We start from the raw sequence: 72,089 nt of genomic DNA on the forward strand, positions 1-72,089 counted from the left end.
ATATTGCTTATATAAGGACAGTAAAGGTCCTAAAAAGAAGTAAAATTTGAGCTTGACCAAGAACAGGACACTGTGTTTCAACAGTTGGTCAATGAAAAGAAGAGAAAATTAGAATAAATTACCTACATATCTATGCCATATCCTGGGACATTGAGAATGTTACAAAGTGAGGCTATGATCAAGACAGGACTTAGAGAAGGCAGAAAATATTTAGAAATTTAAAGAAAAACAAGTATAAGAAGTAGTATTGAATTTTGATGTTATCAAAATATATGTAGTTATTTTAAATAGTTTTGACATGAAGTTGAAAATATATTAATATAGTCAAATGAAAACAAAAAAGAGAATTATAAAGTATTTATGTAGAATTAGATTATTGTATATATATTATTATATATTATATATGTATTATTATATTATTATATTATCCCTATTCACTAATTTTACAAGTTGACTTAATATGGGTCTTTTTAAAAAAGTTTTTATTTCATTTTATTTTAGAGGGAGAGAGCATGCAAGCAGGGAAGAGGGGCAGAGGGCAAGTGAAAGAGAATCTTAAGCAGGCTCCACACTCAGCATGGAGCCCAACAAGAGTCTCAGTCCCATGACCCTGCGATCCTAATCTGAGCCCAAATCAAGAATGGGATACTCAACTGACTGAGCTACCTAGGCACCCCAGTGTGTGTCTTATTTATATATCAATCGCAATTATCTAGAACATGGCCAAGAAATAAGTAGGGTAAAAATAACTATAAGTAGTCATATTTTTTTTTCCCCTGGAATTCAATTCATTTTATTGACAACAGAGTAGCTAACATCCTCACTTCCATTTAAAAATTTAAATTTTCTACCTCCATGCCACTGATTAGTCCACAAAAAATCAAAAGAAACAATCTTAGAAGGGCTTAAATGAAATTTTTCCTTCTGGATATGAGGGAGCAGCTTGCAACAAAATAAGACCAGCTAAAATGCAAAAGAAAAATCTGTTTCTAGAATTGCTAGCAACGATTTGAGGGAAGCAAGGAAAGACAGACTGATATTCTATAAGCTGCTGTAAGCACAGTGCTTTTGCCAATTCTTGGAGAAGACAAAAAGGCTATGAAGTGAGAGACAGAGCTGTTACTAGGAAAATGGAAACTAGCAGAGTTTTCAGCAATTTTATTAAGTCTGGGGATAAAAAGTAGAGGTTAGAAATACAATGGCAGCCAAAACTTGAGAGCCCAAGATCTCAGAAAAATTGAGGCATAGGGAAATGAGGAAAAATCCAGTGATTTTTCTTTAGGGAATTTATTGAATTCTTAAACTACAGAGAGAAAGAAGCAAAGAAGCTAAAGGGAATAATTGTTGACACCCTTAAAATGTTGAAGAGATTAAAAATAAAATGGGAGGACATAGCAAGGAAAGGGGCTTTAGTAAAAACACACCATGAGTAGATCAGTTCTTGATTGGGTTAAGGTATTCATCCCCATGCAAGCTATTCAATAGAAGGAAGATGAATCCTCTTCAGAGTAAAATACAAATTACTCAGTCTTTAGAATTATTAATGCAAAATGTCCCACAATCATTAAAAAAAATACTCAGCATACCAAGAAAAATAAATGACAAGAAAATGTGACCCAGGAAGACTTAGACATTTTATTTACTAAGGATGTACTTTAAAGTAACTATGATTTAAGTTTAAGAAAATAAATAATATAAGGAAGAATTTCATTAGAGAAGTGGAATCTCTAAACATAAAAGAATCAACATAATTTTTACTAATTACAAATTCAACTACAATTTAAGAAATAAATAGATGAGTCTAATAACAAATTGGATGCAGCAAAAGAAAGGTATAGTGACTTTAAGTGAAGGCCAATAGGAAATATCCCAATTAAACTGTGTGAATAGTGAAAGGATAGAAAATAGGAAAAAGAGATGGGAGACATATGAGGAGAAAGAAAAAAAAGACCTAATATACTTCTAATTTGAGTACCAGTAGAACAGGAGGAAGAGAACAAAGCGGAACAATATTTAATGATGGCCAAGAAAACTCCAAGATTGACAAAAGACATCAACCTACAGACTTAAGAAATGCTGCAAAACCGGAACATCATAAATTATAGAGAAAAGAGCCCCATGGCCTTGTCCCTCACTCATACCGTCAGGGTTTTGTATCTGGGTAAAAGAAGCAAATGTTGATATCACAAAAAATATATAGAGATGCCAGAATAGGAAAATGATGTGTGGTAAATAAGGTGAGCTTGATTGTAGCAATGATCAGACAGCAGTCAAAGAAAGAGGAGAGATAGATATTCTCATGAGAGGTCTGCCAGAAGATGGAAGAGGAGTCCTCCATCACCAAAAAAGATGCCTCTGCCCAAGGAGAGAGACGTGGCTTCATCAAGAAAGAAGGGGAGGAGGAACTCAAAAGTTGCAGATTTAACCTCCTTAATTTTTGTTTGGCTTATATAAAATGAAAAGGTTAGTGGAGACAATTTTATATATATATATACATGTATATATATATACATATATAATATACGTGTATATATACATATATATATATATGTATATGTGTAGCAATTTACGGTTGTCAATGTTTTTATATATTTTGTCTCTCCTATCTGTGATTAAGGCAGGACAGACATTTTAAAAATCTTCATTGCAACCACAGTGGAACCGATCTTGAGAAAAGTTGCATGTATTTGCTGTAACTCTCTAGAACATGACCTCTAAGGGAAGAAAGTATGTTTTTAATTCAAAATCAAGTTTTTGCAATTAGATATTATTAAGGAATCATAGTTACCACATTTAGGATTGAAAATGGTATTATGGTTTAGTTTTTAAGAACGCTTTTCTTTTATAGATATATAGTAAAATACTTTTGACAATGAAACCTGGAATCTGCATCAAAATAATGCAAGGAGCATAACTGCAATGTTCTATATCTTGTTTTGGGTGATTCTGAAATGGATATGTACAATTGTTAAAACTCATCAAACTGAAAATAAGATTTTAACATTTAAGCACATGCAAATTGTATCTAAATTAAAAAAAACATCAAAAAGTAACTAGAAAAGACAATCTAGAAGACGATAACAAAGCTTGTGGACTTATGCTATCAAAATCAAGACATGCATACCTACAGTAATGAAAACAGTGTGTTTTTGGTATAGGTATAGAAAAATGGACCAATGGAAAAGAATAGAACAAATAGAAACAAACTCAAAAATATATAGTGACCTGATACAATGTTCATCCTGTAGTAAAATTAGGAAAGAATGATTTTTTCAGTAATGGCCATGGGTCAACTGGATACACATCTAAGAAAAAAAAAATCAGTCTTACCTTCTATACTTTACATTATATTAAACAATTCCAGATGGAAAATAAATGTAAATGTCAAAGGAAAAAAAAAAAGAAATTTTCCAGAAGAAATCATAGGAGAGTATCTTTATGATCTTGGAGTAGGCAGACATTTTAACTTGGTAACAAACTCTACTGTAGAGAAAAAAAATGATAAACAGAGCTACATTAAGATCTTCTGTTTATCATCAAGAAAATGAATAGATAGCACACAGAGTAGGAGAATATATTTGCAATGTGCACATTTGTTAGAGGCTTACATAGACTATATATAAGAAACCATATAAATGGACAAAATAGAAAACTGTATAGAATACTTAGAAAATAATTTGAATGAACATTACAAAAGAGGATATCCAAATGGCCAAACAATGTATGAAAGGTTCTCTACCTCATTAGTCATAGAGAAATGCAAATTAAAATCTACTGCAATCATTACCCAGCCTCTAAATATTAAATCCAAAAGAGATAATACCCAGCTTCAGTGACAACTTGAAGTTATTGGACTTTGCATATACTGCTTGCTGGTGGGGGTATAAATAGTAAAACCAACTAGGAAGGTTGTTTGGTGATGTCTACTGATGCAGAATATATGCCTATTTTGTGACACGGCAATATCTTTCCTTGATGTGTATCTAGCAGATAAGTATACACATACAGTAAAACCTTGGTCTGTCACCATAATTCATTCTGGAAACGTACTTGTAATCCAAAGCACTTGTATATCAAAGTGAATTTCCCCATAAGAAATAATGGAAACTCAGATGATTAATTCTACAACCCAAAATATGTATATAAAAATGATTACAATGCTGTGATATAATACAAAATAATAAAAAAAAATACAAAATACAAAGAAAAATAAATAAATCAACCTGCATTTACCTTTGAAAACCTTCATGGCTGGTGTGAGGGAGGGTTATTGTGTAGGATGAATTTCACTATCACTAATGGAATCACTGGTGTCTATTGGCTCAATGGAATCCTTTTCTTGCAGCTTTAACAAGGAACCTATCCAATGACACTTGTTTTTTCCTCCTTTTGAGGATTTTGCAGAAATATGACATTGCATTGTTTTTCAACAGATTCATCGCTTGCACTGATACAAACCTTATTCGTGTGGTGCTTTTCTACAAAATTTTGCAGTTTCCCACATTTTACACATCTCCATAATCTCATTTGAAGTGAGGGATTCTCCTGCCTTTTTCCCCTCCTCCTCTGCAGACAAGATGCAGATGTAGATGTCTTATAAAATCTTGCAATTTCAGCCATTCCCATACCATGTTTGTACTTTTTGATGTATTTCCTTCTTAACTTCCACCATAATCATCTCCTTCTTACAGCCTTTCTTTTCAACCTTTTTCTGCATGGGAGCCATTGTATATGCTTGTACGGATGTTGACTATAGTACAGTATTAATAAACTCTTGTCATATACTGTATTTAATGTAACTTGCAATAAGACAGCAGAGGAAAGGGTCTATATCTGCAGGCAACCTGACCCAGAATGAAGCAAAGCATTCCTAAACTTATTCTTATATGGAAAAGCAAAGGACCGTCCATAGGTGCCTTGAAGTGACAAAAGATACACTGGTGCCAGGTGTGAACACCTTCCAAAGTTCTGAAAAATCACTGATTTCTGCCAAACACTGCAGCCTGAGACCAAGCATCTGAGCATGGGAGACAATCACCCACAATCCAACAGTGAGAGAGGGAAAGAAGAGCCATTGGCTCAGTTGTGATCATGAAACATTTGGCATCATGTACTACTCATATTGAAATACATCACTCATTTATCAAGTTAAAATTTATTAGAAATGTTGGCTTGTCTTGTGGAACACTCGCAGAACAAGTTACTCGCAATCCAAGGTTTTACTGTATTCAACAGAACACGTATATGAGTTTTCATAAAAGCATTATGCATAAAAGCTAGTAACTAGAAACAGCCCAAAGACTATTGATAGAAGAATGAATAAACATATTTTGTCCTATCTGTAAAAGCAAATATATCTTAGTAATGAGAATATACAAATTGTTGCCATACAGAACACCAAGGCTGAATATGAAATTTTTGATATCTAATGAAAGAACCAGACATAAAATGGAATATATTATATGATTCCAGTTATAGATAGCTCAAATCCATGGATGACTTACCCAAGGCTCTTAGATAAGAAGAGGAGGAACAGTAAATTCAAAGGGATCATTGGGCATCTAGCCTGTGCATGTCCTTGGTCCAAGGGTGTTTGCAGTCAGCTTTGGATCCCATTTCTTGTCACCAAAAACTGTTAAAAAAATATTAAAGAAAACAATTTAGGTGATACAAACAAACTTTAACACTTTATGAAGTAGACAGTCTCTCTTTGGAGAACTGCAAAATGGGTCAGAGGGCAGGAAGCTTTTATTAGATGAAGAACAAAGAAAAAGGAAGACACAGGGGCGCCTGGGTGGCGCAGTCGGTTAAGCGTCCGACTTCAGCCAGGTCACGATCTCGCGGTCTGTGAGTTCGAGCCCCGCGTCGGGCTCTGGGCTGATGGCTCGGAGCCTGGAGCCTGGAGCCTGTTTCCAATTCTGTGTCTCCCTCTCTCTCTGCCCCTCCCCCGTTCATGCTCTGTCTCTCTCTGTCCCAAAAATAAATAAAAAACATTGAAAAAAAAAAAAAAAGAAAGAAAAAGGAAGACACAGTAGAAAATATCTGATTGGCTGGGTCCACATAGTCAGCCTTGTTTGGGGTACAAATGCCTAAAAGTGGCTTAGAGTTTGGGGACTGGCTGATTGGATATATGGTGTTTGTGTTCAAGCTGAGCATTTACAAGGGCATGAAGTTTATCTAAGTTTTGGTTTGCTGACATTGCACCTGTGCAGGAGTGGCTCCATCTTGGGACTAAAAATTTATTTCAAGAGCACCAAAGCTAGTTTTCAGTAGAGTTCCTGCAAACTCTGGTACCTTGAGCTTCTACTTTCAGGAATGCATAAGACATGGAGGGCATGCCTCTAGTCTGCCTTTGGTGCAGACCTGGATTGGAGACTCCACATAAAACAGAATCTTAACAGCTTAATGAAAATTAAACCCCCCACCACACAGAAAAAGACAGATTGAAAAACTTAAATCTTGACCTTGATAGTGGGTAGAGAAAAAAATAGCCTCTGTATTCACAATCAGAAGCTGGTCTTTACTTGGCATGCAGTCCAATGAAAATAATACAATTCAAAATTCTTCGAGTGATTAATATATTTTAACATATTACAAATGAAAAGGTAAGGATCTTATTACATTGATAAATAAAGGAAAATAGGCAATCAAATTCAACATTCATTCTGTATTAAATTTTTAGCAAAAGAAACAAAGTCTTTTCTTTAACTTAGTACATGTACAAAAATAATTAACAAATATCACACTTGATTGACGAAAAACTGAAAGCATTCTTTCTAACATCAGGAACAATGCAAGGATGCCTGTCATCATTATACCCAATAAAACATAATAATGAGGTCCTTGTTGGTGCAGACAGGGGAAAAACAAAGTAGATATAGGAATAAAAAGGAGTTTTTATTATTTACATAAGATGTAATTCTCCACAGAGAAAACCTCCCCAAAATCTACTGCTAAACCAATAGAGTTAATGACAGAGTTTAGGATACAAAAATACAAAATAAAAAATAAAAAAAATGGGGCACCTGGCTGGCTCAGTCGTGAGAGCATGTGACTCTTGATCTTGAGGTTGTGAGTTTGAGCCCCACATTGGGTGTAGAGATTACTTAAAACTAAACTAAACTAAAATACAAAAATCAGTTCATTTCTAAAATCCAGCAGCAAATGACACATTTCTTAGTAAAATAAAATAAAAAATGATCATTTACAAGGGTAACAAAAAATAGAAATAAATCTTTTTTTAAGGAATAAATTAAAAAAAAATTTTTCTAATGTTTATATTTGAGGGGGGGGGGGATGGGCAGAGAGCGAGAGGGAGACACAGAATTCAAAGCAGGCTCCAGGGTCTGAGCTGTCAGCACAGAGCCCCTACACAGGGCTCAACTCACCAGCTATGAGATCATGATCTGAGCTGAAGTCAGATGCTTAACTGACTGAGCCACCCAGGCGTCCCAGGAATAAATTTTTTTTTAAGTTTATTTTGAGAGAGAGAGAGAGAGAGAGAACGAGAAAGAGAGAGAAAGTATGAGGGGCAGAGAGAGAATCCCAAGCAGGCTCTGCACTTAGAGGGATGCGGGGTTCAGACTTATGAACTGTGAGATCATGACCTGAGCCCAAGTCAGACTCTCAACTGACTGAGCCACCCAGACAGGGGCCCCGGAATAAATCTTCTTCAATGTATAAAATTTATAGAAAGCAAAGTATGAAATTTTACTGTAAATCATTAAGGCAAATCTGAAAAAAATGGTAGAAATACAACTATTTCAAGGATTGAGAGATTCAACACTGTTTTGATATAAACTTAAACTGATAGACTATAATTCTAATAAAATTCTCAATGTGGTTTGTTTCACTCAATTTTACATTTTATTTAGCAATATGATTCAAATGTTTGTATGAAAGAGTCAAGTACCAAGAATATTAAAAGGCATTCTAGAAAAGGAACAATGTTTAAAGACTGGGCCTTCTAGATATTAAAAGGTAGCTAAAAGATGCAGTAACTAACATAAGGAGGATTTAGTATGACAAACACATATACAAAGGGTACTGAGGAAAGAGCTTAGATCTAGACCCAGGGCACTGAAATAGACCCATGTAAATATTGCAACCTGATTTGAGATAGAACAAGAACAGCACAGTGGTTTTTGGAAACAATAGATTCTTAAATCAAAATGTGATAGTAGTACCAATAACAACAAAATAATAATAGCTGGTTTGGGATAAGGGGAATATAAAAAGCTACTACTTTCTTCCATTTTCTTTATTTATAAAAATAGAAAACAATAGCAAATATCATTAAAAATGAGTGAATGAAAGGTAAGGAAGTGGTGACTATAAACAACTTTTGAAGTTTGGCTATGAAGAGGGAATTTAGACACTAGTCTTAGAGAAACAACCAGAGGACATTATAATGCTGGTATGTAGAGCATATTTTTGGCTGATATGAATGATCTATTTAAGAATGAAACTTTGGGGTGCCTGGGTGGCTCAGTCGGTTGAGCGTCCGACTTTGGCTCAGGTCATGATCTCACAGCTTGTCAGTTCAAGCCCCGTGTCAGGCTCTGTGCTGACAGCTCGGAGCCTGGAGCCTGCTTCAGATTCTGTGCCTCCCTCTCTCTCTACCCCAACCCACTTGCATTCCGTCACTGTCTGTCTCAAAAATAAACATTAAAAAAACAAAACAAAAAAAGAATGAAACCTTCATGATGCAAGAGGGTAAGTCAGTCAATTATTTAAAAGTTTGTCAGTATAGGGAACTCCTAATCCTCTCAAATTTGATAAAATTAAAGCATAGTTAAAATGAAGATATTATGACTACAAGCTGGAATAGCACTAGGTTTTTTTCCAAGTCTCTAAAACATTTCAGAAAAAAAAAAAAAAGGAAATTAGCTAAAAGAAAAAAAATGCAGGAATATTTCTGGTATAATTCTTTTCACAAGGAAAAATATAATGTAGTCATCAGTGTAAAATACATGGATATCATGAGACCAAAGGAGATAATTTCATACAATTTTATTTTCTTTAGTTTCTGTGAGGAAACTAAAACTTTTTTTCTTTTTTAAAGTTTATTTATTTTTGAAAGAGAGAGAGAAAGAGAGAACGAGCAAGCTGAGGAGGGGCAGAGACATAAGGAGAGAGAAGTCCAAGCAGGCTCCGTGCTGTGAGCATGGAGCCTGATGAGTGGCTCGAACATATCAATTGTGAGATTACGACCAGAGCTGAAATCAAGAGTTGGACACTTAACCAACTGAGTCAACCAGGCACCCCTTAAAAATATTTTTCCTTGATGGAAGTTAAAAAGTTATTCTTTCAAGTTTCTTATTTATAGAAAGGGGTATGGGTCTACTAAACTACTTTAGAACTTATAAATACATAAGGGCAGAAGTATGGATAAAGTTATAGTTACTATCGTTCTTCCTTGATGCAAAACTCTACATATCTATTTTGTTGTACTTTTAAGACAACCTCAAAATTATAATTCTAATTTATATTAATTTACAAATTATTTAATAGCAGTTAAAAAAGAATCTTGGTAGATGTTACCACTATTCAACAAAATATGGTCCTTCTGTATTTCTGGGCATTGGAGAAAATTGCATTTCCCTATCCCCTTGAATTAAATACTGATCATGTGATTTGTTTTGGCCAATCTAATGTGAAGAGAGTGAGGCATCTTATGTTGGAAGTCAGTAATAGATTTTTCAGTTCAACTCCTCCTTGCTTCATTGTTTGTGAAAACATGCTGATGTGAAGGTGCCATAATTTCAAGAGCAGCCTGGAATTCTGAGTAATTATAAGGGCCGATGCTCTGAGATGTTTTCTTACATCCTCAGTGATGTGTGAGCAAAAATAAATATTGAGTTAAGCCAATGAAAATTTAGGATTGCTATTACCACAGCATACCTTAGACCTTGTTGAAAGACTTAAGAAGCTAAAGTAGAAAGTAGAGCAGGAGAATTAAACCCCAGGAGAATTAAAAGAAGCTGGGTAGAAAAGCCAAATCTTCTGGATGCCTGGGTGGCTCATTTGGTTAAGCAACTGACTTCAGCTCAGGTCATGATCTCATGGTTGGTGAGTTCAAGCCCTGTGGTGGGTTCTGTGCTTACAGCTCAGAGTCTGGAGTCTACTTCAGATTCTGTGTCTCCCTCTCTCTCTACCCTTCCTCCACTCATGCTCTCTCTCTCTCTCTCTCTCAAAAAAAGTAAACAACAACAACAAAAAAAAAAAAAAAAAGAAAGAAAGAAAGAAAAAAGAAAAGCCAAATCTTCAAACTAGTCTTAGGAATGAAGTCTTAGGAAGTAAGGAGTTCTATGTGTAAGAAGCAATAGAAAATATTATGGCATGGTATATAGTTCAAACTATTTATTTCTCCTAGAACTGTGTTTGAATGTTATTTAGTTATCTTTATTAATATATTTTTTGTTTATTAGTACCTTACTGAAATTTCATTTCATTTTTTTTTCTACTTTAAAAGGCTTTATAGCTCTGAGACCAGAAGAGCTAAGTCTAGGATTTTGAGCTGTAATTTCAGAAAACAGAATAAGACTGAAATAAAGTTTCACTATGCATATTTTTTAAAAAAAGAAAACTTCTAGCATTTTATTACTGTTCTATGGTGAGACTATCTTGTAAAGTTTACAGCGAGTAAACATAGGTAATTAAACGTTAAATAGTTGACTCTGATACTTCATATTTTAAGAAAATGTAACAACACATCATTGATCTTGTATTTATGTCTTTGTCATTTTATTTTAGGCACTTGGGTCTATTTTACGAAAATACTCCTAAAAAAAGTCTTAAGACTCACACTGAAAACATTCCCACCAAATAATTTCAGAAACCTATTCCTTATGGTTGGGAAGGCACACCTGCATATATTAATGAGAAAAGATTATTTGTCAGTGAATTCCAGGAATATTGTTTTAAAATTTTCATACTCTGCCTTTCCTGTTTCCCTTCTTACTGACTTTTAATATTAGAACAAACAACAATATTGGTTTTATTTCAAAGGCCAAATTACAGAAAACAATAAACTGGCTAAAAGACAGAACTATTATATAAAATCAAACAAGAAACTAAAACTCAAAAATTCAAATTACCACTTTGTCCTTACTTTGGCTTGCTTGTGGGAATTTATTGAAGAAGTCTTTTAAACTTCATCAAAAATCCCTCATGCCAGTTAATGATAGAATGGGGGAAGAAGAGGTTTTGCTATGTTTAAATTCCATTAGAGCATTGTGGGTTTTCACTTCCTAAGTGGATTATTTAACTTCCGAAGAAAATCCTTTGAGGTCTAAGCTTATTTGCTCTCAGGAAAAATATGGCTTCAGTCACTTAGGAAAAAAATAAAAAAAAAGACAACAGTAATCTTTAAAAATATATACTTAGAAATTATTTCCCTATCATGAATATGTAGCTGAAATTCATTTTTAAATTAAAGTGTTAGTTATAATGCATAAATTTAAATTTTCAATTAGAAATCAGCTAAACTGAGCATCAATCAGTTGCAATTTTTTTTCTTCATTTCACTTAAAGAAGGAAGCATTAAATAAGAACGAATAGCTCATAATGGTAATAAGGTAAAATAATAAAAAATATACTATGAGTTGCTTCAAACCTTATGATACAGTTATTATCCAAATTTTGGTGCTAGATTTTTATAAAATATGGATTCAATTCTAGAGCCTCAGGCAAGATAAAATTTGCATTTGCTTGGCCTATATAGGCCATTGATAAATACATTAGATAAATCCATGATTATATGAGATAAAATGCATAGAAGTATTTTTGATACATTTATACCAATCGTATCAATCATGTATATTCAAATATCGCAAAACCAATGCTTTTCTTAAGAACTACATCCTTATGGGGCACCTGGGAGGCTCAGTTGGACTTTGGCTCAGGTGTGGGTTCAAGCCCGGCATGGTGCTCTGTGCAGATTAGCTCAGAGCCTGGAGGCTGCTTGGGATTCTGTCTCCTGCTGTTTCTGCCCTTACCCCGCTCGTGCTGTCTCTCTGTCTCTCAAAAATAAATAAACATTAAAAAAAAAGAATGATATCCTTTCTAATAACTTGACACTGAAGCTTCTGTTTAGACAAAAAGGATTGACAGGTCACATTTATCTCCTCATGAAAACTCACTAATGTAGGCATTCTAAATATATAAAACCCCATGAGGTCAAAAAGAACAAGAGAGCAAATCACTGCAGTGGAAAAGCCTGGCTCCTCACTTCGCCAATTTACAACACAATGCCTCCAGGGGGCATGGCTGACATGAAAAATGACTGTTTCCACAGCTCTTGGAAACTTTAGTCATTGAAGAAGCAGAGGTAAGATGGGGAGCTGAAAACAGGACTTGCTATAAAAGTTTGTATTTTGTATAAAAGTTTGTCACTTCCTTACAACCGATAGAGGTCCTCCGTATTGACAAAATGCAGGCGGCTCCGGTGGCCAGGCCCACGTCACCAGTGCAAACCTGAGACGGCCGACATTTCGGGAAAAGCCTCACCCTCACGGTCAAAGAAACCTAACACACACCAATGACAATCCTCCAGCTGGGCTGCAGTTGAGTTTACCTTGGCTTTAGAAAAGCGGGCTTCTCAGCCAATCACGCCCGCTCTCTGGGCCGCCTCTCCTCACGCTCTAGGAAACGCGCTTACCCAAAATCCCTCGGGAGGTGGCGAACCCTAGCCTTCGTCTCGCGAGGCACCGCGAGGCTCCCAGCTCACGGGTTTTTTTCCCTTGGATGAAGGACATCAAACTCATTGCAAAGTTATTTCGTTTCCACTTGAGAGTTTCGGTGGTGAGGTCGGATGCAGGCTGCTAAAGTCTCAGTACTGCTCTTAGACGCAGGTGAAGGGACCCACAGGCTGTTTCCGTTGCTCTCCAGGGATCTGCGGTAAGCTTTTCTCGGTTCTAGCTCCGCTTATTTTGCGTTCTGAACGTTTGAAGTTTGTTTACCGTAGTCCTTCTGGATAAAAAATTGGAGTGTGAGAGAATCCAGATTTTCATGGTAAGACTTAGTAGGCCACAATATTTGGGTTTGTGGCCGATCTCATCAATAAGGTAAGCTCCTCAGGGAGGACCTGGTGGATCTCAGAAACAAGAAGTCTGGTTTTATTAGGGAGAATTGTTTCAAAAGGGAAATAATTGGTACTCCTGAATTTTGGAAAGGAAAGTGACAGCCTTTAGGTAACTTCAAAGCCACAGAGTAAGTGCACAGTACGAACTGCTGTGAGGGGGTCTTCGGGGGGATATAAGGCAGGAAATCCAGACTGTTTTAATCAACAGCATATCAAAATCTAAGTAGGCAAAAATTAGAGTATTAAAAGCTCACTGTAAAGAAGTCATCTCTTGAAAGGCATAACAGGCCTGTTGGTAATGCAAATGTCAGAAGCCAAAGCCACAAATTGGTGGCCAGGTGTCAAGCATTTAAAAGTTATTAGAGGACTTGCCACCTAACTATAAACTCCTGTGCTAGGATAAGTTGGTCATGGAATGGGTTAGGTTGATACTGGGTCACTAGCTAACCTCAAGAAAATTTCTGTGCTGATAGGTACACTGTAAAATACTATAAAATCCCCAACCCAGTGGCACATCCATCTTAGGTATGTGCCAAGAGACCCAAGGCTTAGCCAAAGAAATGGGATCCTCAAGTTTCAAAGAACTGAGCACACCACATTCTGGCACACCTGCTTCCTGTGCTAAGAACCGTGGTCCCAGAATTACAATGGCCTTTACAGGAAGCATTCCAATTAGATAAGATTTTTCATCTGAGGAGTGCATTTAAAAGTGAGAATACCCAAATCAGACAAATGCAATGAGAAACCTATTTTGATGGGCATGCATAAGTTTCCAAAAGACTTCAGGATTATAGAATAATAATTTCATTGAAAGATTCATAGCAAAAGAGTAATGAAAAGTTAAAGACACAAGAGATGCCTTAAAAAAAAAAAAAGACTATTTAGACTGATGTGACTGTTACTATTCCCTTCTGCCCTCCTTTGCCTGAGTACTCACAGTCTACTGTACCTCTGTCTGAATTGCCTTTCCACTCTGAAGAGACTACAAGACCATAAATAAGTCATTGACCTTACAGACACTTCACTCCAAGGAGGGCCTTCATGTGGGCCTCTCTCAGTGTTGACGGGACTCTTGAGGGATTCTCCAGTAAACTGCTACCAGCTATTCCCTTAAACTGCAAAAGGGAAACTAAAAATTAATTGAAAACCTTGCTAAAGTCAGGTAGATACAAGAACTACACTCTCTACTTTAAATTGGGTGCAAGCTCTGGCTCTAAAGGTTTGCCTTCTGGAGAAACACAACACTTGGGAACTACCAGCATAGAAAAGGGCATGACCAGGCCTGAGGCCATAAACAGGATTTAGTAAAAAGTAGAAACCAAGTAGCCATTTCCCACCCTCTCAGGGCATAAACACTGCAATCTGGTATGTGTCCTGCAGCAGGAAATAGGATGCCACTAAAGACAGACTCCTTGCAGATCTTCCCACTGTAAAGGCGTCCAGTCAACCAATTCTATATGGAGAGCTTCCTGTCAACCTCAAGTGTCTCAATATTAAATGTAATAGGACAGTAAAGGACTATCAGATGTTTAAGAAAAGCCACTAACATGAAAAGCGAGTGGCCAAAACCAACAAATTAGAAAATTGTTAAAAGGAAGCCACTGCACAAAGTAGAAGATTAAGTAAAACAAATTGCCATATAAAGAGTTGAGAAGATATTATATTATTATAGTAAGTGCTCAGCTCAGAGTAATGAGAGAAAAAGAAAGAGGACACAAAGAGTTGAGAAGATACTGTATTATTATAGTAAGTGCTCAGCTCAGAGTAATGAGAGAAAAAGAAAGAGGACTTGGATAAAATAAAAACAATTAATGAATTGAAAGGTGAAATTGATAAAATTTTGCATCATGGGGGTGCCTGACTGACTCAGTCATATTACTATTGATACTGCGATTGTAAATTCAAGCCCCATGTTGAGTATAGAAATTACTTTAAACCTTTTTTTTTTTTTTTGCATCATGTCTCCAGACTAGAAAATGAGTCCTGCAGAGGTAGGACACTCAAGGAACAGAGAAGCAAGACAGAGATTTGGTTCAATTTGGCCCTTTCTTAGGAGAACTGGCAGCTAGCATTTTGCAATGTATATAAAAATTGAACTGATAATAGTGATAATTATTAATTATTTAAGTATAATTGATATGTTTCAATTTTACAACATTTTTGTATATTTGTGAAATGATCACCACAATAAGTCAAATTAATATTTGTCACATTACATAGCTACAAAAAATTGCTTTTTCTTGTGATGAGGACTTTTAATGTCTCTCAGCAACTTCCACATATGCAATACAGGATTATTTACTATAGTCACCATGCTGTACATAACATACCCGTGACTTTTTAATTTTATAAATAGAACTTTGTACTTTTTTGCCTCCTTTACCTATTTTGTCCCCTACCCTCCCTCATCCTCCATGTCTGGCAACCACCCATCTGTTCTGTGTATCTACAAACTTGGTTTTATTGTTTTTTAATTCCACATATAAGTGAGGTCACATAGCATTTGTCTTTTCTCTGACTTATGTTACTTAGCATAACATCCTCAAGGGCCATCCATGTTGTAAACAGCAAGATTTTGTTCTTCTTTATGGCCGAATAGCATTACACTGAGTGGTGTGCGTGTGCACATGCATGTATGTGTATATATGCGTATCACATCTTCTTGAGCCATTCGTTCACATAAAGACACTTTGGTTGCTTCCATGTCTTTATTATTGTAAATCATGCTGCGCTGAACTTGGGTGTGCATATATATATACATATACACACATATATATGTATGTATATGTATATATATATGTTGATAAATAGCAGTGGAATTGCTGGATCATATGGTGGTTCTATTTTTAATTTTTTTAAAGGTTTATTTTATTTTATTTTTTTATGTGAGAGTGTGCGTGCGTGCATAAGCAGGTGAGGAGCAGAGAGAGAGATACACACACAGAATCTGAAGCAGGCTCCAGGCTTGAGCTGTCCACACATAGCCATGCACAATGCTCGAACCCATGAACCAGGAGATCATGACCTGAGCCGAAGTCGGATGCTTAACTGAGTGAGCCACTCAGGTGTTCCAGTATATATTTTAAATCTAGAAAAAAAAAGGTAGTGTACGTAGTGGTTTAAATTTCACTAGTGGTCATTTTATACTTACACTCATTGCTAAATGTAATGTACTAATTCAGTTTTTTATTAGGAGTTTTAAGAGTGAGTAAGGATTTAGTGATGTCTTAAAGTTGAGATTGCATTTTACCGTAAATAATTGAAAATTAAATTATATTTACTTATAGAAATAGGAGTTTATTTTTCTTATAAAACAAATCTGGAAGTATGTCATAGCTGGTGTTAGTTTAGAGAAGTCCAAGGGGGCCAATGTCACTAATATTATCTTGGTCTTTCCCTATGGTCTTAAGATGACTTCTCAAGTTGTAGTTATAAAAGATTTGTGGTCAAGGAAAGAGTCATCTAAAGGCTTAGCAGGAATGAGATCTTGTGTGGAAGTAGCTAGCATTAACCTAAGTGAAATGAGCAATTTTCCCTCTTGTTATCTTCTTACATCATCTACCTAATTTGAGATGTATACACACACACACATATACATATGTACATATCAGTTTATTAGATTTGTTTTCTCAGGAATTTTGTGGCTTTCTATCTTCACTTTCAGAAGTTATCTTTCAGATTTAATGTTTACAATAAGTTTTATAAAATTATGTATAAAAATTACTTAGAGAAAACTTATTTAAGTGCTCATGTGATGATTTTTAGTTGTGTTTTTGAAATACCACTTGTGAATTGTATTTTGTATATTCCATGGTGTTAATATTCCCATGCTGCTGTCTTCTCAAATTTTGGGGTCTCTACCTTATTACCTTGATAGCCTAGGAAAAATTCTCAGTATTAGAAAACAAAAATGATCTTCCACCACTAAATATTGTTGTGAAATCCTTGGCCACTCTTGATTTTTGTTTGGTTAGTTTTTCTGTCTGAATACTTCTAGATTATTTGATTAAAAAAATTCCACCTATCTATTTTAAGGGTGGTGACCTATTTTTACTTTGAGAAATATCAATGAGCTATTACCATTTATAAGTTTTAGTTCTTTTTAAAAGCACTGTTTTTTAAAAATCTGTTTTAATTTGGTTATTGTTTCTGCTCTGTTAGTTCTGGTTACTTGTAGATGTTGCATCACCATTTCAGGATTTCTAACAACTTCTCAGCTATTGTTTTTATCTTGTTTCTTTACTTCATATGCTATGAGTGGTTCTCAACTTTTCTTTTAGTTTTCTGATTTTATTTTTTGTAGCATTCAGTTCTTTATGAATCTAAATTTGAATTTAATACGGCTTTGTGTTAATTACCTTCCAATGTCTTTTTTCTTGCAAGTGATTTTTACATGCATTCTAATCACTTTGTTCATTTCAGCTTGTTAATTATCTCATTTTTCATCATTATCTCTTCTTTGACAAATTCTCAGAATTCTAAAAATTTAGTAATTTTAGTAGACTTGTTGGGTTGTATTGAACTGTGATCCTCCTTTACTTCATGTTCTAGAATCTTATCATGTGCAAATCTGTGTAACTAGACCAGTAGTCCACAGTGTGGTTTGGTGTGGAGGCTGCTAACAGGTATAGATGATAGTAGCAAAGCTAGTAATTAATTCCCTCTGACCTCCACCACCATTCAGGAAATGAAATGTGTGTGTAAGAAATGCTTTCAGGTTTCTATTGGGGAAGAGGAGATATTAGAAGAGATATGTGAGTTTTATTTATATTAGGAAATAAGAATAAGGATTAGTAAATTGTGTTTATAATGTCCCTGGAAATTCTGTCATAAATCTAGTACCTTTATTCTGTTTTGATTTGTTTAAGGGATGATACCATTAATGATAAACAGGTATCCATTAAGTTTATTTTTATGTATTATTCCAAATACATTTTTATAATGAGAATGTCTATCTTGTGTTAGCTGAGTCAGGTTCTAGATTATTTCTCTTTTTGTTATTATGCTTAGAGGTATAGTCCCAACTGCAAATTTAAGAATATTGACAGATATTTGCTTTTACTTCTGTAGTTTCAGGTTTTGCATCCTGTATCTATATTTACTCATCCATAAAGTGATAAGGTGGTCAGGCTTAACCTTTTTTCCTATTTAAACAACTCATAATTGCCATGGTCCTTTATGTTAGTGTGTTATACCTCATAATTTATATGTATTTTATATTAATATTGTTACTAATACTAAATGATTCCTTGAAAAATGTTTGAACTCAAGACAAAGTTGAGGAAAGGGCATTGTGTATTATTTTTTGCCAAATTATTCTACTTATATGATACAGTTCTAAGGTCACAGTGCTTAAAATAAACTCTGCTAGATTAAATATAACTTTTAATTGTAGTGCCGTTCATACAATATCTCTAATCAGAAGCCTTTTTCAGGTTTATACAAAGGTGCTCTGAACATGCAGTTTTAACCTCTACTGATTCAAGGACTCCGTCATCATCCCATTTTCCAGGGTGAGGTGATTTCTAATTACTGCACATCCTGGTGTTTAATTTCATGTGATAAGCTTGTAACTAATAAGTAAATATGCCTGCTTGTTTCTGAGAATTAAATAATTTGGATAGAATTAAAAAAAAGATTTAAGAAATGAAAAAGGTGAATTTCAGAAAGCCAAGCATACTTTAAATGAGGTTTACTCTAATTTTCCTGCTTGCAAAAAAAAACAAAACCAAACTCCTCTTTTGCCCTTTCATAACTGATATAAAATAGATTTAAATGGAAAAAAATACAACCATTTGTTGTTGGTTTATAATAGTGTTATTAAAAAATCACAGAAAATGGGCCAATTAATTTTTCCAAAATATATTATAATGGGGCAAATATGTGCTATGTTATCTAATGTTTTTTATTTTATTTTTTGATAGTAGTGAGGCATTTAAGATCTTCAAATAAGTGTTCAGAGTCAAACTGAAGCATAGCTTTTACTATACCTCTTTCAGAAAATATTTTTTTCAAAATCATTCCTTCTGTGTATATTTTTAAAGATATATATCCTACCTAAAGATAAGATCTGCTGATTAATGAACTTTAAATTTATGATGAATGGTGTAACTTCAGATTATCAGTACTATAACATTAACAAAATACCTCTGTGTGTTATTTGTGAAGTAGAGGTGTGCTATTACTGTTGGAGTCGGGTGAATTGCAGTCTGTTTAAGAAATGCACATTATATTCAAGTATGGCTTGGTATTCCCTTGCTGTTCACTCTTTTGAGTGCAAAAAGTGGTTTTTGCTAACTCCATTTTGCTGCTCATGGAAAGCTGAAAAATCAATAGCTTCAGGTTGATGAAACCTAAATCCATTTGATTCCTTTCCACCAGTGCCATTATGCAGACAGTCAAGTGTGATGTATTTAGTTCATGCAGTACTTATTACTCTCAAGCACAGCTTCTCATCAGGGAAAAATTAGACCAGATGAGAAGTAATCAAGAAATTCTGGAGAGGTTGCAAAGATCTTCTTTTTAACTGCTTCCTTTTTTTTCCTCTCTGTCTTTGACTCTCATAGTCTGCAAAAAAGAAAAGTTAAGATCTCCACCACAAAGCTCCAGAAAGTTCTGTAGAAATGTTTTGTGTCACCTTTAAATCAGTATTTGTCCTTAGTAACAGTCACAATAAAGAACACTAGCTGGATAAATGCCAAATTAAGAAAAATTCCCCCTTACTAGAACTATTAGAGTCATCACTTTGGCAGAGTTGAACAAATAAAAAACTGCTAGAACTGATTTCGACATTTCCATTTTTTCTTAATAGGCTATTTAATAGGTAGACAGCTAAAAGTAGTTGTATAATCTGGAGGCTCAGAGCATGGTCTTTGGCAATCCCTTTCTGTTAATTACTGGCTTGATTAATCTTGAACACATTGTCCTCTCTGATCATCAATTTTATCATTTATGTAAGGGAATTATAATAATATCAGCCTCAGAATTTTGGAAAGAGAATAAAATGGGTAATCAATATAAAGCATTTAACACCATAAACATTCAATATGAATTATTTGTTAATATTAATCCCTTACATGGCAATGATTGGATATGAATATGCAGCAACTCTTTTTCTACTTTAGCAATGTTTTAGATACCTGACTTGAAAGTTACAGATATTTGACAAAATCTCCCATATTACATTGCTGTAATGTATATATTACAATGAATAATGAAATGATCATCTGGTCCAACCTCCTGCTTTAGTAGTTAGAATGCTAAAATGACAGTTTACGTGATTTGCCTGAGCGCAAAACATCTGTGCTTGGTGAAGATGCAAGACTAGAACTTGGATGTCCTTGCTTTCAGAAGTGCCTTTTTTTTTTTTTTTAAATGACTGTTTATTTTGAGAGAAGGAGAGGGCAAGTAGGGGAGGGACAGAGAGAGGGAAAGAGAATCCCCAGCAGACACTGCACTGTTAAGCACAGAGCCCAACATGAACCCGTGAACCGTGAGATCATGACCTGAGGCAAAATCAAGAGTAGGACAGTTAACCCACTGAGCCACCCAGGCGCTTGTCAGAAGTGTCTTTTTCTTTTATACTCACATCTGTGAATTTATCTAGACTTGCTTTTCAGACATGGGTAGACAAGTTAAGCTCCAAATTACAGAAACTACAATTTAAGGTAAAAACTTGGTCACAGAGATATACATAAAGATCACCCTTACTAGAAGTGATACTAGTGGCTGACTACTTGGAATGAATTAGCAGCTGGCAAAAATCTGTGAACAATGGAATGAGAGCCATTGTGGTGGGCAAAGACACCTGGAAAGCTTTGAAACTGTCCCAGTGCTATCAGACAAAATAGTAAAATAAAGCAGTAATCTATCTCAGGAAGAAATTCATCTACCTTCTTAGACTTAAAAGAAGTGGGAGTTGTGGTCTCTCTCATTTCTATGTTTATTTCAACTATGTTGGTTTTGCAGAAACCAAATGGATTGTAACAAATGGTAGTGGATTATCATGATTTTAACCAGTTGTTAGCCCCAGTCACATTTGTAGCCCTGTAAGAGGTATTTTTACCTAAATGTATCAAGACAGCCTTGGACACTGAGTATACTGCTATTAACATGATAAATGCATTCTTTCTACTCTCCTCAGTTGAGAGGACCTAAAGCTGTTTGCATTTTGTGAAAAGAACACAGGAACATATTATTTTGACTTAAGGATAGGTTAATGTTACTTTCTTTTCTCTGCTCAAAAATAATCTGCAGTACCTTGATTATTCTGATATTTTGCAGAACATCACACTGGCTCACTGTTTTAATTATATCATGAAAATTGAATCTAGTGAGCAGGAAATGGTGTTATATTTAATATGTCATGCTAAGACATATGGATGTCTGTTTATGGAAAATAAACTCTACAAAAATTCAGAGACATGACATATTAGTGAAAAATTTTAGGTTATTTGGCTAGAGTGGTTGGTACATAATGGGGGCAAGGTGGAATGTGTCCAGCATTCAGGGGATATGCTGGATTGTCTCTTGGTACTTCCATGCTTTTATAGTGACCATAGCTCTAACAAGAAGAGGGACTCTTTAAGGAGGAATCAACCCACCATGAAAGCAATCTAGAACAGCTCAATTGCTGATTCAGGCTAAGAAAAATCTAGAATGTATGGCGTAAGAGGACAATGATGAATATAAAACAGTGACAAATACAGTTTGCTCCCATAACTTTATATAAAAACAAGCCACTAATTTGAAAACTCAGTGACAAAAAAGACTTAAATGGTGCATGTGGTGGACAATATCAGAGGCCTGGGTTGCCTATCTTTTTTTGTCTCGCATAATTGCAAATAAGACTTTGGACAGTTCTGTATGAGTTTTGATACACCTGGTGCCAATTGTAACTTGTCTGTTTCAATGCTTCTGCAGAGCTGATGACATAAATGGATTTATTCCAACATTCTGAATAGTAATCTGAAAACAAAAGCAATTAGTGCCCTTCAAAACAACCCTTAAAGACGCTGGTGATAGGAGCAGATGCCGATGCTCCCTGTGATTAACTCCTAGAAAACTGCTTGCTTCTAAGTTCTTGTTTCAGGCTCTGTTCCATGGGTTTCCCAGACTAAGATATCCTCTAAGAGTAAATCTAACTGCATGATTATAAGAGGTACATATTTTTGTAAAGCAATTATATCACAGGTTCACCTAATGAATAAAAATAGTTCTTACAATTATGAGAGCCACAATTTTCATGATTTTCTTTTTATTTAATTTTTTTTTTTGTGTTTATTTTTTGAGAGACATAGAGAGAGCACAAGTTGGGGAGGGGAAGAGAGAGAAGGAGACACAGAATCTGAAGCAGGCTCCAGGCTCCGAGCTGTCAGCACAGAGCCTGACACGGGGCTCGAACTCACAAACCATGAGATCATGACCTGAGTCGAAGTCGGGCACTTAACCTACAGAGAAACCCAGGCGCTCCTTCATGGTTTTTTGATACAACTATTTTCTATAATCAATTATATGGAGAGATTATATATAATTATATATTATATGTACAATATATAATGTTTACTTCCTATTTATTGATCTCCACTATATATTTTATTTTTATTTTTATCTGTTTTTAAAGTTTATTTTGAGAGAGAGAAAGAGAGAAGAGGGAGAGAGAGAACAAGAGAATCCTAAGCAGGCTCCCTGTTATCAGTGCAGAGCCCAATGTAGGGCTCCATCCTTGTCTTGGCTCATAACCTGAGCCTAAACCAAGAGTCAGATGCTCAATCAACTGAGCCACCTAGGCAGTTGTACCACTGCACATTTTAAATAAAGTTTTTTTCTTCCTTTGAGGTGGTTCCATCCAAATCAGTACCACTTTTGCTTTTTTTTTTTTTTTTCCTACCTTCACTTTCAATACTCCCCTATCTTTGAAATTTAAAGAACTGTGTTACATCATAAATGAATTAGGGAAAAACAGAAAGGCCCAGAACTTAGAAATGTAGTTCTGGAATCATGGGGGAATTAGATTAGGGAATCCAAATGCTTTACTGTTTGAATAATATATTTGTAATGATATTAAATTTAGTAGGATTAGACACATAAGAGAATTGTTAAATTCATGCACAGACTGACTTTAGTTACCTTTTATAGTGCATTATTACTGGAAGCACTCATATTATATTGTGAATCTCTGTGGCATGTATTCATTAGAGTCTTTTATTATGTTTTCAAAAGCTAGAAATGCAATTTATATCAATTTGCTTTCCATACTTCTTAGGGAATTTGATTGAATATGAAAAATTCTACTGAGTTTCTGTATTTGTACTAGTAATTTGGATATATACCTGTACAACACACTTGTTAAAATGTCTAACACTTTCAGATAATTCACTAAAAATATATATAAGGCTACCAATTCCTGCCAGCTTCACAGGGTCTAGAAATATTATTTCTAAATATACACACATATATAGGCACACAAACACACATAACTCTTTTGATTTTCTTTGCTACACTTTTGCATTTGGCTTAGAACAGACACAGATAATTAGAAAAGGGTGGGAAGACAAGTTTCTCATATGATTCTCTAACAAGTCATTTGCTTAACAGTGTTTATTATATACCCACTATTAGTCCTCAGAGGCTTTCTGTGTGGTAGGTTTTATTTTATTTATTTAATTTTTTTAACAGGTGAAGATATATATTGGGGCTTAGAGAGGTTAGACAACTTGCCCTAGGTCTCACAGCTCATAAGTGGTACAGACATATTCAAATCCTTCTGGCTTTGTTTTAAATTTTAATATTTTCATGACCAGTTATTCCTTTTTTTTTTTTTTTTGATGGAATATATTTGTCTTTTGCTTCTGCAAATGACTTATTTGAATTTAGATATATAATTGTGAATTGATACCTTATGTAATTTTCTGTTAATATATTTCATTCCCTCTTTACAGTCTCATCCTTATATTATGTTAACAAAAGTTTGGCTCATCTATAACTCTTTTTAGACTGTGTGTTCTTTTGAAAGCAAGAACTTCATAAGTTGGATTATAATGGTATACATGAAAAAGTCATACTTGTCAATGATTAGTAGTAAATGTGTATGATTGTATCTCTGTCTTCTATATTGTACTTTATGAATTTGTTTCTTTAATATTATGCATATTAGCAAAATATACATATATTACAGATATTACTATTTACATGTTTGAGTTACTTAAAATAGGTAAAATATTCAAAAATAATTTGACTTTGGATACTGAAATGGTCAAGAGTTTCAAGAGATGCAAGAAAAAAGGAATAAATTACATATAATGAGAGAGGACTTTGAACTAATGATTTGAAGGAAATAAAATATGAAACCTATGTGGTTTGACTCTATACCAGTCAAAATAAAAACTCTTTAAAAGTGAGGCTTGGTTAAATATCACTTTATCTGGTCCAAAAATGTGACTTCATATGAAACTACACAGCCTATTGTTCTATTCCAAATGCAGAAATAACTGTAAGGCCAACAGACATGTAAATGTGACCTTTTGCCTTTGATGCGCCAAATTGAAATTGTGTGCAGGGTGGCTGACTGGTTGTCGGTAGAGCATTCGACTCTTGGTCTCAGCGTTGTCAGTTCAAGCCCCATGTTGGGTGTAGAGCCTACTTAAAAGTAAATAAATAAATAAATACCTCTTAAAAAAAGAAAAGAAGTTATGTGTGCAGTTATTATCAGAGAGAGAGACTTGGAGAATTCTTAAGGCTGCTTCACCCTTCACTAATTATTTCCAATTATTTGTTAGATATTTCTATATTATAAGGCAGTTTTTCCACAGTCCAGTACTGAATTTTTTCTATTGTTGTCTAAGTCTGTTTTCTCTTAACTAATATCTGGTTCTTGATAGGTATTATAGCTTATTAACAGAATATAGCATTTAATTTTGGTATCATTCCATATCTTATTCCCTGGTTTATGGTGGGAACCTCAGTATATTTTTATTATAGTTTCTGTCACTTTATTTGCTATTTGAATTATTCTTACACTGCATTAAGTCCCCTTGTTTACTAATTACATACAATTATACTCAACGATAATTAAATATTAACTTAATTCTCATTATTACTTAGTCCTAAACTAATTTCATCTTTTGCATGAAAAGACTGACTTTTAAATTCTAAATACTCAATTTTTAATAATTATGGATCTTATTATTAAATATATAGTTTTAAATTTACTGAATTTTTTCACTTTATAATTTTTATTTGGTTACAAAAAACTGAGCTCTTTTACTTAATTTTACCACCCTATCATAAAGCCCAGGTTAAAAAAAAATTATTTTCTTTTATTTTTGAGAGAGACAGAGCGTGAGCAGGGAAAGTACAGAGAGAGAGGGAGACACAGAATCTGAAGGAAGCTCCAGGCTCTGTGTTGTCAGCACAAAGCTTGATGAGGGGCTCAAACTCACGAACCATGAGATCATGACCTGAGCCAAAGTTGGACATTTAGCCGACTGAGCCACCCAGGTGCCCCAAGATTTTTTTTCAAGGATGGATTCTATAAGAAAAGGAATCTCTTAAATAGCTAATGTAAAAATGAAAATTATGAATCATATATATCACTGTGAAACATTTTGGGGAGGTTGCTTATTGTACTGTCAGATAATGCCAGTATTTTCTTATGTTTAGTAAAAAACAAATTATTTAATAGAGCTGCCAGGGCCATAGCCTAAATGTTTTTTTTTTTTTTTTTTCTTCTGAAGAAATCTGATTACTTCTTCCACACCATCTATATAAATTTATTAATTTACCTGTTTGTAATTCTCTACTTTTTGAAATGACTAGATAGATCGTCTGTAGAACATTATATATATAAAGGACTGGAACCAAACCATAATTCACAAGGCAGTGTCTGTGTCTTACTTAGAGCTTGATACATTCTTGATGACCTAAGGACATACCTCTGACCCATTCCTCAGTGAGGACTCTTTGGTGTAGTGCCTCAATTTCAGTTTCTCCAGAACTTTCAGTGAACAGCAGCTATAGCTGTGGCATCATAAGGACAGCAGTTATTTATTTATTTATTTATTTATTTATATGTGTATTTATTTTTGAGACAGAGGGAGAGTGAGAGCGTGCCTACAAGCCAGGAAGGGGCAGAGAGAGAGAGACAGACAGACAGACAGATACACACACACAGAATCTGAAGCAGGCTCCCGGCTCCAAGCTGTCAGCACAGACAATCAACGCGAAGCTCAAATCCACGAACCTTGAGATCATGACCTGAGCTGAAGTTGGACACTTAACTGACTGAGCCACCCATGTACCCCTGCAATCATTCATTTGTCACTCACTCAGTGCCAGGCATGGTGCCAGTTCCAGTTCACACATTACCCTGTCTAATATCCATAACAACTCTGAGGTATATGTATTGTTATCACTATTTGACATAAAATTCATATTTAGAGAATTTTAATAATTTTATTATAGTCAAGAAGGTAAAACAGATTAGAACTAAGACTCCAACACACATCACTGTGATCTGAAGCCATAAGTAAAAGAACAGCATAGTGTTCTTGCAGAAGTAGGAATTATTTCATTTTCATATATTTTTAACTTTTAATGATCTACTGGAACATTATCCTTAATTTGCAAATATCCCTAAGTAACTCCTGTATTTAAACCTACAGTCTTCTTTGTGACTCACATTCCTTTGTACCAAACATTCTGACTCCTTAAAGAAAAGCAGCTAAATTTACTGATGCCTTCAGTTTCTCACATCATTATTTCCATATGACTAAACTTAAGGACATATTTCCCACTTATATTATTTGCTTTCCTGGGTAACAGTATTGACCACAAACACTCACTATTGAACCGTAGGCCATGCCTGTTTCTATACTAAGTCCTTTGTAGTCTCCTTCACGGGCTGTTCTGCTTCTTTTCCCCTGTTCTAGAAGCTTTCCTGGCTTGATAATGTCATTTGGTATTACTAGGGTTTAAACATAGCTTTACCTGCCCTCTCCCAACTCCTGTAAGCCCTTCAGATTCTTATTTTTTCTACCAAATGTTCTCCTCTTAGTTACTAATACTTTTGACAAACTGCACTAAATTGCATACGAGGAGTCTCCAACTACAGTTGATCTTTCCAATGATGACTTTTATGTGTCAACTTGACGAGGTCAAAGTATCCAGATATTTAGTCAATGACTATTGTAGATGTTTCTGTGATAGTATTTTTTGATAGGGTTAACATTTATATGAAGCTTATCCTGAAAAAGTGAAGCAAGATTAGCAGCACAGTTTTTGAGATGCATGATAAATCACATATACAAAAACGTGTTAATTATTTTCTGTTTTTAATAGTGTTTAACAATTGCTGTTCCTTCCCTTGACACTGAGATCTTGCAAGATCCTGATGAATCTCGTAAAACCAGTAGTGATTTGTAGACTACTCTTGGTATAGTTTTATTGTTGAAACCTGTTTATAGAAGTGATTCTTAATCCCCTTTTTTCTATTATTTTGAATAAGCAGGATATTAGTATCTTATGCTGCTTAATTATAATAACTGTAGAGATACTGAGAAATAGATTATTTTTCTTCCACTTTTCATTCACATATATTTGTAAAAAAGAGGAAAATAAATGTAGATATACATCCTACCAATAAATGTAGATGGAGTCATTAACTAGTTTTTACTTCTCCTTTAAACTGTATTTTTATTTGTTATAATTCCAAGCTAACTGCTTTTATTTATTTTTTTTAATTTTTTTTTTTTAACGTTTATTTATTTTTGAGACAGAGACAGAGCATGAACAGGGGAGGGTCAGAGAGAGAGGGAGACACAGCATGTGAAACAGGCTCCAGGCTCTGAGCAGTCAGCACAGAGCCCGACGCGGGGCTCGAACTCACGGACCGCGAGATCGTGACCTGAGCCGAAGCCAGATGCTCAACTGACTGAGACACCCAGGCGCCCCCAAGCTAACTGCTTTTAGAACACAATAACTTTTTACTTCTCCAACTTTGACCAGTCCTAGAAAGTGTATTACACCTTTGAGAACTCCCTTTTTTTGCTTAAAAAGAGAGAAAATAAATTTGACAGTGTAATTGTAATGAAATATTAAAAATATGCTATGATCAAGTTTTTTAAATCCCACTTATACACATATATTAATCTAGGTAGGTACACTTAAATCCTATTGGCATTCTTGAATCTAGAAATTACTAGACATTAGGGATAAACATGGAAATAATACTGTATAATTTCCAAGTAAAACTCCTTTTAGGAATGTATATCTGTATGCAAATACTTTCTAGAAATCAGAAGTACCATGCCAAACTAAGAGCAAGCTTAAATGGAATAACTCCAAATGGGAAGCTTCCTCTAGTGAGCAGGTTAAAACTTCTGTAACCATTGATAGAGGCTCATAGTAGAATACAACCATCTTTATGACTGCTAAGCCCCAGACATAAGGAATAATATAACTTGATTCTAAATGAAGCTGCATTCTCAGATCTTATTGGTGTTTTATAGCTAGTATATATCTTTAAAGTGAAAACTTTCACAGATCAAATATGAAAGGCCTATGCAATGTTAATTTTTGTTTAAAGAAGAATGATCTCAATATTTTACGTAATGTCTACTATATGTTCATTATTAAATACTGAATGGAGTTTTTGGCATTAGTACTTAGTTTGTATACGTACTGATACTTTGGGAAGGTAAGATAAGCCTTGATAATCTGCCTGGAGCAAAATTCAAAATTCCAACAAATCTTGTTAACTGTTATAAAGGAATGATCACCGAGTATTTGTGCTACCTGACTTTTGATTATGTGGGAACACAGGTACACACACATTAAGAATAAATAATATTGTAGTTCAGAGGAAAACCATGGGTTCTGTAGCTTGACTGTCTGGATTTTGATCTTGACTTTCACTTACTGGTATTTGAACTTTGAAAAATTACTTAAGCTGTGTGCATCTCAGTTTTTCTTCTCTAAACCGGTTGTAATGATTGTTCTCACTTCATAGGAACAATGCCTAGCATAGTAGATGCTCAATAAATGTTACTCATATCGTGGGAAATGAAATGTATGTATCTAATGTTCAAACACTAGTGATTTCTGATTTTTTTCTTGAAGTCACTGTTTTTGTTAGTTTGATGTTTGTATCTTGAAACCTTCCTAAAATTCTGAATACCGTTTAAGTATTATCACATTGATGTTAACTCTTCTTGGGAATGTTATAATAGTCCTTGAAATAAATGCCCTGGATTATATTACTTTAATTTAATATTAGGGTGGCATTTTTGTGTAGTATTACTTGAATAACATAGCAGACTATAGTTGGAAGCAAACTTAGAGGTCATTATTTACAGGAGGAGAGGGATCTGGACCCAGATTGATAGTATGACCTTCTGAAAATCACTCAGCAAGGGGGAGGATCTGAGAGTGGAATGCAGATCTTCTGAGACTTAAATCTGTGTTTTTCTTGTTATGCTACTCTGCTCTTCTTCTCAGCAATTAAATTGCATGCTTTTAAAAAATGCACATATTCTTTCTTTGTGTATGTATTCCTTAGAAATGAAGAATGCTATTATGATTGGAAAATAAATTTGTCAGGCTAATTTATATGCAGACAGCATTTTCCTAGCTTTCTGATTCTAAATAATCCTTATACTATTGAACAAATGATTAGGCATTTTTCACATCTTAGGATGTAAGACCAATATTGTTAAATCTTTAATCATGCCCAGAGGCAATACATCAAAGGAATCAACTATTGTAATGATGATGACTTCAATTAACTATTTTGTAATCCAATAATGAATTTCATTAGTATTCTAAGAACTTTCCAGGCATTATTACCATAATCTTCAGTGCTCCTATTTGGTATTTATTTCGGGTCCTGAACATAATAAATAGAAAGGCACAGTCCCTACCACCAGATAACTTTCATTTCTTAGTAGAATACACTACAGAATAATGTGTGTCTACAAAAGGAAATATTTGCATGTAAATTTTACTACCTTGGATTACTTACTGGTCTGTGTTGGTTCTTCACAAGAGAGGAAAGAAGAAGAAAAAACAAATGAGAGATTGTTTTTTTGGCTGTCAAAAAGCCAGGCAACAGCTCTTGCTAAATATTAAAGCTGCTACCATCTCTAAATGAAGGTGAGATATTCACTTACTTCACAAAGCACATGTGAGAAAGATAACAAATAGTATTCATGACTTTTAAGTCTGGAGAGCTGAGACATTTATTAACAATAGGATACAGGACCTTGTGATACTGTCATTTCCCAAATTAAACCAAACCAAATCTTACTCAACTCAGTATCTTCTTCTTTTTTTTTTTTTTTCAATATATGAAATTTATTGTCAAATTGGTTGGTGGATCCTGAGAAACTTAACAGTATCTTCTTCTGTAAGATAATTTCTCCTTTAATAATTCCATGTCTTTGAGAAACTAAATATATGTGTTCTTTTAACAATAATACTCAGTTTATTTAAGGAGTATTTGCCATTCCTCATGGGAAGGGTGAAATAAGTGAGCCTGTGCACATACACCTATTGTTTTAAAACCTGGTGGTCTCCCTAACAGGTTCTTTGACATGAAAAGACTTGACAAAAAGTCAACTGTGTCTAATCTTTGTCTTAAAAAGATCTTCCTGAATAGGAAAAATGGGGAAAAAAGATGATGTTCGTGCTCGTTTCCCATTTTTTGGTAATGCGAGGGGAGAAAATAAAGCTTATCTATAAGCTATTGAAGGCAATACTGTGAACATCTCTATACTCCTCTCTACATAAATGGTGATTTTCTGTGAACTTAGAATGCATGATTCTTTTTTGTTTCCATGGCTGTATCTGGAGTGTGTTTTATCTAAAATATAGCTTAACTTCTTTTTTCTCAAACGTGTAAAAGTCAATCAGAATGGCAATAGTGTATCCTATAATTTTAACTATTAGTTTATAACTGATTTTTTTTGCCCCACTTAACAGGTAGAGACAGAGTACATGGGAACTTAAATAACATGCTCACTATAAAGCCATGCATTAGAAAATATTGTTCATTTTTTAAAATTTTAGTTGATGAATCTAATTATTTGATCATTGTCCTATAGTAGTTTCATTATTAATCCAAGTAAAATAGATTATCAACAATTAAAACCTTAATATTTTGGAGTGCCTGGGTGGCTCAGTTGGTTAAGTATCTCACTTTGGCTTAGATCATGATCTCATGGTTTGTGGGTTTAAGCCCCATGTCGGGCTCTGTGCTGACAGCTCAGAGCCTGGAGCCTGCTTCGGATTCTGTCTCCCTTTCTGAGTCTCCCTCACTCATGCTCTGTCTCTCTCTCTCTTTCAAAAATAAATAAACATAAAAAAAATTAACAAAACCCCCCTCAATATTTCATCTTAAACACATTCCTTATTGCTTATCTTAACTTAACATTTCTAAAAAGTGCCACTCCTATCCTTCTAAAACCTCTCTTACTCATTCTTCTCTCTGAGCTAGTGATACTCTTCCAATTGCTTCCTAGATAATTTCTTTTTGTGTACTTGCATTCAAGTCAAACAAGACCATCCCTTGGGACTGCCCTTAACCTCCATCAGTTAACTTCTTTTTAAATGTTTTTACCTTTATGTTACTGTTGTTTTTATAGCCTTTGAGGAATAGGCATTTAGGAAACACCAACAGAAAATGGGCTTTTTTTTTTTTTTTTTTTTTCTTTTTTACGAATCCCAGTGTAGGTATCTGAGCAGGGAGCTAAATCATAGATTAAACAGAAGAATAAAAGACACTATTGTATGGAACAGAAACTTGCTCATAGGGGAGAACAAAATAAAAACCTCATTTTTGAAGCTAGGCTATGATATCACATGTAAAAAGCCTGACTTATTTCTCACCTAATCAGTTTTGTTAGATTACATATTATCAGAATACATATATTTCACCTATATTTTAAAATTACTTTTCATATAATTTTTCATAGTTTTATCTATTTTGTTAGCTGGTAATAATTGTTCAAAATATTTACTCCTATTTCCTACCAGTTTCCTCTTTATACAACCATTCCCTGGAGGAATGACTTTCCATATATATTATAATGGATATAGAAATGCTAACTTACCTTACCTTCCATTATATTATATTAATTATATGATATGATATGATATATATTTCCTGGCCTAGTTGACAGCAGGGTTGGCCTTGTGATCTACTTTGGTCAGTTGAAGAAGAAAATATATAATGTGTGACAAACAATTTTAAGAGCTAGCATGAGATCACAACACTTTTTAATTCCATAGCTATAAAACTAGCAAGTTCCGGAACAAAAGGGTTTAGAATTAATAAACATAGTTTACTATGAGGAATTTAACCCAAACAATAATGATTCTTTGGTGTAGCAAGCTAGTGAGATTTAATATTATTTGTTATTACAACATAACTCAATTTCAGTTGACTAATATCTGCTTTGTCTATAGTTAGGCTACTTTTTTTTGTTTCTTCTAGCTTGCTCATATTTTATTAAACATCAGAAATTCAGCTGTTTAATTATTATCTTAGAAAACTGATTTTGCTTTTTCAGACTTCTATTTTATCTTTGTTTATCACTGATAATAGAAAGTACCTTTACTTTATCATCACTTTCTTTGGGTTTATTCTAGCATTCTTTAAAACCACTTAAATAGATCATTACCTTATTTAGCTTTAACATCTCTGTTCTCTAATATATAGTTTTTAAGCTATAAATTCCCCTTCTTACTACTATTTTACTTGAACTTACAAGTTTCAATGTATAGCTTTGTTTTGTTTTAATGTCTTTTTGAAACTAGAGGTAGTTACAAATATGTTATTATTTTTTTTAATTTTATTTATTTATTAAAAAAATTTTTTTTAACGTTTTATTTATTTTTGAGACAGGAAGAGACAGAGTATGAACAGGGGAGGGTCAGAGAGAGGGAGACACCAAATCTGAAACTGGCTCCAGGCTCTGAGCTGTCAGCACAGAGCCCGACGCGGGGCTCGAACTCACGGAGGGCGAGATCATGACCTGAGCTGAAGTCGGCTGCTTAACCGACTGAGCCACCCAGGCGCCCCACAAATATGTTTTTAAAATTCAAAGTGAAAAGTTGTTTTCTTTGCTTATATTGTCATTATTGACTTCTAATTTAATTGTATTGCAAACAGAGTAAGTGTTCTGTGTGATAATGATTTTTGAACATTTATAGACTGGTTTTAGTGCCAAGTTTGGAGTGAGTTTTTATAAATGGCCCATGTGTGCTACAACGTTGTTTTTTTCTCATTGTTAGGTACAAGGTTCTTTATGTCCAACAAATCATAATTACTCATTTCCTTACCAGGTGTTTCTTACTTTCCTAATTTTTTTATCTTCATTTTTCATTAATTGAAAAGATCCTGTTAAAATTTTCTATTAAATGGTGAATTTGTCCATTTTTCCCTGTTTTGCATATTATTATGTATATCATAAGACTGTTTTACTAAGAAATACAAGTTTAAATAGTTCTATTTTCTTGATGAGGTGAATCTTTAATCATTATGTGCTTAAAGCTACTTTTTCTTGATGTTATGTTATATAACAGCAGTGTTAATATCAACTTTACTATTGTTAGTATTTTCCTATATGTGTTCTTTCATTTTTTTTCTTCCAGTGTTTTCTTTCCCTTATTTTAGGAACATCCCATAAACATCAAACCCCTAATTTTAAAATTCCAATTTGAAAACCTTTTTCTTTTTTATTAAAATTTATCTAAGATTATTTGTCCATTGAAATCCACTTTGGCATTTTCCCACTGTTCCGTTTCACTATGTTTCCATTGACTTTCTAGCCTTGACAAAAAAATTTAGGTTGTTTTTTACATTTATACCTTTCATTCTATTCTTTGTATTCTGTGTCTTTCTATTTCTTTGGAAACAGAACTTAATATGTCTTTCCTTATGTAGGTTATTATTTGGAAGTTACGTTTACTAAAGTGGAGAATATATTTTTTAATACCTTTCTGAAAAATAATAAGGACCTTGGAGCCCTCTACCTTATTTTCATTCCTATGAAATTTTATGCCCTTTTGGTTTTAAGATTTTTTATCTTTAACTCCCCCAAAATAATTATTATTATTTTTATACAGAAAATGTTTAGTTAGATTTACTTCTATTTATTAACTTTTTCTCCCTACTGGCATCATTTCCTTCTTCCTGAAGTATATATTTTTAGTACTCCCTTTAATTTAGGTCTATTTTTTGGTATACTATAACTTTTCTTTTCTTCCTTTTCTTTTCTATCCATTTCTTTTCTTTTTTAAGTGTTATTTATTTTGAGAGATAGCACACATGCAAGTAGGGGAGGAGCAGAGAGAGGAGAGAGAGAATCCTAAGCAGGCTCTGCACTCTCAGTATGAAGCCCCACTGGAGTTCAGTCTCAGAAACCATGAGGTAATGACCTCAGTTGACATCAAGAATTAGACACTTAACTGACTAAGCCACCCAGGTGCCTCTACTATCATTTTTCTTTATTTCAAAGTATTTTATTTCATTCACATTCTTGGTAGGTGTGGGGATTCAGAATTCTAAATTTTTAATACTTTAACCTGTCAGCATTTTAAATATTCTATTTCAATGCCTTTTAACCTTCTTATTTAAAATTAATAAGTCTGCCTAATGATTAATTACTGTTCTTTTAAATAAATTATCTTTTTCTGGCTTTAAGATACCCTTTTAGATGTTGTATTAAAATTTTTTTGATTCCTCTTCTTTGAATTCATGATTTGTGTGTATTTCTTTTAATCATTTGATATGTATTGTGTTTCTTGTACCTATGCATTTAGGTCTTTCATCGGTTCTGAATAATTTTATTCTTTATCTCTCAAATACTTTCAATCAAGTCTCAAGTCTCTACCTCGTTATATGTTAGAACTTATTGTCTGTACTTTTAAACCTCTTCTTTTTTTTTAATATCTTTGTCTAGTTCCACTTTGAGTAAATTCATCAGAATTTTCTTTCAATTGAATTGTCCTCTTTCAGCTATATCTACTTTGCTCTTTAATCCATATTTTGAGTGTTTTTTCAATAGTTACATATATTTACTTAAAAACCTTCTATTTGTCTCTTTTTCAAATAGGCCTATTGATTACTCATTTTTGTAATCTGATTTTTTGTACTTTAAGCATCTACTTATAGGAATATATATACATACACATTTAGAAAACTTTAATATCCAAAGTATTGAGTAGTCTAAATATGTTTTTTGTTGGCCTAAATCTCATCATGACATTTTGCTTGATTGTATGTGAGCTGATTCTTGATATTGAGCCCAACAAATCTCAAACTCTGGGAAATCTGGAGGCCTAAGTTGATGAGACTCTCTCTTCCTCAGGAGATTTGCTCTTGCTTCTTTGTGAGGTCCTATGTGATGTTTGATATATAGCTCCTCTACTTGCTGCCAGCAGCATCTTTAGAGCAGCCCTCCCTCTTATATGTACTTATCGCTCAATATTCTCCGACCACTTCTTATTGGACCCATGGAGATTTCTCTTCTTTCCTGTGAGCCTAAAAATACAAGGACCATTTTGTGCATAATTTGTAGCACAAGGATCGCTTTGAGTATCTAACCCCAAATGTTATATTTTCTACCTTCAAAACTCCCTTTTAGTCAAGGAGTTGATATGTTGAAGTTTTGCAAACTGCTTAAATTCACCTGTATACTGTTAAAGTTAATTGAAATTTTAGTTAGTGGATACTTACGTATATATTTTCATCAATAAAGTTATATGGCCAGTTTAGTAATTGAGCTATCATGTTAGTATGAGTAGGGGTAAAAACTTAAGAATTCCAGTTCTTTTTTCACAACTATATTATATTATACAATTGAAATTCTGAGCCCATGAAATTAAGAACTTTCTTTTCTTTTACTTAGTAAATCTGATTTGAATTGTATATATTTGTTTTAATGAAATAAACTGAATTAATAGCTAATGCCTTGGAGAATATTTATACAATAGAGAAATCTGCCATCATAAATCACTTTGGTTAAATAGTGTATAGATAAAGTTTATGGTTTCATTTCTATTTATATTTGTTTATCAAAATTTATGTATTATGGAATATAAGTATGATTTCAGTGATACCTTAAGATGTGATATTGTATACATTAACTTCTACATCCAAAAGATTAAAACTAATTTGATATTTTACAGTGTTTTACAGTCTATTTAAAATCAGATACAAAATGTACACTTGATCACATAGAATTGAGAGCTGCCCCTGCCATTCAAGACCAAACAAAAGCTACATTTGTTAATACATTAATAGTCAATTAGTTTTGACTAGTAATGAGAACACTCTGCATCCTACAACTATATATTTCAGTGAATCCTGATCCTACAATGATATCATAAAAATGACAACTAATTATTTATTACTTTCTATAGCTCTTAGCTCTTGTCGAAGTATTGGATTAGGACTCATAATATTTCATTCTTAATCTCTGTAATAAGATGAGAATTTCTACCAAAGGGTTCCCAGAGTAAAGCTATATAGATAAATGATGTTTCTATTCAAGAAATTAAGCCTACAATGAATCTACTTGATTTTTAAAAGTATAATCTTTATCTTAGGCTTTAATATATCTTTATAGTTTTAAGAATAAAACTATTTTTTGTCTTTGAAAATTATGTGCAACCCAAGCAGGAATAAGAAACATACCATCTCTTGAATTTAAAAGGAAAAGACTCCCCCTGCCCCCGCATCAACAACAATGTGCTGGGCAATGTACCATGTATGTTACCTACATTAGGGTATTTAATGTCATTAAACAACTGTAGGAGGTAATTAGTAGTTATTATGGCCAGTTTACAGAGGAAAGAGATATGGCAAATTGACTCTCTTAATACCTCTTTATCACTTTATTTTAGCTTGAATTACTATAAATGAAAGGCTGAAAATGTGAAGTATAAATTATAAAGATTTCCTTGCAGTTAAACTTTGTATGTAACACAGCTTATACCAAATACACATAACCATGTGAAACCTGGAAGTTAAAAGTGACCACTTAAAAGTGGCAGCTGCATGGCTCTCTTGAAACTGTTAAGCAAGATATTTAAATTTTCTTCTTTGAAAGCTCTGTTACAATGGCTCTAGTGTCTACATAGTCCCTAGATTGAATGTTGCCAAGCTAGCCACAATGGCTAGCTCCCTTACCAAACCAGCTTCACAGTGTGTCTTCAAGGGCTTTCCTGATAGGCCAAACTAAGCTCTCCAGTTCCTGAACACTTCTTTATGTCACTTAAAACCCTATCATAAGTTGCTTTCTTCTTAAATCTTTTTTCTTTTTTTTAAATCTTCAATGGATTATGTTTTCTGCAACTATACTCTGGTCTGTAAATCTGAGAAGGAAACCGAGACCAAAAAACGTGATGAAGTAACAACATACAATAAAGCTAGTTAATTATAGAGCCAGAATTTGAATCCAGTTGGTGTGGAGCCAGTGCCCAAAATGTTCACTTATACAGCTTTTGCCAAAAAATCAAGTATTTGACTGGCAGACATGTGACATGATATTAGAAAGGGGAAACTTAATGGGAATTTGAATTAAATTTATACTACAATGAAATGCAAAAATCATATCAATTATTCCCAGGAATATGAAAACGTATGAAATGCTTTCCAAAAGAATGAATGAGTAAACTTAATCCTATTTGAAATTGGTGGTGCCTGATATATAGTTGTTTGACTTACTCTAGTTTATCATGAATTAGCATATTGATTAAAACAATGATAAACTATTCAAATAATTGCTTAAAAATAATCCAAAAAAAAAAAAAAACAAAACAAACCGAGGAAAGCAAGAGTAAAGGAACAAAATGCAAAGTGGGTAATATGAAAATAAATCTTCTTAAGTAGTAAACATGAATCTAAACATATCAATAAATGTGTTAATGGAGTAAACATTCTAATGAAAAGTCAGATATTGTTGGCATATAAAAAAGTAAGACTCAGTTATAAGCTCAGCTCTCTACAAAATATGCACTTTAAGTGGAAACCTTCAGATAGTTTGAATGTAAATAGATGGGAACATAATTTGCCATAAACATGGAAAGCATGAAAAGGCAGGCATGGCTCTATTAATTTGATATAGATGTCAAGAGAAAAGTTATTACCTGATTAAGAGGAACACTTCATTATAATGAGAGAGTTAATTCTTTAGGGAGACAAACAATTATAACATAAGTTTTCCTACTAATAGACCTTAAAATTACAAGAAACAAAAATTAGCATAATTAAAGGAAACAATAGCCATTCAAAAATCATGTTAAAAAAATTAACATCTCAACAATTGAGAGAAAAATTAGACAATAAGTTATAAATAAATATATTTTTCCATAAATTATAAATTTATTTATAAATTATATATATAAATAAAGCAATAATAAATACATAGATAACCTGGACAACATTATCAACTACCTTGACCTAATTGATAATTATAGAGCCATACAAATACAAAATGGACATTCTCTACAAATGCTTGGCCATAAAATAAATCTCAATAAATTTAAAATGATTGGAGTACCATCTGGTATCAAAATAAATTTAAAAAGAAAACAGTAACTGTTTTCTCACCCTAGGTGCCTTCTTTTGTGAAATTTGTATTTAAGGCATGAATCCCTAAAGTCTTTACCAGTGTGTAAGGTTGACTAAGAAAAATAATGTCAGTGTTTCCTTCTTAATTCAAAACAAATACAGAACCTTGGTTCTTAACTCACAGTTTTAAATTCTGATTGGAGAGTAGTAAGTCCTATTACGTTATAGAATAGAAAAATGTTTGTGTTGGTATTTAGCCTTCAGTGAAGAAAATGTATTTCTCTTAGAAAAATTCAGAAATTTCAAAACTTTTACTTAAATAATTGAAAAAGTCTCAGTAGTTTGTGAGGGGAAAATTTCCTAGTTTTTATTTTGAAAAAGTTATAGATACTAGGAAATTGCAACAATAGTACAAAGAGATCTTATGTACATGTACCCTCACAATTTCCCTCACTGGTTACATCTGACATAGCCATAGTACGTCAAAACCAGGAAATTGTCATTGGTACATATGTGTGTATAGTTCTGTGCAATTTTATCACATGTCTATATAAATATTCAGAAGAGCTATATATTAGCAGATACAGAACTATTCCATTACCACAAAGATCTTTTGTGCTAATCCTTTATAGTCACACTCATCATACCAAGCCCTTCACAATTATGAATGTGGTTTCCATCCCTAGACAGTATGTGAACTTTGCAGATTGGTCTTAAGTGAACAAACTGAGCATTGTAACTTTGAGGTCTATATAAACTGTATGTTTTAATAGTTTGATCCTTTTTATTGCAAAGTAGTATTCCGAGGTCAGAGTTCTCTCTAAACTCTTTTATTAATTTCATGCATCAATCCCTTTGATAATACCATAGTCTTGCTTACTGTAGCTATGTAATAAGTCTTGAAATTAGATTTAATAATTACTTCTGTTTTATTCTTTTAAAAAATTGTTTAGCTATTTTAGTTCCTTTGTGTTTCATATAAATTTAGAGTAAACTTGCTAGTATATGCAAATACGCTGAAATTTTTATTGAAATTGTGTTAAAATATGTCATTTAGGGGAGAAGTATCTACTATATTAAGTCTTCCATTTCATTTAAGTTGTCAAATTTATGTATATAGAATTATTTTATAGTATTACCTTATGTTTCCTTTGACGTTTTCAGGATATGTAAAGACTTCCTTATTTCATTATTGTATCTTAGCGTGAATTTCTTTTTGTTTATCTTGCTTTGGATTCCTTCAGCTTCTTTAAACTGTAGGTTTATGTCTTTTGCCAAATTTGGTAAATAGTCATTTTTACTTCAAATCCTTTCTGAGCCTCATATTCTTAATCTTTTTCCTTTTGGGGCTTTGTTGTTACAAATGTTAGAACTTTTGTTATATATAGTCTCACAGGTCCTGAAGCCCTACTCATTTATTCTCAGATTTCTGTCTTTGTGTTGTTAATATTGTATAATTGCTACTGTTCTGCTTTCAAGTTTAATGATTCTTTCCTCTGTAATCTTCATCCTACTGTTGAGCCTATCCTGTGAATTTTTTTTTTGGGGGGGGGTGGAGGCATTGTATTTTTTACTTCTAGATTTCTACTTGGCTCTTTTTTAGATCTTTTTCCTTTTGCTGAAATATTCTATTTAATTGTGGGGACTTTATTTTTTTAATATAAGTGTATTCAAAATGGCCTGGTGAATTATTTTTAAGATGGCCGGTTTAATGTCCAACATTTCTGTCACCTCATTGTTATTTATTATCTTTAATCATTCAAGACAAGGTTTCCTGATTCTTGTTAAGATGAGTGCTTTTCATTGTGCATGGGTGGCTTAGTTGGTTGAACACCTTATTCTTGGTTTTGGCTCAGGTCATGATCCCAGGACCCTAGGATCTAGCTCCTGTGTTGAGCGTAGTGCTAAGTGTGGAGCCTCCTTGGGATTCCCTCTCTCTCTTCCTCTGCCCCTCTCCCTAACTGGCATGCCTTCTCTCTAAAAAACAAACAAACAAGCAAAAAAACAAAAAAACAAAACAAAAACAAAAACCAAGAACAACCCAAGTGCTTTTCAATCATACACTGAGTATTTGAGGTACTTTGTTGTGAGGCTCTGGATCTTATTTAAATCTTCTGTTTCAGTAAGTCTTTACTGGCACTACTCTGATAGGGTAAAGAAGATGGTGCTTCATCACTATTTTGTGGGAATAAAAGTCAAAGTTTCCCACTCAGCCTCTGTTGGCATTTCAGGAGGGAATTGGTAGGAAGTCTCAATACTGATGGGTGGGATTGAACTTCAAACTCTCCGCTATTCTCCATTCATACCATCCTGACTTGGAGAAGAGGGACACCTTGTTCCTGCTTCCATATGGCCACCATCAGCACTGTGTGGGGTAGCCTCTTTCCTGCCTGATGGAATTGAAGTCTCAGGTATCCAGCTGGGTCTTTCTGACTTTTATCATCACCTCAGTAGGGACCTTTGCTGAAAGGCTTCAGCTGACTTCATTGAAGGTGAGTGAGATCACTCTTTTCTCTAAGATATGTGGTTGAAGTAGGATGATAATTTAAAAGATTTTTGTCTTGCTAATTTACCTTTTCCTGGTCCTTTTCTGTAGAGAGAAGAATTTTCTTTAGCTCTTTAAATTTTATACTTAATTAAAAAATTTGTTGTGGCAAGACCACTTAACATGAAATCTGCCCTCTTTTTTTTTTTGAGAGAAGAAGGGAGGGAGGTTGGGAGGAGGGAAGGCAGAGAGGGAAGGAGAGAGAGAATCAGAGAATCTTAAGCAGGCTCCATTCTCAATGTGGATCCCAATGTGGGGCCCAGTCTCATGACTCTGAAATTATAACCTGAGCTGAAATCAAGAGTTGGACACGTTAACTGATTGAGTCACCCAGGTGCCCCTCTTTTTTTTTTTTAATCTGTCCTCTTAACAAAATTTTAAGTGTGCAATATAGTTACAATGCCAGTGTAGATCTACAGAACTTACTCATCTTGTTTAACTCAAAGTTAATAATAAGACCTAGGACCTAGACAGAAGGAAAACAATTCACCATAGACCTTCTGTCTAGGTCCTAGGTCTTATTATTGTGGCTTATTTTTAATCATATTGAGAATTTATGATACACACTTCCAAATTCCAGAGAAGGAAAAAATGTTCAATTTAAATTACATATTTTAAAATTTTGATCTAATGGAAAATTAATTTATTTTTTGCTACAAACACATAATCTTTGAAAGAACTTGAAATGTTTCTTAACTGAAGAGTAGGGTCCAATGATTGAGAAATGTATCAGAAGGGAAAAGAAAGCTGTTTGGTATATAGGTCATAATTTTACAACTGAAAATTCCTGTCAAACCCTAAATGAATTTCAATATTATAAATTGGAGTTTTGTTATGATTCTGTTATTAATAGTGATAATAATAGCTAACATTTACCATTTTCTAACTATGTGAATTGAACTAAATGTTTTGCACTAATTCCATTTATTTCTTATATGGTATTAATTGAAAATATTTTCATTATATAGATGACAAAATTGAGGTTTAGCAAACCAAATCTCTCATCAGTTGGAGAGAGACTCAAACTTTGATCTCAGCTGCATTATCTCCAAAACTTACATTTTAGGCCACTGTAGGATACTTCCTCTAAATGATGTTGAGGCCAATAGAGACATACACACATTATAAAGACAAATATTCCTTTTTACACATTTTTCTTAACTCTATTTTTACTGATTTGCAATTTTCAGATATTATTCATGAACCTTGACTGACCTAAGAATAAAGAAATGCCACTGCTTTCAATTGACAACTGATTTAGTCTCTTGGCATTTTCAATCTGAATTGGAGGAAAGTGTAATTTCTCAAGTTGCTGGCGGAAGTTTCAACATGTAGTCTTGGGAGGAAAAGAGCAAATACTTCCATTGGTTATATAAAATTTCAAACAGTGGTATTTATTAAGATATTTTCAGAGCCCTTCTGGGTATCACTACGCTATAGCAACAACAAAGAAATGTAAGGACCTATGTTCAAATATATGGGATAAACTAATTCTTTGTTTAGAAAATATTTTAAGAGTACTTTACCTTCTGCCTCTAACTGCAGCATGGCCCTATACAATTTTAACTACAACATTTATGGCTCTATTCTGCAAAATACTTTCCCCTGGTGATTCAAATCAACAAATTCTCATAAATATTAAAGCCAATTATTATTTTTTGACAAGTTAATTGACAGAAGAAAATTCATAGTTGTTGAAGTATCCTGTTTTTGGTTGTCTTCATGTGTTATTATGGGAAGATAAAAAATATTGTATCAGGTGCCATTAACTGTATATTTTTCAAATTGGAATACATTTTGGCATCTGTTAACTAAAACAATAGTGACTTGACCTAAGAAAATATACTAGCATGTAACATTGCACCAATAGATATTTCCTTATTTAGAGGTTTAGATTCCAGTTGCATGTTGTTTCAAAAATATTATGGGAAAATCAAAGGAACTTAGAAAAATTTCTATTCATTTTATATATTCAAAGAAATGTTCAGCCATGGGGGATTGTATTAATATTTCACTTGCAGATTCAAGGATTCAGAAAACAGATTCTGCAAGATAAAGTTCTCAAGAACATGTTCAGGGGCCCCTGGGTGGCTCAGTTGGTTAGGCATCCAACTTTGTCTCAGGTCATGATCTAATGGTTTGTGAGTTCTAGCCCTGCATCAGGCGCTGTGCTGATAGCTCAGAGCCTGGAGCCTCCTTAGGATGTTGTGTCTCCCTATCTCTCTCTGCCCCTCCCCGACTCGTGCTGTCTCTATCTCTCATAAATAAATGCACTCAAAAACTAAAAAAAATATATATTTTTTAAGAACAGGTTATTCAAAAGCTATTACCATGAAGCTCACATTCTTTCCAGTGCAGATGAAAACATCTGGCAGCTGGTGGTCATGATATCCTGGTATCCATGATTTTGGTAAGGTCAAATACCTGAACTGTACATTGAATGATAAGAGAATGATTTCTCAGGGTGCTGTGGCATTTTTCACTGTTACTCATAAATTGGATTAGCAGTTTTAGCAAATTTTCCAATGCAAATAACTAACGTGGTTTTAACACCATTTTCTCAAAGGGTTTTACGAACATATTTTTATTTTTTATTTATTTGAAGTTTATTTATTTATTTTGAGAGGGAGGAAGGTGGGAGAGAGAGGGAGAGGGAGGGAGGAGGGACAGAGAGAGACAGAAAGAGAATCCAAAGCCTACTCCATAGTGTCAAGGCAGAGCCCTACTCAGGGCTCCATCTCATGAACCATGAGGTCATAACCTGAGCTGAAATTGAGAGTCGGGTGCTTAACCAACTGAACCACCCAGGCACCCCTGAGGCTAACTTATTTTTAAAGGTAAAAAATTATGGCTCCTGCTCCTGGAAATGCAACTCTATTCATGCCTTTAGAACAGTCAGACTTTAGGAGATACCAATTGATTTCCTTCTATGTTTTCTAAGTACAATGAATATCTGAGGTGTATTCAATGTGTTGTAATTTGTGTCTGTGTCTTTGAATTATAAAACTAGAATTGCTGTTTCTTTTTTTTTTTTTTTTTTCCTTAGAGAGAGAGGGACAGGGAGCACTTGTGTGCATGAGTGGGGTAGGGGCAGAGAGAGAATCCCAAGCAGGCTCTGCACTGTCAGCACAGACCAGATACAGGGTTGAATCTCATGAACCACGAGATCATGACTGAAACAGGGTGATATTGAAAAAAACCCACCAGACACCGAATAGAAGCAAGGCAAGATTTTATTCACTGCCAGGCCAAACCTGATCTCCTTATCTTAAGGAGAAAAGTGCAGAGAATGGCCCTGAACAAAGGCAGCAGTGGGCTTATATGGATTTTAGCAAGTCAGAATACATCATTATTTGGTTAACCAATTACAATCAACAGCATTTCATGGTAGCCAATTATATTGTGACATAAAGACATTAGTTTTGGCGGGAACCTATAAATTGTGAATGTCTTTGTCCTAAGAGGGTTTAAAATGACCAATCACAGTTAGACACCTGAGATGCTGTAGGACAGTGAGTATGTGACTTTTTACATGTTGGTCTTGCCTAGGCCAGATCTTGGTGGAGGGGGTGGGGGAGCATTTTGCATCCTAAGTTATCTGTTTAGTAAGCAGGTGAGGTCACAGAAGTGAGATAGGGCGGTTAGTAATTACTGATAACCCTAATAGGGAACTACATAAGCCTTTTATCTCAACTATTCATGAAAGGTGAGTTTAAGGTGAACTTATATACAATAAGCTTTCTGATATCTTATAAGTTGACCTATTACAATGACCTGAGCTGAAATCAAGAGTCAGACGCTTAAACCAACTGAACCACCCAGGTGCCCCTGCTTCTTTTGTTTTAAAAGGCAGAGATTAATATATTGACTTCCATTTACTTTCATTTTTTTAACACTTCTCTCTCTGTCTCTCTCTTGATTAATGGATAGATATAGATGTAGATAATCATATTTTTATGTATACATATATGCAAAAGAAATAAAACTAATGAGTAGAATTGCTTAAAAAAATAAACTCATGAGTGGCATTGCATCTTTCAATGGGCTCAATAAAAATGTTAGGTAAGACTATAAATGCTCTGAAAATTAAAGTTAATCAGCACTAATGGTTACTGTTTGGAGTCCTTGATACTCTTCTTATATAGTGGGTCTTTGTACATTTCAGCCCTTTCTAAATGTATCAGTCATTAAATATAATCTTTGCCCCAGTGCTTGACTTTATGGCCTAGAGATGTTGTAGAGAGGAAATAGGTAATATTTATGATTCTTATTAAACTATGGCACAAGATAACAATAGTTAGGATTTTTAAATATAATATTCCATAATTGCATTCAAATGAATATGTTACTAAAGGGACAATCTCAAAATTTCTTTAGATATTTTTCTGATGAAGTATAAATTGTAAAATTCTATTATTTTGTATCTTTTGTCATCATCTTTTAAAAAATTACAGAGGCCAAGTGAACAATAATTTTTCTTTAACCATAAAAGTTGAATTAATTTGATTTTTTTTTTTTTTTTTGAGAGAGAGAGAAAGAGAGCATGTGGGTGGTGGGGAAGCTTGGAGAGAGAGAGAGAGAGAGAGAGGCAGGCAGAGGCAGAAAGAATCTTAAGCAGGCTCCATGGAGCCCAATGAGGGGCTCAATCCCGTGACTATGAGATTATCACCTGAGCAGAAACCAGGAGTTGTTGCTCCTCAGTCGTGCCTGACTGAGCCACCCAGGCACCCCTAATTAATTTGTACTTTTAAACCTATTTGTGTAACACATAAGTCTTTGTGAAAAGACATCTCTTTACAAGTTAAAATTACAACAAAATTATGCTAAATAAGGAAAGGTGTTACATATTTAAGCTGTACTTTTTTTTTAAAAGTGAACTTAAAGTTGAAAAAATAAAGTATACACATCATCAGAGTTCATTTGAACAGATTTTCTCAAAATAAACCTCATGTAACCAGCACAGAGACCAAGAAACAAAACAGTATTAACAATATAGAAGTTGTCTCTTGCACAGTTTAGGGCTTCCCCCACAAAGGTGACTACTATCCTGATTTCTATCATGTTAGAATAATTCTGCCCTTGTTGAATCGTGCAGTATATACTCTTTTCTCTCTGGCTTTTCCCACTTCATATTATGTATCTGAGGTTTATATATTCTCTTTATTGTGTAGTATTTCATTGCACGTATATAGCACAATTTGTTTATCCATTTTAATGTGGCTGGACATTTGGTTGATTACAGATTTTGATTCTTACAAATTGTGCTGCTGTGAACATTCTTGTACATATTTTTGCTGAAAATATGGCTGCACATCTGTTTAGAACAAATGTACTCTTGAGTTTGTTTTGTCTCAGCATTATGCTTATGAGATCCATCTACATCAGTTTATAGTAGTAGTTCATTCATTCTACTTACCCGGTAATGTCAGAGCACTGTGTTTTGATATGTGTGTTTTCTTGCTGGTTTTCCTGTGGTTGCAAATTTTTCTGATTTAGGTTGAATTTGCCTAGAATGATGTTTGCCTCAGAGAATGTCTGTTAATAGCCTACTTATTCTTTACCTCTTTATGACTTCCTGAAACAGCTCCCTTTGTCTGTCAAACACTTGGCAATCAATGCTTAGTGGCCCAGAACAAGGAACTATTCCTGCCTTTATCATGAGAAAACCTGAGAAAATACTATATGCAAAGAATTAAAAAAAAAATTCTCCTAGCATTTTTTTTAATTAAGTAGCTATTGACTTTATGGTTATTTTATTTCCTTTTCTTTTTGGAATCCTTTATAATTAAACAAAGCCAATGCCTAATTTACTAAAACCTTTACTTTTTATTACTCTTTTATCTCATAGTGTTTCTAGAAACTTAGAAAGTTATGGGAAAAAACTTGCTTAGACTTGTTCAAAATAAAAGTTTATGTAAAAGTAGGGAAAGGATTACTCAGTTATATCTGTCCTATCTGGTGGCTCTGGGCTCCTTGCATGCTGGATGGTTCTTCAGACATTGTTAGTTTTATCTCTATTTTAGTAATTTGCTGTCATTTATATCTTTTCTTATCTTGATGTGTAGTTACTGATACTATGTAAAACTGTATCTTTTCTTCTTCACTTAAATACAATTCTATTAAGTAAAATTCTATTTCTCAAGTACTATATATATTTGGAATTTTAGTTTTTTTATTAATATATAATTCAGCATTCTCTAGAGATTTTTGCCAATAGGATATTAAAAGTAGGTTTTAATGTACAGTATTTGTAGTATGGGATTCTTAAAAACACATAACAAGGCAAGCTATCTAAAGTTATCCTCAATAGTTTTTCAGAATAGTTTGAAAACATAAACTATAGCAGTTGCCATATGTTATCTATTTTATCATTTTCCCCCAAATTTTAGAGAGCAATTATTGGTGTGGTATATTGATATATTTTAATTTTGGGAGGGAAAGCCTCAGAAAGGGCACCTGGGAATAATGTATTAATACTGAACCGTTTTTGAGGATGTTATATGAACTGTCAAAAAAATTGCATCAGAGTTAAACAAGAGAGACTTTACATAGGGAAGAGAGGGTGAACTCAACTCCAATGAAATCAAAGGCGAAAGGATTTTTAAAGGATGGGGTGAGCTAATGCAAATGTACTGGAGTACAATAGGGATGGAAGTTGGTTCATGTGATTAAGCCATCTGTGTTTGCTAATTGGCTCATCAAAGTTAGGGTCCATGGACCCTGTGTTTTTTATCATTACATTTCAAAAAGATGATTTCCAGGTTCTTGAGAAAGACATCTTTAGGTTGTAGAAGATTTACATCTCGTAAGGCACAGGAATAATTTTCAGTGACAAGTTTTCTAAAGTAAATGCTGTAAGAAGAGGGAAATCAGGGACTGTAGTCAGGAGGAAACCTATCTAAAGTTTATTCAAGTTGAGGAGGATGTTAGTATCTTCTTGGTTAATACAAAATATTTGTTTTCATACAGAGTCATATACAGAAATACTTTTGTATTTTTAATCTAGTAATTTATTTCCCCAAAACAAACTAACTGACCTTGTACTTAGTTTTGGCTTGAAACTGAGCATCAACCTTTATTCTGATTCCTTAGGTAGAGTTATTAAAACAATTAAAGAAATATTTATGATAATTGGAGACAGTTAATATCCAAAGACATTCCCATAATTTTAATACATATATATGCATTCATAGGCACAACTTTTTTAAGAATTCAAAATTTAGTCTTAATACTAACTGCTTTCAATAGCTTATTCTTGAAATGAGTCCAATTATCTGTTAGTTTTTATAAGCTAGACCTGGTAGGTTTAATTTCTTTTGACTATAAATGAAACCCAAAAGCAATGACTCCCTCTGGACCATAGACAATTTCCAAGTTGCTATAATTTAGTATTACCATCAAATAAAAATAATAAAGTATTTCAGCTTCCTTGTGTTATGTGCAATGAATATATTTACTCACTATTAAAACAATCAAGTTTTATCATCAGAGAAGAAAACATGGAAAAGATCTTAAAATTACCTTGCACATGTCAATTGCTCACTGTTCAGAGGTCTGTTGACACTTAGTGGTTTGTACAGGGTTATATAAATTACCACTTCCTGGTTTGCTTTTAGTCATGAGTTTCCTGCCTCCTATATATGCTGTCCTACATAAACACTTTCTCCATCTGCCTGTCAAACTGCTACTTCTAAATTTCACATTGCTATGTGCAATACATGAATGACGTAAAATACAAATTCTATTAAAATTTATTTTGCATAAAGTGGTTTTATACTTTGCATCATAAATACAGAAACATTTGTAAATGATTTCTCCAGAGCTATTCTACTTCTAATAAAATAATTTGTTTTCCTCATTGATAAAATAAGACCACAGACTACCGATTTTTTAAATCAGTTTCTATATCTGAGAATTGCTGCAGTACCTCTCATTCTGAAAGGATTGAAACATTTGCTTTCAAAAATATGAGTATTTTGAAAAAAGATAAATACAGATGAAACTCTTACCAGGTGCTTACCATGACTAACACAGACATATTTTGTTTATCAGTTGTCATTTCATACCACTGAGATATGGTAGACATCACTGTAGGACATTTTCCCATTCAAAAAAAAAAAAAGTGTTTTGCCTATTCTGTGTAACAGAATCTTGACTGTAATGTTCATTTGAAGTTCGCATGATTCACAGATCTCTGTTTAAGCATACTGCAAAATAATCTTTATCTTAGGAATTAAAAATAGTAACAGGTATAACAGAAATACCTTTTTGAAATCCAGAATTCATATTATCACATGAAGTTACATACATGTGCACATATGCATATATATACTTATATAATTTAATATATAAGTATACATATTTAATATATATTTAAGTTTGTTATATAATTATATTTAGGTATAGAGATATATGTTATATACTTATTCAGTTAACTGTAGAATAAAAATATCACAGTTAAACATTTGATAACAAATTTTAAACATTTTATTTGGGAGAGATTTGGAGATGTTCCTTTGCTAGTTTTGCTAAAAGAAAGATCTCTATTCAGTTCTTAAGAGAATTTTACTTGTTACATTGTTCAGTTCTGAGGAAATTCTTTTTTGTTGTTATTTATATGCTGGGATGTTGTCTTCCTACAAAAGATCTTCGTAATCTTTGGAAAATTATTGAGTCTTTGTTAAATTACACAATTTATTTTAAGCACATGTCTGGAGTCTTAAGTTTTTCAATATTAAAACAAAAAAAGTGTATATACTTCCTCTCTGACAATAACTGTGAAAGGTCTAAGAATTTACTCTGTAAGATGACAACTTAATCTGCAAAACAATCATAGTTTCTGGGGAAAAGAAAAAAAAACAGATTACTGGGTCAGAAGCAAAGGAGTTTATTACAGCAGTGTCATCAGCCAATGTATCAGCTTTTCCTTGTATGATGCACCAAGTGCCAATTCTCACAAGGTAACACTAAGAGGACCAAATGGTACCTGTACCTGTGAGAGAGTAACCACAATTTTAGGGAACTTGAATATAATAAGCAGTGGAGATGCCTGCTCTTCACTCTAGAGGGAAACATTTAGTCTTTTCTAAACTGTTCACTATAAAAACAGTCTTCAAAGAGTTCAAAACAATGGTAGTTAGTGTGTTTGATAATGCAGAAACATGAGAGACCAATGAGGAAATAAATGCCTTCTAACACTACCAAGTAGCCTCTGTTGAGGCTTATATGTTTCTATTCAACATCTTAGGTTATAGTAACCTCTTTTTGTTTTCTGTCCATGCTACCATAACAGAGAAATTTCGTTCTATTCTGTTTAACTAAAACTTTAAATTACAATCTGAGCTGAAATTTGTTTCTCTTTCTGTGTTGAGTCAAATTATTTAGTGTCATCATTAACCAGCTTCTCTGCATTTTGTTTACAGCAGCTCACGGTGTTAATATTTAATTATCCATAGCCTGTGGCCTTTTATATGAGTAATGTGAGCCACAAACAAATGATTGTTGGACCTTTCCCTTGAGGGGTGTAAATTGCAGTGGCTACAATAGGACATAATACATGCATGTAAAAATAACAAAATGTAAGGGACTGAATGTGAACATAGTTAAATACCAACGTAAAAATTAGTGCTATGTAATAAGTCATTTATTTCAGATAAAAGCTATTTATGAAAATGGATGCTAATGGACCCTCCTGCCTAAGAGTTATTTCAAGTAGAAGTTTTAATTAGTTGAACATAAAGGTATATAGTCTTCAGAAGTCAACAAAATTAAATTCATCAGTTTGGTCTCAAACTCACTTTAGAACAGCATTGCCCAACAGATAAATGATATGGGCCTCATAATGCAATTTTGAAAGTTCTAATAGGAAAATTAGAAATAGAAAAAGATGAAGTTAATTTTAATACATTGTATTTGAGCCCATATATCCAAAATATTTCTTTGTATAATCAATATAGAATTGATAATGAGTTTGTTTATATTATTTTCATTACCTTAAGCCTTCAAATTCCAGTTTGTGTTTTACACTTTATGGTATATCTCTGCTTAGGCAAGACACATTTTAAGTGCTCGATAGCTACAAGTGCCTAGTACCTATAATACTGGACATGTGGAAAAGAAAGTCAACTTTCATTTAATTGCTTCATCAAAATTAAAGTCAACTTTCATTTAACTGCTTTATCAAACTCATCAAATGGCTATTAAATAAAAATTACATGATGCCAAGATACCCTCTATAAATTTACCTGAACAAAAGTTTTGAAATTAATCTTTCCATTATAGCAGAGTGATATGGTAGTAAGAATATTGGATTAAGAGCTTGGCGTCACAGGCTGAAATTCCTACATACTAGCTGTAGGACTTTGAGTGAATCATGTAAGCCCTTCTGTCTTATTCCCTCATATGTAAATGAAAGGCTTTGGGTTTCATGATTTAGAAAGTAGTTTCAGTTCTAAAATTCTGTCAATCTGTGCAGACTAAATAAATGGCTTGGGGGAAGGTATAAAACATCATTAACTTGAGAAATAAGGTAATCATGACTTTGGAAAATCGATGGCTAGGCTTTATTAAACGTAGCTACTAAATCTACTTTGTATAGGGTCATATAAAAATCACATAAACATATGTAGTTAATTTGGCATAAAGCTTCTGGATTGCCTAAGAATAAACATTTAACAGATATTATGGTGATTATCTCATATTTGGATTCAAGGCTTATAAGGTATATATAAGTAATATATTATCAAAAATAATATTGAGCCATTGCATCTAATTCAAAATGTATTTTTTTCTTTCAAAAAGAAGTAAGGTACAATAAAACAAGCAAAATGTGGTAGGGAAAAACAAAACAAAACACACACAAAAAAAAACGGCACAGAAAAACAATGTATTAAACATGCTGCAGTCTTCCTAGACACATACATTAACCTGTCTGGCTGAAGGTATTTGCTAATTCATTTAGCCCAAAACATTGTCTTGAAAACTCACAGCTGGTTACAAATCCAATCTTTTACAACGCTATATACCTGCAGGCAGTTCAAAGAAATATTCAAGTTCAACTGCAGCTACAATGGGAAGTTAATCATTAAGTTAACTTCCTGGTTTTCTTGTACAATTGAGTCAATCACACTGAATTTGCCCTTTAACATTCTGGCTTTTCTTCTGCCAAAAAATTATTTGGCCCTAGAAGGAGAGTGAAAAAAGAAACAGTATTGATGCAACAATTAGAAAGTATAGGAATATTTGCTTTGCCACCAGTGAGCCTATATCATTCCTTTGCTGATGACCCACCGTCATATTTCAGAAACAGATATTTTACTATTTCGTTAATTTTTATGGCAATATAGTTGCCTGCATACAGTCAATAAGAATCTGCTTTTGCCTGTTATTTGACCAGTATCACTTATACTACCAAGACATACTCTGTGTCATGTTTCAGAATAAATCTAACTGAATCAGAACTGAATATCCTTCTATTAAATAACAAGAGTTGTATTTTATTTGCAAAGTTAATGTGATAAAAAAAAAAAAATCCAGGAAAACTGGCTTGCTACCTGTTTTATACCTAAAGGTACTTGGCCTCATTTCCTGGCAAGCCAAAAACCTCAATATATTTTTAGTCCCTTGAATATACAGAAATTCTTCAAAATCAACATGTACTGCAGGTGAAACAATAGAGGTTTTATTTTAAAAAGTCAAATACTGTATTTCTTAATAGAAATTCAGGATAGAAATTAATTCTAAGGTCTTGGCAGTTGCTTAACAATTTGTGTTCAAGGAGGTTTACATAGTTAATACCTTTAGTTGTAGACATTCAGAACAAAACAAAATGTGACCAGCCTTCTTCTTGAGTACCACTTAAGATTATTTCTGATCAAAATGGAGAAACTGTGAGAAAAAAACAAAAATTATTAATGCCTATGAAAATTAAAAAAAAAATATTATGGCAGTTTTAACAACACCTAAAATGTATTCATTTCTTTAGGATAATCTACCCATTATTTGGGTATATCTTTTTGTAGAAAAGATAACTTCAAGGGCTGTAAATATTAACTAGGTTTATATTTAGCCTAGCAGCCTTTTTATAATAGTCTTTTTTTAAAAATGCCTTTAACAATGGACTGTATATTTTGGTTCTTTAAATGCTTGTGGAATCACCATCTTATCAGTTCATTAATGAGTTAAATAAAATAAATACATTCTATTCATGAGAGTCATGTTTTTAACATGTGAAAATGATACTTTAACACTTAAAACTGTTTTTGAAGACTAAATTATTCATGTAATTCAGTTATCTTAGTGCTATTGTAAGAGTCAAACCATACTTCCATTTACTCATCTGGGGAATATCTCCTTCATTAGGACAGTGGATTACTCATCTACATTGACAACTGCTTATATATTAGTAATTCTCACTTTACTATAACTACCAATTCTAAATTATTATGTAACAATTACATCCAGATAGTTCTCTTGAGCCCTGATTGCAAAATCGTGAAAACATACTCTCTCAGTCTTCCCTCTCTGATACTATTAAACCACCTGAGAGCAGTGGGCCTTGCCTTTCACTTCCTGTCATATATCCTCCTAGAGCAGCTTCACCTGGAGCAGGGCACCAGACTGGCAGAAATGGCTGAGTCAGTGTGGGGAAATAAAACTTCCCCACACTCAGTGCTTCTCAGTGCTTCTATAAAAAGTCCTGGCATTTCTGAGCCATGGAAATGTATACAATAACAGATAAAGAATATTTTCTTTTACTTCCCCAAGAACATCTTACTCTTTAAATACCATGAGAAACACATGTAGCCATTTGCCTAGTTAATTGCTCTGACTGAAGGAAGCCAAATGGTTAAGCCTGGACTAGGTTAAGTAAGACCAAGGTATTGGAAAGATAAAAGACATCTCTCGGTTGTAAAATCCACAGATATCAGGAATTTATTTGGGCTTTGGAAAGATGTATTTATATTTCAAACTATTAGGCTAAGAACCCAAGATCCTTTCCATCCCCTCACAAAGACACATTCCCCTCCTCCTATTCTTTTGGACTATGAGGGGACAGTTCTTTCTCCTTTAGGTAAACAGAGAACATCCATTGTTCTCCATCTGTTATGTTTGACTATAGAGTTACTCCTGTGGGACATCTGAGTTGGTTTCCATCATGTTGGGGCAGGATAAAGCCTGGGCCAAAGAGAGCCAATTTGTTAGGTAAATAATAAGACATCTCTGATCCAGAACACCTTGTATACAACATTCAAGATAGAACTAATAAAGATATATTCTAGGGGCGCCTGGGTGGCTCAGTCGGTTGAGCGGCCGACTTCGGCTCAGGTCACGATCTCGCAGTTCTTGAGTTCGAGCCCCGCGTCGGGCTCTGTGCTGACAGCTCAGAGCCCTGAGCCTGCTTCGGATTCTGTGTCTCCCTCTCTCTGACCCTCCCCCGTTCATGCTCTGTCTCTCTCTGTCTCAAAAATAAATAAACGTTAAAAAAAAAAAAAAAGATATATTCTAAAAACTCAATTGTCAGGTGCTAAGGAAACTTCTGCTATGTTCTGTTGCAGAACTTGACACTCAATAAGCTAAAGTTCCATGTTCCCTTTGAGAGAAGACTTGCAAAAAGACATTGACTTTGTGGGGGGATCCAGGGATAACAATCTGGTGACCAATAGCCATGATAGGAGAGACAAATGCCAAAAGTACTCTGAAATAACACATTCAATGATGTCAATGTACACTGTAGACCACCAATCACCGGCTGACTCATTAGGTTCTTATTGTAGGGTTAGATCTAACACCCTGTAGCACGATACTGCAGCATTATTAGCCCAACATGTAAATTAGATCACACTTGGAGAGAAGGGAAGGGGAAGGCAAAAAATCTTGAGAAGAAACCTAAATTAAACATTCTTCAAAAAGTTTAAATCCCCCATAAATAACAGAGCTACTTTGGGTTGGTAGATTTGTTTTTCATGATCAGCATGAAAGGAGCCTCAAAACCTTACTTAGGTTCATTATAAGTAAAAATGTCATAATATTTTTGCTTCTGTGTAAGCATAGAAGATTATTTTTTCTTTGAAGTTTAATTCCTTTTGACTTTCTGCATTTGGGAGGGCAAGTTGATCCTGATGCAGTATTACACAGTTTACCACCTGGGTGCAGGCTGTAGTTTTATGTCTGTAAATACACTTTCTAGGCAGATAGTTTTCTGAGGATCTTATGAATAAATTGAAATTCCTGAAACTTGTCTCTATTTCTTTTTTAATTGGTACATCATTTCATTTACTAATTGCATTCCTGCTTTGCTGTATTACAAAAAAAGAATAAAGTAATATTAGTATTTTTCAAAGGCAGCATGTTTTTGTGAGGACTAAGGTCTCTTACTTCTCATTCTTTGTATTTACCATGCTACTTTATCCTTACTGATCTTCAAAAAATCTTTGCAGATTTAACATGAATACATGTTTTGTGTACTTTTGATATCTTGATTATGTTTTATTTCAATAACATTTTCATCTTTTAGTGATATTTTATTCAACAAATACCCACTCAGTGCCTCCTAGGAGACAGGTACTCTTCTAGGGGTGTGAGTGTAACAGGGTATAAAAAGTAAGGGTTACATTATATTAGGAATAGACAGATACAAAAATGACCACTGACTTATATAGTGTCTTAAGAGGTATTATAAAGGACGATAAAAAATAAAGGGGCAAAGAGATGTAGGCTATGTAACAAAGCAGTTTTAAAAAGGGGCCATTGAGAAAGTGCTATCTCAGCAAAGATTTGGAAGAGGTGAGGAAGTATACCTTTTGCATATTTGAAACAAACGCTTCTCAGCAGAGGCAAAAAACAAATGGCCAAGGCCGTATGGCAAGAGCATGCCTAGTGCATTCCTGGTACAACCACTAGGCCAACATGACTGGAGCAGAGTGAGTTAAGGGACTGGAGTAGGGAGGAGATCAGGTCAGAGAGTTGGGGAATGGGAGGCACAGAGCACCTATTGAGGTATGCTATGTGTTTTAGCTTTTAATTCAGTAGTATATGAGTACATTATTGGGGTTTGTGATACAAAATTTATCATGCTCTTATTTTCATTTTACAAAGAACCTACTAGTTGCTGCTTGGAGAATGCATTGATTCCTGTAATGATAGAAGTAAGAAAACCATTTTTCCTTCCCTCCATTCCTCCCCCTTCCTTTCCTCTTTTTTTCCCTTCCTTCCTTCCTTCCTTCCTTCCTTCCTGTCAACTTTATTTTTCTACAGAAATTTTAACTTCACAGCAAAATTAAGAGGAAGTACAGATATTTCCCATATATCTCCTCTCTCACGTGAGTTGCGGGGCAACCACTAGAGTGGTCCATTTGTTAAAACTGATAAACCTATGTTGATCCATTACAATAACCTAAAGCCCACAGCTGACGTTATGGTTCACCCTTGGTGTTTTACATTCTAGGAGTTTGGACAAATAGATAGTGACATATATATCCATTACAGTATCATACAGAGTAGTTTCATCACCCTAAAAATTCTCTGTGTTCCATGGATTCACCTCTTTTCCCCACTAAACTCTGATAACCATTGATCTTTTTACAGTCTCCATTGTTTTGCTTTTTTCAAAATGTCATACTTTTGGAATCATACAGTATGTAGCCTTTTCATAATGATTTCTTTCCACTAGCAATGTGAATTTAAGTTCTTTCATGCCTTTTTATGGTTTGATCATTTATTTTTAGCACTGAATATATTCCATTTCCTGAATGTACCACAGTTTATACATTCACCTGCTGAAAGACATCTTGGTTGTTACCAAGTATTGGCAATTATGAATAAAGCTGTTGGAAATAGCCCTGCACAGGGTTTTGGGTGGACATAAGTTTTCAGCTCCTTTGGGTAAATGCCAAGGAGCACACTTGATGCCATGGTTTTCCCTGTGCCGTCCCTTCTGTTATGGATCCAAGAATTGTTTATTTTTCAATGTGTTTATGTTTTCATTTGTTAGGATGGAGTGGTGAGTTCCAACCTCCTTAAATCTAAAACTGGAAATAGGAAACTATCTTTTAAAATATTGCTATCATTGAACTAGAGGGTATTATGCTAAACGAAATTGGAGAAAGACAAATATCATATGACTTCACTCATACGAGGACTTTAAGACACAGAATAGATGAACGTAAGGGAAGGGAAGCAAAAATAATATAAAAACAGGGAGAGGACAAAACATAAGAGATTCTTAAATATGGAGAACAAACAGAGGGTTACTTGCGGGGTTGTGGGAGGGGGCATAGGCTAAATGGGTAAGGGACATTAAGGAATCTACTCCTGAAATCATTGTTGTTCTATATACTAACTAATTTGGATATAAATTAAAAAAATAAACTTGAAAAAACAAATAAATAAATAGAAAAAAAAACTTCAAATACATCGTTAGTGTTTTTGGATTAAGTAGTCAAATATTTATTAAGGAGTTTTTTTTTTTTTTTGGTTTTTTTTGTTTTTAATTTTTTTAACGTTTATTTTTGAGACAGAGAGAGACAGAGCATGAATGGGGGACGGTCAGAGAGATAGGGAGACACAGAATCTGAAACAGGCTCCGGGCTCTCAGCTGTCAGCACAGAGCCTGACACAGGGCTCGAACTCACGGACTGTGAGATCATGACCTGAGTCGAAATCAGACGCTTAACCGACTGAACCACCCAGGTGCCCCAAAGGAGTTTAAAAAAAAATATATTGCCATCATCTAAACAAGAAATGGTAGTGTTTTAGACCAAAGTCATGAGATGGTAGTGATAAGAAAAGCTGAATATGGTTTTAAATTAGAGTCAGCAGAATTTGATGATGGAGCAGATGTGGTGTGTGAAAGAGAAGTAGGAATTAAAGACTTTGATTTCAGACTGGTGGGGTGGAGTTAACTGGTGTGTGTGTGTGTGTGTGTGTGTGTGAGTTTTAAACTGAAAATCAGCTAAGTATAAACTGTTTAAGTCATTACCGTGTTGATATTTCATTTAAAGGTAGAATTTATTTTATTTTTATAACATTGAAATCTGTTTTTTCCAGCAAAGAAAACAATAAAAGACTCAACAGACCTAGTTTTTGCTTCTTAGGAAGAACTGAGATTCCTTTGAAAGCATTTAGGTCTTTTTATTTTTGAGCTAATTTGGAAAATGTTTATTTTATAAAAATGTTTTCATAGGCACCTTCTAGATTTCTACTGTTTAGGTCATTTTATATGTATTATGTTCTGAAGTTAATGGTTATGAGCAAATCATGTCATAGAAAATAGTTTTAAGATTTTAAGATTATTTTCCTTTTTTTTTTTTAAATTTAGCTAGTGTTCATTCCTTTGGATTAACTGCCTTTTAGTTTGAGGTATCACCACACGCCTTTTAGTTTGAGATATCACCACACAATGCTTTATTATTCTCTTACATAAATAACCAGAATAAATTAAATTTATGTTTCTAGTCTTATGTTTTTTAGAACTATCACTAATATCTGTCATAAACTTTTCATTAGGGCTAGGTATAATTAAAACTGAATAATCAATGTATATTTTCCCATTTTCTATAGACTTTTGGAATTTGATCACTACAGAGGGAAAAAATGTAGAAATAGACAGAAATTAAAGGTAGCTTACACTTGGTTGAAAGATAATTTAAAATAAAATTTGACAAGGGAGATTTGATAAGCATTCACTGCTCTTAGAAATAGAAATGACAATAACTTATGCCATTTGCATAAACAAGCTTTGGCCCAGTAACCTCATTCATAATGTCACAAATTTGAGAGAATTACATGTTAAATGATGTTTCTCTGAGATAATTTTCTAATAGTCAAGTTTCAATTAGTACTTAATTTTCAAGGCCAGCGATTTAATGATAAATTCATTTTTTTTGAACAGTGCACCACACCAAGTAACAAAGACTAATTTGATTTTTTCAAGTGTGCCCACTGTAAGGAATTCATAATAATATAGTGATCACTGTATATTGTATGTTATTGTTACTAGGTAGTCATCTTGAAAGACTGGAAATGATTAATATGTTGGTGCATCAACCAGAGAAAATGTTCAACACTTGATAGAGAGAGGAACATTTAGGACAATGTAAAAACTGTCCAGGAAATTGTTTTCCAAACTCTGAAAATTATAAGCAATTATAAGAATTTTACCTGGCTGTACTATAACTCTGACTTAATGACAGCTTAACTGGTATTAAGCTTCATTTTTCAGCACTAGGATTTTGGGATAATCACTGTGTGCCTGTAATTTATACTGCTTCATCTTCCTTCTTTGTACGTGCTGAAAATGTTTTAGCAATATATTTTTAAGAGGGTAATTAGGTTATAGTATAGGGTTGATTTTATTTTTTAAAGCTAGTGAAGAGAAATTTGCATTACTGTCACTACCTAAAAGTTTGAGAACTTACATTTTCTCAATTTTAATTTTAACCTTTTATAAAATAATACCAAGCCAATCCCTTCCAGTATTAATGCGTACATTTCAATTGCATGTGTTCATTAATAGCAAAATATAAGACCACTAAGAAAGAAGGAAAAATATAGTGAAGATTACATGCCAAAATATAGGTTTTTGTATCAGGTAAACTGATATTCAAATCTTAACTTTATTGCCTACTGTATAACATCTCTTAATTTCAGTCTTAGTTCCATTTGTAAAATGGGAAATATTTCTGCTGGAAAGGACAATGAGATGATGTATATAAAGTGTTTATTAAAATGGCCAGCACATAGTATTCCATGAATAGTAATTAATACTGTTGGCCAGCAATGCTCTTTTGAAAAATAAAGGTTTTGTTTATTCACTATAATTATTACCAAAGCATAATTCATCTGGTGTTTTATTCACATTAATATAAAAATGTTTTCCATATTAACATAAAATAAAGAGGATAAGTGGTTAATGAAAGATCATGAAATTATATGTGAAGGTCAAAAAGCATTAAACAGAATAGCAATCAAAAATTCTGTGAACTTTTAGACCTCACTGGAGACCACAACTCAATATCCTTGTGTGTATTTCCTTTCCAAATCTTCAGCCTGCCATGGCTATATTTGAAAAAGTAAACCAGTTTTTAAGAGTCTTACGGTTTGCCTCCCTCCCTAAGTTTTTTTTTTTTTTTTTCCTCCCCCTCCTCCATGGTCTTCTGTTAAGTTTCTCAGGATCCACATAAGAGTGAAAACATATGGTATCTGTCTTTCTCTGTATGACTTATTTCACTTAGCATTACACTCTCCAGTTCCATCCACGTTGCTACAAAAGGCCATACTTCATTCTTTCTCATTGCCAAGTAGTATTCTATTGTATATATAAACCACAGTTTCTTTATCCATTCATCAGTTGATGGACATTTAGGCTTTTTCCATAATTTGGCTATTGTTGAAAGTGCTGCTGTAAACATTGGGGTACAAGTGCCCATATGCATCAGCACTCCTATATCCCTTGGGTAAATTCCCAGCAGTGTTATTGCTGGGTCATAGGGTAGATCTATTTTTAATTTTTTGAGGAACCTCCACACTGTTTTCCAGAGCAGCTGCACCTTAAAATCTGAGAATAAACTGAGGGTTGATGGGGGGTGGGAGGGAGGGGAAAGTGGGTGATGGGCATTGAGGAGGGCACCTGTTGGGATGAGCACTGGGTATTGTATGGAAACTAATTTGACAATAAATTTCATATTAAACAAAAAGAAAACAGATGAACATATGGGAGTGGGGGGAAAGAGAGGGAAACAAACCATGAGAGACTCTTAAAGATAGAGAACAAACTGAGGGTTGATGGAAAGAAGTGAGTGGGGTATGGGCTAGATGCATGATGGGTATCAAGGAGCATACTTGTGATGAGCCCTGGGCATTGTGTGTAAGTGATCAATCATTGAATTCTGCTGAAACCAATACTGCACTGTATGTTAACTAAAATTTAAATGAAAAAAATGAAAATATTGGGAAAAAAGTAAACCTGTGTGTGTGTGTGTGTGTGTGTGTGTGTGTGTGTATTTTTTTTTTTTTTTTTTTTTACATGAAGCTACATTTTTTCTTACAATCTGCACAGAGGGAAATTGCATCCAGGTAGCAAATAATAGCACATGTACTTTAGTCAAAATGCTGGAATCCTGCTTACAGAGTCCTGGTGGCTACAGAAAAGGATTTTATGCCTGATAAATTTGAAAGTAAGTCCAGTGAAAGATAAAACCTAACAAGAATAGATAATATAACTGCTTAGTGTTATCTGTCAGTGTTTGATGTCTCTAAGCAGAACTCCATAGTCTTTATTTTAATACTGCAGAGACAATATGTTAAAAGCTCTAAGTAAAATTCTAAAAGTACAAAATCAAATATGTACCATATCTATGAAGCTATTTCATTAATCTCCATTTTTCTGGGAGCCTCTTCTTCATTTCCTTGCTACACCCTTAAAACTGTTACTTTTATGTTTTATTTCAGATTTGATGCAATAGCAAAAAACTGTTTCAAAATTTAAAAAATATAAGCAGGAATTCCTGGCTGACTCAGTCTGTAGAGCATGTGACTCTAGATTTTGGAGTTGGGAGTTCAAGCCCCACATTGGATGTACAGATTACATATTTTTTTTAAATAAAATAAATAAATAAATAAATAAATAAATAAATATATAAATAAGTAAATAATAGTCTAGCATTACAGACTTACATGCTATTTCTAATATTAAGGCAAAACTGAATGAAAACCTTTATTTGAACAGCAGTATAGTTTTCCAACTTTTGTCAGAGAGAATTTGTATATAGAAAAGGTTTAAACAGCTGAATAATACACCGCCATCATTATCATCATTATGATAATTAACAGTATTGTTTCTAATAAGTTACAGTAAAATATACATTGTTAGAACAGAAAGCTATCACTTTTTTTTTTAAATTTTTTTGGGGCGCCTGGGTGGCTCAGTCGGCTAAGCATCCGACTTCAGCTCAGGTCACGATCTCGCAGTTCGTGGGTTCGAGCCCCGCGTCGGGCTCTGTGCTGACAGCTCAGAGCCTGGAGCCTGTTTCAGATTCTGTGCCTCCCTCTCTCTCTGACCCTCCCCCATTCATGCTCTATCTCTCTCTGTCTCAAAAATAAATAAACGTTAAAAAAATTTTTTTTTAAATAAGTAAAAAATTTTTTAACGTTTATTTTTTATTGGGAGACAGAGCATGAGCATGAGCATGGGAGGGGCAGAGAGAGGAGGAGACACAGAATGTGAAGCAGGTTCCAGGCTCTGAGCTGTTAGCACAGAGCCCAACGTGGGGCTCGAACTCGCAAACTACAAAATCATGACCTGAGCTGAAATCGGCCACTTAACCGACTGAGACACCCAGGCACCCTGATACAGTGTTTATTTTAAATTCTAGATTGTCTGATATAAGTATGGCTACTCTGGCTTTCTTTTGTTGACCATTAGCATGATAGATGGTTTTCCATCCCCTTACTTTCAGTCTGAAGGTGTCTTTAGGCCTAAAGTGGGTCTCTTATAAACAGTATATAGATGGAGCTTGTTTTCTCTCATCCATTCTATTACCCTGTCTTTTCATTGGAGTATTTAGTCCATTGACGTTTGGAGTGAGTACTAAAGGAAATGAGTTTATTGCCATTAAGTTGCTTGTAGAATTGAATTTTTTGGTGGTGTTCTCTGGTCCTTTCTAGCCTTTGTTGCTTTTGGTCTTTATTTATTTGATTATTATTATTATTATTATTATTATTATTTTCATCTTATCTCCCCTCAGAGAGTCCCCCTTAAAATTTCTGGCAGCGCTGGTTTAGTGGTCACAAAATCCTTTAATTTTTGTTTCTCTGGGAAACTTTTTCTCTCTCCTTCTATTTTGAATAACATTCTTGCTGGGTAAAGAATTCTTGGCTGCATATTTTTCTGATTCAGTACATTGAATATATCCTGCCACTCCTTTCTGGCCTGCCAAGTTACTGTGGATAGGTCTGCTGCAAACCTGATCTGTTTTCCCATATAGGTTAAGGACTTGTTTCCCTTTGCTGCTTTCAAGATTCTCTCCTTGCCTGAGTATTTTGTGAATTTGACTATGATATGCCTTGTTGGTGGTTGGTTTTTGTTGAATATAATGGGAGTCCTCTGTGCCTCCTGGATTTTGATGTCTGTGTCTTTCCCCAAGTTAGGAAAGTTTTCCGCTATGATTTGCTCACATAACCCTTCTACCCCTATTTCTCTCTTCCTCTTCTGGGACCCGTATGATTCTGATATTGTTCCTTTTTAAGGATCACTGATTTCTGTAATTCTTAAATTGTGCACTTTTGTGTTAATCTCCCTTTTTTTCTGTTTTATTATTCTCCGTAAGTTTGCCGTCTATATTGCTGATTCTCTGTCCTGCCTCATCCATCCTTGCTGCCATGGCATCCATTTAAGATTGCAGCTCAGGTATAGCATTTTTTATTTCATCCTGACTAGCTTTTACTTTGTTATCTCCACAGAAAGGGATTCTAATCTATTTTTGACTCCTGCTAGTATTCTTACTATCGTGATTCTAAATTCTGATTCAGACATCTTGCTTGTATCTGTGTTGGTTAAATCCCTGGCTGTCATTTCTTCGTTCTCTTTCTTTTGGTGTGAATTCCTTCATTTTGTATTTTTAAGGTAGAAAATGAACTAATGAAGTAGAAAAAAATTAAAATTAAACAAATACTAAAATTAAAAAAATATGTTAAAATTAAAAAATTAAAAACACACATACACACACACACAAAATCAAATAAATGATGCTAGATCCTAGGTGTGTCTTGGTGTGGGTGTTGAACGTGGCTTGAAAGATTAGAGAAAAAGGGGGGGAAAGAAAGGAAATCGTTTGAAAATTTGAAAAAATGAATACACTGAAGTAGACTTAAATGAAATGATGGCAGTAAAATAGAATTTGAAAAAATTTACACACAATAAAAAATATAGTAGAAAATTAAAAATATTTTTAATAAAAACTGAAAATAAAAATGTTTTTTTCTCTTTCTGTATTCAAGAAAAGGGAACAAAACAAAAAAGAGGAAAAAAAAAAGAAAGAAATTGAATAGCTGGACTGGCTAACAGACTGAAATATGACTGAAATTACTTCGTTTTTTCCTAGAAATCAAACCATAAACTAAGCAGGAGGTGAGACTTGTGTTCTTGAAGAGCGAGGTTGGCCCAGTTAGTTAGGGCTTAGTGTAACGGTTTCGTATTCCACTAGATGGCACTGCTTAGCTTACTGGGGTGGATTGTTGTGGCACTTGTAGGTGCATATGTGCATGCGCGGGAGCAGTGAAAATGGCATCACCCAGCTACTCAGTCTGTAGTATTGGAATTCTGTTCTCCCTGATCAGCAATTGCGCGCCTGTCCTTTTCGGCTTTTGTCCACTTCGCACTTTTACACTGTCCGTGACCTAGCCGTTAGATTGCCAGGAGCACCTCCCTCCTGAGTTTTGTCTCAGATGCAGCTGTTTTTGCCTGGCCCCTTATTTTTGAAGGACTGTGGATTTGACCACTCTGCTGCTCTGTGGAGAGTCTCACTGAGCAATGGCTGGGTGCTGGCCACATCCAGGAACATTTGCGGGACTGTGCTGTTGGTGATGCCCAGAGGTTGTGGCCACATGCTAGCCCGCCCCAGAAAAAGTTCACGAGAGAGTGTAGGAGTAGCGTTTCAGGGATTATGGAAAATCACAACACACATCTGGCACCAGGCTTCACCCTTAATGACCTTGTTCTAGCACCAGCGAATGTGGTTGTTCTCTGGGGTCTGCTGGAACCAGGTGCCCTCACAGCCTCTACCAAGTGTCCTTCTAGCAGTGGAGCCGTTTCTCCCCGTGTGGCCTGAGAACCTCCCAGACCCCACTCTGCTGCTAGGGATTTGTCCTTCCCATCAGAGCCCCACCAGGTATCAAGCTGTGGAGTTTCAGACTCTGTGCTCCCCCTGTTTATAGTCTTCATGGAATTTAAACCCTCTTTTCTCCTTTCTCCTTTCTCCCTTTTCAGTTCAGTCCCTGTGGCTTTTTCCAATTTTCCACTTTCTCTCCAGCTGCTTTTGGGGGGGCATTCCCATATTCTCCATCCCCCCCCCCCCCCCCCCCCCCCCCCCCCCCCGCTCATCTCTGTCCTCTCTCTGCATGCAGAAGCGGCTCCCTGCCCTCCAGGGTTCTCTCTCCCCAAGTTCACCTCTCTGCACAGTGTACCTGCTGAATTCTGTGGTTCAGGTTGTGCAGATTGTTGTGTTAATCCTCATATCAGTTTTCTAGGTGTGCAGGATGGTTTAGTGTTGGTCTGGCTGTATTTCATGGATGTGAACACACAAAAAACTTCCATGGTGTTCCGCCATCTTGGCTCCTCCCCCCAGTAATATAACTCTTATTTTGTTGCAATTTCTACAGTCATGCAGGTGATTTTCCAACATTGTAGATAATCCTTTTCTTGAAATTCTCTTTAAAGATATTGTCCTCTACTCTCAGTATCTCAAGCTCATAATCATATTTACAATGTTGTTGATACAAGTAACTGCAAAACTTCTATGGTTTCATGCTTCTAACCTTTGTTATCTTTTTTTTTTTTAACCAATTCATTTTTCCCTTGTATCCTGATCTCAAAAATCTTTCAATCACACTAAGTCCTCACATACATTATCCTACCTACTTTTGAATTTCCCTCATGCAGTTGGTTTCCCTGATGCCTTCTTTATTCATATTTAATCAGTATAATCACTTCTTTGTGTACTCCCTCAATTCCATAGCTTCTTTATTTGTGCAAACTCTTAGAAAAACCATCGCCTTGTTTAGATTCATCTCTCTGCCTACTTCACATGTGCACCATTGCAGCTGATTCTGGTTACTTGAAACACAAAAGAAAACAAGCAAGACAAAAAACAAAAGCACACTTTACATTTGTGACTGTAAGCCTTAAGTGGCTGTAACTACTGCAGCCAGTCATCCTCTACATTTCTAATCCATTTACTTGCCTTATTTTCTTTTTATTTAAATTTTTTTTAACGTTTATTTATTTTTGAGACAGAGAGAGACAGAGCATGAACAGGGGAGGGTCAGAGAGAGGGAGACACAGAATCTGAAACAGGCTCCAGGCTCTGAGATGTCAGCACAGAGCCCGATGCGGGGCTTGAACTCACGACCGCGAGATCATGACCTGAGCCGAAGTCGGCCGCTTAACCGACTGAGCCACCCAGGTGCCCCGCCTTATTTTCTATGTTTATTTCCTATTTTTCTCTTCTTTCACAACTTCTTCAGCCTCATTCTTTAGCCAATGGAAATTATTCCTACTTTACTGATTAAAGTGAATAGAGAGAATGTTCAGACTCTGAATATTTCATTTATTCTTATCAATATCTGCACTGGGATAACCTGTCTTTTTTTTTTATTACCATGTATAAATTCTCTATACATAGATCAAAAGACACTTTTTGTAGTTGAGCATCAAACTCTATCTCCACTTTCTGGCTGACACCTTGATTTTAAGATGTCTGACCTTTAGAGTTGATAATACTTTTGTGTTTCTTTAAAACCACTAAATCTGTGGTAATTTGTTACAGTAATAATAAAAAGCTAATACAATTATATTCATAAGACAGGTAATACTGTTTACCAGATTGTTGAGAACTCTCTCTGTGTGCCCTCTGTATTGAATATCTAGGTAAATATGGCCCGTAACAATCTAAACATACTAATAAAGTGCATTTTCCAATCTCGTCACTTCAAGCAAGCTCAGTAGACGCATATTTATTTTTAGGCCATGCCATAAGCCAGTGTGGGTTGAAGACTGAGGTCTCTGATCCGTGCCTTCCTTCAAAGATCCAGGCTTGCCTATGTAGTAATTTTCAAATGTATTTAGTGTAAGTGGAAAGAGTTGAATATTACTCATGGGATATTTTATGCAAGATATGTGTGTGTGTGCGTGCACGTGTGTGTGTATGAAATTTCTGTCTACACTGCTTTACCCAGAATAGGCTCACATGAGCCTACCAATCTGCTGGGTAGTTAGAAAATACAGTTTAATTATTACTAGATAAAAGAGGAAGAACATGTGTATTGCTGAGTATCAGCATTTTTTATCAATAGTCACTTTTATAAGTAACTTATATGTAATATCTTCTTTAAATCAAACCACAGGGGAGCTTGGGTGGCTCAGTTGGTTAAGGGTCTAACTCTTGATCTGGGCCCAGGTCATGATTTCATAATTTGTGAATTTGAGCCCATGTTAGGCTCTCCACTGACAGCATGGGGCCTGCTTGGGATTCTGTCTCTCCCACACTCTACCCCTCCCCCACTTGCTTTCTGTGTGTGTGTGTGTGTGTCTCTCTCTCTTTCAAAATAAACTTAAAAAATAAATCAAACTACAAATACTTGAAGCAATGTATTACTTGTATTCTCTTTTACAGTGGAGTATGCTCTGAGAAATATATAACATTCTCAGAAAAATAAGTAACTTTTCTAAATGTGTATAACTAATGCATTAGATTTCAATCAAGGCAGTATACCATTATAGTTGCAAAGACTTAGTTAGAAAGACTTGCTTTTGTGTTTTAAATTTAATGGTAATTGCGAATAAAGTTTATAGATTATGTCCTATAAACTCTATTATAAGTATTCTAATGTAAATAGTATACACTATACTGCCATCCTAAATTCAACTGAGTCCTCTAATGATTCTGTACATTTGCTTTGACATTCTACATACTTGGTCTGATGGAGGTTGGAGATGCTGTATGGCCTAGAGTGCTTTTTTGCTTCAACCCCTTTTTCAGTTGATAAGACATGGATCTCAATACATTCTACCTATATTCATTCACTACCTTTTGTGAGTTACTACTGACCCCAATAAATGGTTATGTTCACTAGCAGAGAACTTTTCAAGATGTCATTGAAAATTATTAGTATAGGGGCGCCTGGGTGGCTCAGTCAGTTAAGCGTCCAACTTTGGCTCAGGTCATGATCTCACGGTTCATGAGTTCGAGCCCCATGTCGGGCTCTGTGCTGACAGCTCAGAGCCTGGAGCCTGCTTTGGATTCTGTGTCTCCCTCTCTCTCTGCCCCTCTCTTGCTCACTGTCTGTCTCTCCCTGTCTCAAAAATAAATAAAAATAAAAACTTAAAAAAAAAGAAAATTGTTGGTACAAATTTACTTATTTTTTTAATGTAAACCATTGACATATAAGGAGGACTCCCTCATTTATGTAATATGTACAAGTACATTTTTCTAAGACAACTAACAAAAGTAAATAAAAAACAATAATAAAACTAAATGAATATCCTTACAGTTAAACATTCTCATAAACATATTCAATTCACTAAACCAGAATAAATTATAACTAAATTATCTAAGGGAGATTATTTTAATTTAAATGAAAGGAACTTCTATCACTTATGTATTTGGGGGACACTTAAAAGGCATAATTTAATCATAGTATTCTGTCCTGATACCCATATATGTGTATGGTATTCTTCCCATGTGACCTTACAACACCAAAGAATTCTCCTGTGATAGCATTTATCACACTAGATTTTACTTTTTATTTTCTCTCTCTCTAATCTGTATATTAACCTCAAAGGATAGGATCCATGGAATTTTTGTTCATTTCAGTATCTTCATTACCCTAGTAATAGAATAATTTAAGTGTTCAATAAATATTTTGTGAATATAGGTGAATTCATGAAAGATTTACATAAAATATTCCTGGGCTCTACCTAAGATATTTACATTAAATTTGAAGAAATGGGGGTACCTGGGTGGTTCAGGTGGTTAAGCATCTGACTCTGGATTTCGGCTCAGGTCATGATCTTGTGGTTTGTGGGTTTAAGCCCCATGTTGGGCTCTGCACTAAGTGTGTGGAGTCTGCTTGGGATTCTCTCTCTCTCTCTCTCTCTCTCTCTCCCCCCCCTCCCCACTTACTCTCTCTCTCTCTCTTAAATAAACTTTGAAAAAACATTTAAAAAAAAATTTTTTTTTAACGTTTATTTATTTTTGAGACAGAGAGAGACAGAGCGTGAACAGGGGAGGGGCAGAGAGAGAGGGAGACACAGAATCTGAAACAGGCTCCAGGCTCTGAGCTGTCAGCACAGAGCCTGACGCGGGGCTCGAACTCACAGACCGTGAGATCATGACCTGAGCCGAAGTCGGCCGCTTAACCGACTGAGCCACCCAGGCGCCCCTGAAAAAACATTTTTAAAGAACTGATTTTAAAAATAATGTCTCTTTTCTAATGCAGTGTAAGCCAGCAGATAGTCACGTTTACTCAGTGTATAATATATATAAGATGTTCTGCTGGGAGGTTATTGCCAGTGAAAAATAGATAACTCTATGAAGAAAATACAATTCTACTGGAAAATCAGGAAGGAACCCAAAATCAACCATACCAGGTGTTTTATAATGCTTCTTTTGATAATATGAAAAACATTCAACTCACTATGAGTAGAAATCTATTCCAAGACCATATATTATAGAATGTGTTCTATGTTCATCTTTTATTATAGAATGTGAGTTTTTACTTAATTTACCAGATTGTACTTCACTACTCTCTGCATTCACTCAAGCATCCTTCTAATTAACTCCTTCCTGAAAAAGTGGCCTAAATCTATTGACATACTCCATGACCTGTCCAAATTTCAGTTTTGACCTGTGATAACCTCCCAAATCCACTTAATTGATTTACATTTGTGGACTACAGAGTCACTTAAATACACTGATGTCCTCTCTTCACTGCAGATCTTGCTCTACACTCCAGTGACCTTTCTTTTCCCACTGGGGGAAAAAAAAATCTTAAATCCTTATAGAAAATTAAAATTAAAAAAAGAAAAAAGTTGAAACATTACTCTCTTGGAACTTATAATCCAGATAGGAAATGAGTAAAAATACTATGGAAGCATAATGTATAATCATAATTTATACATAAATTTAGTTAAATATGGTTGGGCATGGTAATTAGAGACATGAAATAAAGGAAACTATGTGAGTTGAATCTTGTGGAAAAAAGTGATAATCCTAAGTGTAGGATAAGAAGTAGCAGTTCAAAGGAATCAATGGAAATACTGACATTATCTAGAAAATTATATTTTCCAAAATTTAGTATTAATAAATTACTACCATATGTAAGCCACACATTTAGAACTATCATAATTGATAAAAGACTTTTTCTTCTTCCCACTTCCTCAAGAAAAAAAGAGTAGATTCGGTTTAGTTTCTCCCCCCATATTTGAAAGATGCCATGCATATCCAACCTACCAAATAATTTTTACTCAGTAACATAGAGTGAGTGTTATTTTTTAATTTTATTTATTTTTTTGAAAAACAGGATGGAGTTGTTGGGCCTGCCTTGCCTGTTAGAAAATCCATGGGAGAAGAAGAGTATTTGTGTGTACAGTTCAATTATCTAAGGATAATTGATATTCTTGCCATGGACAGCAAAGTTAACCTCTTGCTTTCATGAGGGATTTGTTTTTGCAAATCTCTTCTGGGAAGGATTAAAATCATACCTTTTTCTATACTGTACTTAAGGTGGTAAAATATTTCCTCTTAACTCTTGAACATATATAAGCAGCTATTTAAAAATGTTTTTAAAAGTTGAAGAATAGCAAATATGAATTTTTATAATTATCCCCATTATTTCATTGTTAAAAGCAATTAAACCTGTGAGTGCAAGGTAATAGATTTGAATGAGTAATGGAAAATTTATCCCTAAATCATCTCATTTTTAATAGATTTGTCAAATTCAATTCTCATAGGCCAGAATTCTCCTTCAGTAAAGATCTGGTGAGAGTTTTGTATGTTCATGACATGAACTTCATAAGTCATAAAGTTTTTCATTAAGAGGTTTTGCCTGTTATATCAAGATGTTTGAGAAATAAATGGAAATGCTTCTTCAGAACTATTACCTTTTCTTTTCTCAAATGAAGTGAGTGTTAGAGGGTAAAACTAGTTCCAGATTTGACTTTATTCCATAAAATCAATTCTTCCCAATGGATATTTTGTTATATACATTGTATCTAGCATTTGGAAAGTGCAAAAATAAAATATTTGTATGGTGCTAAAATAACATTTTAGATGACAAAATAACTTTGTCATAATTATAATCATCCTCTTCTCTATATTAAAGGTGTTGCTTTTTTAGTCTGGGAATAAACAAATGCTTCTGTAAGCTTGTCTTCCAATATATTGGCTATGGTGAAAATCAAATTAATTCTTCCACTTGTAAACCTTCTTTTTATATTTAAAAATCTCTTGAAAGTGAAATCAGTGATTTTTTTTTTAGCAGAAGAACTATAGGTGGCCTTTGGACAATACGAGAACGAGGGCAAGCCTGTATATGGGGCTAAAGTGGTAGGGATGGAATCAAAGTTAATGTACCTGAAGTTCTCTAATCAACAGGTTAACAGACTTTGTATTTGTATAAGGACTTTATATGACTAATATTAGTTATATTTTTTAGAAAAACTAACAAGATGTGTTCTAGCATTTTATTAATTTTGAATATTAGGGAATTGAGTCTTTGAGTATGTAATTTTTCCAGAATCACACAATGAAGTAGAGTCAGAATATCTGATTCCAGGGGCACCTGGGTGGCTCAGTCCATTAAGCATCATACTCTATTTCATGAGATCAAGCCCCATGTTGGGCTCTGTGCTGACAGTGCAGAGCCTGCCTGCGATTCTCTCTCATTCTCTCTCTGCTCCTCCCCCACTAGCATGCTCTTTCTCTCTTCCTATCTCTCTCTCTCTCAAAATGAATAAACATTAAAAAAATACAAAAAAGAATATCTGATGCCAATGTCCAAGTTCTTAATTATAGTATCTCTTATATAAGCTATATGAAGCCTGAAGTTATAAAAGGCAAGGTGAGGATTAGTCTTAGTATCTGTCAGCTGGGGCTCACAACTGAGAGAAAAAT

Source organism: Panthera uncia, chromosome B1 (assembly GCF_023721935.1).
Source record: "Panthera uncia isolate 11264 chromosome B1, Puncia_PCG_1.0, whole genome shotgun sequence".
In the NCBI taxonomy this organism is placed as follows: domain Eukaryota; kingdom Metazoa; phylum Chordata; class Mammalia; order Carnivora; family Felidae; genus Panthera; species Panthera uncia.